The 72,089-nt window shown below is 30.9% G+C and overlaps 2 protein-coding genes and 1 long non-coding RNA gene across 4 annotated transcripts in view; 1 reads left to right on the top strand and 2 right to left on the bottom strand.

Moving 5' to 3' along the window:
* LOC134726804 (phospholipase A2-like) overlaps window positions 1-116 on the top strand; it is a 5,779-nt gene extending 5,663 nt beyond the window's left edge. The window contains exon 5 of the mRNA XM_063591218.1: window positions 1-116. This exon is cut by the window's left edge and continues 307 nt beyond it. The gene's annotated coding sequence lies outside the window, so the exon portion shown is untranslated.
* Window positions 117-28,079: 27,963 nt separating this feature from the next.
* LOC134724590 (uncharacterized) lies at window positions 28,080-49,309 on the bottom strand. Of its 2 annotated transcripts, none has more exons than XM_063587701.1 (9): window positions 49,189-49,309; window positions 47,012-47,080; window positions 46,433-46,551; window positions 45,531-45,684; window positions 44,864-44,986; window positions 43,348-43,506; window positions 31,018-31,239; window positions 29,930-30,002; window positions 28,080-29,055 (listed from the first exon to the last, which is right to left on the bottom strand). In XM_063587701.1, exons 1-9 carry the CDS (start codon window positions 49,238-49,240, stop codon window positions 28,974-28,976), a joined length of 1,053 nt encoding a protein of 350 aa, XP_063443771.1. In that variant the 5' UTR covers window positions 49,241-49,309; the 3' UTR covers window positions 28,080-28,973. The 2 variants fall into 2 exon arrangements, with proteins under 2 accessions (XP_063443771.1, XP_063443772.1); XM_063587702.1 differs by lacking the exon at window positions 29,930-30,002 and adding an exon at window positions 29,598-29,638.
* A 9,882-nt stretch (window positions 49,310-59,191) lies between these two features.
* On the bottom strand, window positions 59,192-66,784 carry LOC134726803 (uncharacterized). The gene is made up of 4 exons (XR_010108642.1): window positions 66,712-66,784; window positions 64,821-64,875; window positions 62,836-63,022; window positions 59,192-59,307 (listed from the first exon to the last, which is right to left on the bottom strand). It is a non-coding gene; the product is annotated as an uncharacterized LOC134726803 (long non-coding RNA).
* Window positions 66,785-72,089: the final 5,305 nt, after the last annotated feature.

The following is a 72,089-nucleotide window of genomic DNA, read 5'->3' as shown; positions in this document are numbered from 1 at the left end:
GAATATGTTTTTGTTATTTTAATATTACAGTCTTTGTTGAAATTTAATTTTCTATATTTTTGAATGAATTCTTATTATAAGATGAGATTTGTTCGTTAATAAAAGCCTTCTACATGTTTTTTAATGTACAATTCGTGTGATATAAATATAAAATAAAACTACACTTCTAGATTATCACTTTGTATTTTCTGTAAAAATAGACATGCTGGATATACACGTGTTTACATCAATGAGACCCCAACCCAGCATTACAAATTACAAAAAAAAAATAATTCAACAACAGAGAGAGGTTATTGATAACATTCCAAGCTCGGTCTACTTAATCTGATTACTCTAAAGAAAAAAAATATTTAAAACACTCATTTAATGATACAAAACTTCGCCTTTTTTGCATTGAAAAAATGAAATGACACTAAGCGATTAACTATGTTTACCAAATATTCACTTTTTAAAATTATTTCACGTTTTGTCCTCAACTATAGTTTTGAAAGATTTCAGAAAATGTCAATGAGAGGAACAAATGTATTTTCAAAAGGACAAAGTGAAATAAAACATGTTAACAAAATTACAATAAAAAAACATAAATAAACCTGTTTGCTCATAAAGGAACTGGCAGTTAAACTCTTCTAATGTACCTGTCATGTTGCAAAACCGAAAATAGGTCACAACAAGGGACGTCAAAATAGGAAAAAAGAAGAGACATAACAAATGTAGCTAAGATCTGTATAAAAACTGCATTGATGAGTTGTTCTGCAAATGGTTACAATGCCATTCTCAGAGAAATTGCATACACATTTATATAATTAGTATAGTATTTCAATATATGTAAACGCTTTTGAAATGTAACTTAATAGATAAGTAATCTCCACAATTGAACAGGTAAAATCAGAAGTATATTTTATGAAATTAGAACTATAGAGTATAAAGTATTTCCGTTCCAATGATACAATTATTGTGTTGTAGATATTTTAATTTTCATTTTTGTCGAGCCTGCGACTTTTGTCGCAGAAAGCTCGACATATGGATAGTGATAAAGCAGCAGCAACGGCGGCGGCAACAGATAACATCTTAAAAGCTTTATGCTTAAGAAGGTGGAAGACCTGGATGCCTCAAACTTTGTATATGGATGCCCCATGTTAGGAAGTTTCCGCTAGTCACATGTCCAACATCTTGACCCTATTTTTGGAATTTTGGATCCTCAATGCTCTTCAACTTTGTACTTGTTTGGCTTTATAAATAATTTGATATGAGCGTCACTGATGAGTCTTATGAAGACGAAACGCGCGTCTGGCGTACTAAATTATAATCCTGGTACCTTTGATAACTATTTACACCACTGGGTCGATGCCACTGCTGGTGGACGTTTCGTCCCCGAGGGTATCACCAGCCCAGTAGTCAGCATTTCGGTGTTGACATGAATATCAATAATGTGGTCATTTTTATAAATTTCCTGTTTACTAAATATTGAATTGTACGAAAAACTAAGGATTTTCTTATCCCAGGCATAGATTACCTTAGCCGTATTTGGCACAACTTTTTGGAATTTTGGATCCTCAATGCTCTTCAACTTTGTACTTGTTTGGCTTTATAAATAATTTGATATGAGCGTCACTGATGAGTCTTATGAAGACGAAACGCGCGTCTGGCGTACTAAATTATAATCCTGGTACCTTTGATAACTATTTACACCACTGGGTCGATGCCACTGCTGGTGGACGTTTCGTCCCCGAGGGTATCACCAGCCCAGTAGTCAGCATTTCGGTGTTGACATGAATATCAATAATGTGGTCATTTTTATAAATTTCCTGTTTACTAAATATTGAATTGTACGAAAAACTAAGGATTTTCTTATCCCAGGCATAGATTACCTTAGCCGTATTTGGCACAACTTTTTGGAATTTTGGATCCTCAATGCTCTTCAACTTTGTACTTGTTTGGCTTTATAAATAATTTGATATGAGCGTCACTGATGAGTCTTATGAAGACGAAACGCGCGTCTGGCGTACTAAATTATAATCCTGGTACCTTTGATAACTATATTCATGGTTCAGTGACTGCTTAAAAAAAAGTTCAGAAATTTTGAAATGTTAAATTCTCTCTTATTAAAAGTAATAGGATGTCTATATTAAGTATGTGCGTACCTTGGAACATCCTCGTGTTCTTCAGACAGTTTTTACTTGATCTCGTCCTCATTTCATAAATTAGTGAACAAGGTTTAGTTTTGACGGTCCATTTCTCCGATACTATAAGCAATAGGTTTAGTATATTTCGTGTATGGAAGCACTGTAAGGTGTACATGTCCAACTGGCAGGTGTCATCTGACCTTGACTTCATTTTCATGGTTAATTGGTTATAGTTCAGTATTTGTGTTTTGGTCTGTTTTGTTATACTGTATGCATTAGGTGTACTATATTTAATGTATGAAATGATTGTAAGGTGTACATGTCTAGCTGGCAGTTGTCATCTGTTCTTGATCTCATTGTCAGTGGTCACAGTTAAGTTTTTGAGTTGTAGTCTCTTTTTCTAATACTATATGCTATAGGTCAGCTATATTTGGTGCATGGAAATATTTTATGATCTATATGTCAGTCACGCAAGATTTATTTGACCTTGACATTATTTTCACGGTTCATTGCTCAGTGTTAAGTTTTGTGTATTGGTCTGTTTTTCCCAAACTATAATCAATAGGCCAACTAAATTTCTTGTATGGAAGAATTGTTAGCTGTACATGCCTGCCTGGCATGGTTCATCTGACCTTGATTTCATTTTTATGATTCAAAGGTCAATGTTTTGTTTTCTTGGTTTATGTGACAGTTGTAATAAAGCTTTATATTTAGGACTATCAACACAATATCAATGATTACAAAAAGAGGCGAGACATTTCAGTGTGTGCACTCTTTTTTTAAAAATACGACTTATAACACTTGAATTAACAATATTTAGATAGCATACTCTAAAAAATGTTCAATGAATTTTTTTTTTTAATGAAATTCTGCAAGTTATTTATCGTCAATGCATTTACTGTTTGTAAAGTGGCTGATACAATTATGTATACGATTAATACGACCAATTGTTTAGTTCAAACAAAGGAGTAAATTCATTGGGCTGGCTAAGAATTGTACGAACTGCGATCATTCATTGATACGGTAGTCTATTGTGGACGATATTGCTCCAAATTCAAAATATTTGTGTCAGCCATCAACCATAGTCTTGAAACAACAAAGATAGAACAAAACAATGAATAAACAGCATTTTAAGACTGGCAGACAGATACCATTAACATACTAACATTTATAACATACCAGAGTCCGAGCTTGTTTCGCTATATGTATAAAAACAAGATTGACGAAAAAAAATCATTTATTAGTAATTATAAAATACAAAACTTTACAATTTGTAAATAAAACATTTTGAAATTCATAGATGTCCATAATTAATATGCATTTATAATAATTACTTATACGAAATAACATCAAATAACATCATACTAACGGAACAAATGACCATTATTGTCCCAATTTCAAAACGTTTGTGACAGCAATCAAAACAAAAATCTTGAAATAACCCAAAACAAAAACAATACGATATCCAAAAAATGTCGTAAGAAAACATTAAGACAAGGAGATAAGGTATGATTGCTAAACAAGTAATACCAACAACAGATAAAACGACGACTACGGTATGTGAACGGGAAAAAAGGCACACACCCATTGTGTATAGTAATCTACAAAAGACCTTGACCGGACAAAATGCGAAATAAATTAAATGATAAAACAAATGTCCTCATTTTTGTTTAAAAAAACCTCAAAACACACAAAAAACGATAGTCAACAACCTACGCAAACTTTTAATTACTGTTTATAGATTCTTCACCTATATATTGTACGTATCAAATGGTTCAGTGTTGAATACGTTTTTGAGCGTTCAACCGTTTCTCACCAGGCTTAACAGAACAATATAAAACGCACGAAAGAACCTTTGGGAAGGACTTGACTCATCAAATGGTAATAAAAATACACAAAATTTACAAAAGGAGTGAACACAAAATATACTAATCTTACCGAAATCTCTTTTTTCATAAAAAAAACAAATCCAACTAAAACAATAATAAATCAACTTTGTACAATACGTGTAATAATAAAAAAAGACGTAAAAACAATAATCAGATATCCGAAAAAAGACATTTCATCTAAAATAAGACAGTAAAATCATTACGTAAAGTTGTCTAAACATTTTAAGAAACACTTAGCTGACGATATTTTATCAAATTTTCATTACTGTATTGATACGACTGCAAAACTGTTATACTAAATGTAAGGTCAACAGTGGTCAAAACCTTGGAAAAGTTAAAAACAAAATAATTGCGAGTTGCTACATTTGCAATTTGCCATTACAGTAAAAGAACCCTTTGTTCATTCATGACTGTGCTAGCATGCACATTTGTTTTGGTTCTACACTCTTTTGGTGTACTTAACATTTTATTATATGATCATTGCGCAGTCGTGCAATGTTCGTCTTCTGCTTTGTGGATTTTGTAGATTTGCATAAGCTTTTTGAAATTCTGTTTAGCTGCACATTTATTGCAAATCGTAATTACATTTTTCAGGGTAAACGACAGGAAAATAGAAAAACAATATCTTAGCAGAAACTAGAAATAACTACATGTTAATGATTTAAGAAACAATATTTATCTACAAAAGTGTATCTACCACTTTCAGACAGAATTTTGTTTAAAACACAAATAATTTGGAGAAACATTGATATTTTCCAATGCACATAAAATATAAATACATAAAATAATAAAAACAGATTTTTTTTACAATTCACATACAAAATTATAAGTAAGCCTGGCTTGTAGATGTTTAACTTTATTGAAAATATCTAATTGTTTTTTAATATCCAAACTGGGACAGTAAATTCGACATTCAAAATTGCACCTAAACATAAATAATTATAAAACAAATTCATTTTTTGTAAAAACTAAAAGGCGGCTAAGCATATCCGCTTATCATGCAACAGGTTCAAAGTAGACGATTTCCTTTTCTTTCGCAGTTTCTCTAGGATTTGGCAATGGTTTGGCTAATTGGTATGGTGATATCAATGCCGATTTGGTATTCATTCTGTGTGTTCTTTTTAGTCCTTTGCTTTCCATGAGATGTTCAGATGCCAAATTGCTGCACCTGTTAGTATTAGCCAGAGGAGACGCAAACTCATAATGAACTGGAAGACCATGACGGTCATTGGATTCAATAAGTAATGACTGAGTATTAGTTGCAGGCCTTCCGACAGGATTTGGTATGTCATATTCGTCCTCAGTGGTAGCCACTGTCTGTCGTCGAATCTTTTTGATAGATTTTGGAATTTTCAGTAATTTTGATTTAATTCTCTTTCTTGTCAGTTTTCTTAGCAACTTACTTCCTCTTCCTTTTGCCTTTTCATTTTCGGACGTTGGTACTTGAGGTGTAGCATAAATATTGCTGTCCGTATCTTCACCTGTAATACTGTTGTGCAGAATAATGTCAGGTGGATTTTCGGTCTTCCGTAAAGACGACTCAATATCACGAGAACAGTTTGTTTCCGCAATACTCAACCCCCTGCCACCGGTCATTGTAAATCCCCCAATTCCAACTGGCAAACTTGGTCGATATTTATAATTAACCCATGGTTCGGTTTTTCTTTTTTGTTTCTTCTCAAGTGTTGGTTGATCATATACATACTGTTTATGATTGATCACGGTCTCTTCGTATGCCTCTGTGTTTGATGTGTCATGACGACGAAAATTGGACGAACGGAATCCGAATGAAAATCTTTTTTTCTTACTTGGTTTAAGTTTAGAGTTTTCTTTACTGTTTTTAGTCGATTTACCCCACGGGTCTTCATATTTAACACTTTCGTCATCGTCACTTTCTTGTACGTTCTGGTCCTTTGTTTTGTCAGTACCAAAGTTCAGTTCTTGATAACCTGATACACAAGCTTGCCTAGAAGAAGGAAGGTTAGTCTTCGAATATATTCCTGCTTCATCATAAATGTGTTGATTTATATGTAACATCGACAGATTGTTTTTGTGGAATACTGCTTTTTGATTTGATGGATCTAGATATACAGGTCGATTTTCCTTGAAATCATCTGTATCATCGCTTATATGTTCTTCCTTTACATTTTGATTATTTGATAGCTGTTCATTCTTGTTTGGAGTGCTATTCCTGTTAAATAAATACTATAAAAAATAAAATGTCGTATGAAACCACAGACCAAATGACAAATGATTAACAACTGTTCTATTCCAGACTTAGTACAGAAAAGGCAACAATTTGCATTTTAACCATCTAGATTGATTGACAAAATTGTGTTAAAATTCTTTTAGTTTTAACATTGTGTTTTGCATTTTCATAAATTTGACAGTTTATGTGAACGCATAAATCTTAATTGTCAAGTGGCATGTTAGTGTAATTAATTGCTCTTGTCATATACCATATACATATATTGTTATTATCATTTGCGCTTTTGATACATTTGAATATGTTGTAATTTATTATTGCGTGATACGATGTCTGTTAATCATGTTATTTGTTCAAAACATCGAAAAATTGTTTGTTGTTGTAATTTGAACAGTAATGGGATATTTTTCATTTCCAAAATGGAGAAATACACGTATCAATTCTCCTTATTTTGGTACGTTCTATATTGCATTAATATTATAAATCTATTGCTAATCACTTAATATTTGTTAGAATTAACTTGAAAACATGGGTAAAAGTTTTAGGTCGTACACAAACAAGAATGTTTATTCTAATGCAATTATGTTGTATCAATGGTTCTGATTGGATGACAGTTAGCGTAAAATTCTCTATCTCCTTGTCTGTAACTAAGGAAGCCGACATTTCGAATTGCTGAATATATTGACATGTAATTTCTACGATAATAAGCTAAAAAAAACCTCACATGTTGCACCTAAAAAATCTTCTTTTTATCAAATTTTATTACATTTTGTAGCGGCATATAAGCCAGAAAACGCCCGGTGTTTATGTTTGACCCCGGAAGCATACATATGACGTCACCTAGTGTAGGGACCAAAGAAGATAACATCTTTTCACGGATTTTTCTTTAATGAAGATTTTACACTGAAATTATGATTGAAATTTAATTATGAACTTGTTTTGCATTAAAATAGAGATAACTCTATTTAGTTTTACAGATATCAACATTTTATTATATGAACAAGCCTTCCTTGTCAATATTTATTGTTATTTTAAATTAAAATATATTATCCGATTTTGTTATTTTTAAATTTAGAGATAACTGTATTGTATTTGAATGCTATTCTAATGCAATTTTTTTGTATCAATAGTTCTGATTGGATGACAGTTCTGATTGGATACCTGTCACACATACCGTTAACCTAACGCTAAATTTGCGACAGTAAAACTGCCGACGGATGCCCTTAAAGATTCAAATACAATACAGTTATCTCTTAATTTACACATAACAAAATCGGATAATATATTTTAATTTAAAATAATAATAAATATTGACATGGAAGGCTTGCTAATATAAATATTGATATGTGTAAAACTAAATATCTTGGACTTTATAACAAAGTTGAACAGAAAATAAACGTTTACTTGCCATTTTTCTTTGATCTTGAACAAACACACCAATAACACCAAAATGGAAACACAAGAAGAAAAAATTCCAAGTACTGTAAAACAACAAAACAACAAATCATATATTTTTGAAAGAAAAACATTATCCGTACAGATGTAGATCATTTTAACAGCTACATTGATCAGTTATATTCTTATCAGGTTATGAGTTTTGAACAGCGGTATACTACTGTTGCCTTTATTTATCAGGGAGTGTTATTGAAGAACAGTCCTATCATAATTGTAGAACAGCTCTCCTAGTTCATTTTGGATAGATCATATGGAAATGATAATGATAATTCCTCCAAATTACAGATTATGGTACGTCTATCTGTCTCTATAGTAAATGCAATGAGACGTGTAGTATTATTGCCAATGAGAAAATCCACCAAGGTTCAATGAAATTGATGCAGGCAATTATAAGCAAATGAATGCCTTCAAAAATGATAGTACTGTTTTAATTATCAAAATAGGTTTTCATTATAGTTACCATGGTTATATCTTAAATTCAATGCCATCTATGAAAGAGTATCCCTCCAGACACATGCATACCACCCATGTTTCTTTGTGGGGTTTGTGTTCGACATTTTGTAAATTTCGTGAACTTTGTCATCTTCTTATTTACTTATGAGTCTTCATAGTCCCCTCGGTATCTCTCGCCTTTCGATAAGTATATCTCCAGGATTATTGCGATGGTTGTACATACTGCTTTATCTTGGTTTGTTGAATTGGGTGTTTTAGGGGGTATATTTTGTAATTGATAAACACTCTGTCCTTTTGTTGTTTTCTAAATTCATTTGTTTCTTTTTCCCCTTTATATGATCGGATACTTTAAAAAAGATATTTGTTTGTTAATTTAGTGTGTGTGGTAACATTAAGAAATACAGACCTACGCAAAATATACCACAATTAAGATCATCTCGGTGTTCCTCACTCTTTATTGATTTTGACATAGTGCCATATTGTGTGACGCTTTCTTCTTTCGCGAAGAACTTTGATAGTTTTGTGGGAAGATTTGCAGATGTCTTTTCAAATGTAGATCTCTCAGTTGTTATATTGTCGAGTTCAACAGTTCTCTCACTTCTTGTGGACTTTTGTGCGTGAATGTCCTGTGTAGATTCCATAGGAATAAGTCCAGCCGTAGTTGAGTGATGAATAGTGCTTTCTTCTAAATTATGAATTTGCACAAAATTACATATTACTTTTAACTTTAATATACAACTGATCACATTATCCATCTATATTTAAAACCTTTTTCCACATCTTAATTAATGTGCGTATGCAAAAGTTTGTTTCTATATTAGTTAACGGAATATCTGATGTTTCGTTCCGAGTAAGCGAATTACAGATATAATGACCACTCTCACTAAACTATCCAAAACAATTCTACCCATTTTTGAAATAAGCAGTTTAAGTCATAGTAAATCAATAGTTGACGTTAGTCAATGTCTGTCAAATATGTTGTTTATTACTTGATTTTTTTCATAAATAGCTATCAGTGCGTTTGTAAACAATTAGTTACTAGTTAGATGCTTTACGACAAATACTTGTCTAATGTGGTGATTAAAATTTGTGATAATCAATATGAATACCTTAACAAAATATAAATGTTAATGGATAAAAAAAGACTTTGAGTGTAGTCCTGTATTTCAACTTCAACAAACAATGTCAAACAACAATCTACAATTTATTGAATGTGCCATCAAACATGCTTTTAGAACTGAAACCAAATAACGGTATTCAGACTTTGTAAAACGTCACCAGTGTCTGAGCAGAAAGTTGACGGTCCATGGGTATGTCATAGAACGTCTAGTCCTTTTTCAAAAAAAGTTCATCGGAAGATACCCAGAATTTGTTGATAAATATTCCGTATAAACTTCACCAATAATACAAGATGGTCTTGATGTATAGATTGTGCGTATTGACGTTGGTTATTATCTTAATAACGTGTTATACTTTTCTTTTATTTGTCTTTATTAATATTACTTGTACTGTTAAGTCAGTTTTTTGAGATATTCTTGTGAAGTGACTCTGTGGCTATGTAGGCTATGTAAAACATCATACTTTGAACGACAAAATTATTTCATTTATCAATATTACTTTTACTAATGGATCTTGACATACTATGAATGACAAAACTATTTAATCAATGATACTACTGTTTCAGTTAAGTCTGTTTTTTATGATATACATTTGACGTGAAACTATTCTTATGTATCATGTTATACTTTGAACCACACAATTATTTTATTTATTATTATTACTTTTACTGTTAAATCTGTTTTTTGTTATATCTACTTTACGTGACTCTACATTTATGTATACCGTCATTTGAACGATAAAAATTATTTTTATGTCTAGCTGTGCGAAATTCAAACGCGCAATTTTACACCAGTACTGAAAACCCTTCTATCCTTTACGGGTAGACTTTACATAGATAAATTAAGTCGTATAAGAAAAACAAAATGAGTATGTTAAATTTGATGTATGCCTTTTTGTATTTCTTTGTTACATTTGTTGTTTTTATAGTGATATTAAGATGATAACACAATATTGACTGCTGTACCCCTATTTTTGACATTTTTACTCTTCGAGTATGCTTGTTTTGTTCATGCATCGTTGACAATGTAATGGAATTTGATGCGACTGTCATACAAGTGAGAGGTTTAGCTAGCTATAAAACCAGGTTCAATCCAGCATTTTCTACATTAGAAAATGCACGTACCTAGTCAGGAATATGACAGTTGTTAACCATTCCTTTGATGTGTTTGGACTTTTGATTTTGCCTTTTGATTTTTGATTTTCCTTTTTGAATTTTCCTTGGAGTTCAGTATTTTTGTGTTTTTACTTTTTTTTTTTATAGTGTAGTTTTTTACAAACTAACTTTCTTACAATTATTCAAAAGTTGAATACAGAGATATACCCACCGTGTTGGTTAACAAGTTGTCTAAATGTTCCGATCCAATAATAGGTGTTGTCTTCTACGTTCTGAGGTAGACCTTCGTATAAGTTTAACAATCTATTATGTGAATTTTCACAGAAGTGCTTTGCCGTTGTAAATATAGATTTCTCTGCCTCAGGTCTATCTGAAACAACAAAAAAGTGTAAAGTGTTTTATTTAAATCAATTTATCATATTATTGATGAAAACCAAAGGCTGACTATGTAATATACATATGATCACTTTTGTCTTCTTTCGACTGTCAATAAAACCCGTGTAAGTGTTGAACATTTAGTTGTATGTTCGTGATATATAAGTGCGCATCCACGTCCGCGCATAATGGGGAATATAAATCCGAAACATAGTACGAAGAGAGTGTCACGATATCTGTGCTTTAACAAACCTTTGTCACAACTCTTTTGAGGATCCACAGAAGTCTGTTGCAATAAACAATTTATGTCACTATCAAACATAACCCAACTTTAATGTGACAGTTAAAAACAACCCAACATTCATCAACGTTTGCCAAAAATTACAGGACCAACATAATCAGGCAATATTGGATCTAGAATTGGCAGTTCAGATGCGTATATAATGAGAGGTTTTTCAATAATAATACAAAGCATAGTTCGGGATTTCTTATTAGATGTTGATTGTTATTAAGTAAGGTATTCTAAGGAAATAACGATGATATTAACATGTAGTTGTGTTTTTTTCCCGCAATGCAAGTAACTCTAAATTTCAGAAAAACAAAGGATAAAGGACATCCCTCCATGACACACAATTACTACGTGCCAAAAAAAACAACAACAAAAAAGAATCGGGCCCGGTCAAACAGGAACATACTGATAGGAAGTACATATTCAACACAAAATAGTTCTTTCGAAAAATCTTAAACTATGTAGCATATATTGTAGTAAATAAGGTATCTGATGAAGGGTGAAAGACTGGTGATCCATGTAAAAAACTCAATGAATTGACAATTTTCAATAATACAAAAAATGTATCATTAAAATCTAAAATTGAGGGCAATTAATGCCTGTTTTTCTAATACGAAGTGCCTGGTTTTGTGTATTCAACATATTGCTTTAGTAATAAGATTAATGCACAGCAAGATAGTTTTAAAAAACAAAATAAGAAAAAAACCAACAGAAGATTGATACCAAAGATATACGGAACCTTTACCGTGACTTATTTGTATGAATTCTGTCAATCAATTTGTACTTACTTTTCCCACTACAAATAAACGAAACATCCTGGTTACATGATATTTGTTTAAATTGTATTCGATTTTCTTGTCTAATGGCAGCAAGACAGTCTAAGTCCTGATCCAGCTTATCGAAAATCAAACCTGTATAAAATTATTGTACGTTATGTTCTATTGTAGAAAATTTCAAATCTCAAATTCAAGACACTTTAGATTACCTTTTAATTTATAAACCTCTACCATCGGAAACTGTCCTTGTCACGTTAGATGTCATCTCAATTACATTGTATATCAAGATACCTCATAATGACGGAATACAATCATAATATAGGACTCGCGCAACACTTAAGAACCACCTACCAAATGTTTAAGTAAGCAACTTACTCTGGTTCTGAAATGCTACCATGTCACTTTCAATTGGAACATTCTCTTAAGATAAATGGGTCAACGATTGGGACGAAAATGGAACCGTCGTACGGCAATATTTCATAAGCAAATGAGAGAAACAAATCATTTCAGCATCCTTATTTAACCCTCTGTCTTGGTTTTCCGGTTTATCGTTGATGATGACATGAAGTGAATTAAATGACATCTGGATGATGTTATCAAACAATCAAACAACGCCCGACAGTCAATTTGATTTTTCATATGAGGGTCCCGACTCTAAGATATCTGTCTGCGACACAACTACATCTATTAAATACTGTGTCATATCAACAGACCTTTACTGTAAACCTACAAATAATCATCAGTACCTTTTTCTCCAAAGCTGTAGTCAAGTTCTGATTTGTGAAGAGGCTGTCAATACAAAATTACAGGAACTTCGTGGACTTTTTATAAAACGAAGTTAAAAGAAATTAGATACACATCAGGGGTTTGCGATTGCTAACAATAACAGCCGCAGTTATCTATTACAATACAAACAGAAAAGGCGAAGCGAAATAGTTTCGTTTGTTTTAACAGACTATAACAATTACAAACAAATATTAACAAATACATTCCCGCCTTTACTAACCTCTCTCTTTTCATCCGTGCCAATTGGTAGATAAATATCAAACATCCAAAATAATTCAACATCTTTCCCGAACTTCCTGTTTTAGCTTTTTGGATAGTAGCAAGTCTGAAAGACTTATTAATGAGAGCTGATTTCCGAACACTCAAACATGTAATTGCCACTAAAATGGTCCGTATACACTATAATTTGCAGTGTAACTTGCAAAACAAACCAACAATCACTATCATAGAACACATCAAGGGTTGGACAAGGGTAGACAGACTTACTTCGGAAAGTTTTTAGATAAGGATTAAGGATAATTTTCCCCGAGGGCATTAATCAAAAAACAAAGAATGAGTCCATATCATCACTTTATAGTTTCCAGTAACTCAGTTTTCGGGGTAGGACTCTAAGACTTATAGTTTTAAGGAATGTATTCCTCCTACAAGACATCATTATTATCAAAGAAATACCAGCTCATGATAATTTGTATAGCATTCAAGATTATTATTACTTTCTGCCAAATGCCAAGATAAGAACCATTCGATTTGTTACTGATAAAGGATATTTGTTATCCGAAATATTTAACATTTTGTTCATGGTTTCAAAGCAAAGTCAATTCAAATAATGAACCTTAACAAAATGCATGACTAAGCAAATTACGTACATTACTTAAAAAGCGTCTAAAATCAACTTTACATGAAAAAAGAACATTGAAGTTATTATTTGACTATGAATTGTTTTTAAAATTGCACATACTGATGCACTGCAAAAAGAAGCAAACCAAATAACTCAAGAGCATGACTGAATTAAAAAAATTTACGATCCTTTTTTTTCAGATGTTAAAAACTACAACTGAACACAGGTGAAATGAATGGCAATTTATATTTACGTACAAGTCTGACAACAAAGCAACTTACAATATTTACTTGATGCATACTTCTTCTACTTATTTTAATACCTTTTTCACGCCTATATATATTGACATACTGCATGTCAACGGATCCACAATACATATTGTCTTTATAGTCGGGACAATGCTTATAACATCTGTTGGACACACTTTTCCTCATTTTTTGAAAAGTGTCGTCATCAAAACAGAAACATGTGAAACCCTAAATAAAGGAAACACACTGTTTAATAGTATATGCAAAAAACTATTTTCATGAAAAAGTATAACTTAATTACAACAGTGGTTTTAGGTTCGCAAAGAACATGCTTTTTTATTATTTGTTCGTATTCACCAATGACCGTTTATAGGTTCTCACTTTCTTTCTTCACATTTATGTAAGTTACGGTTAAGTGCAAACATCAAGTAATGTGTATCAAACAATGAATTATAATAGTTTAAAAAGGAACCATTAAGAATTGAAATTCTTTGGAAATAAATATGAACCATGAACTTCATTGTATAATATAGTGTTTAAAATTCTTCTTTATTCCATTATGACTTTATTACAAAAACTGCAAATTGCTTCCGGGTCCTTTGGTATCCGGTAACAATTGTTGTCGTTTACAGTTATATCAGATTCTCTTATCTAACGTTCTGAATAGCAGTTTGTTTTCGCGGTGTTTTAAAACTTCGCTAATTTTCACAGATTGAAACAAATCGCCATTTTTTTCCAATTTAAAAGTGTACATGCACATGTATACATTTAGTAATACATGATTTGATTTGATAAAAGTTTTGAATCCGCCACAATGTTTCAAAAACTATTTTCAATGCAAATCACGAAAATAACCCGCTATAAGGTATAATCATTATGACCAAGATTTTGTAGTATAATCTTGTGCTCTTTTCTACAGGGGTTGACGTCAAATAAACGTACAACTGAAGGTGCTGGCAATTTTAATTTGTCCGATGATATTTGGAACAGAACTAAATATACACAAATACTTGCAAGCAGAGCGAAGAAATTCCAATTTCTACACAATCTAGAACATGTTTTAGGTTGATTGTTGGTTATGGTAGTCATTTTGATGTTTGTCACATCTCCGAATCCATTAACATTGAAACAACCTGTATAATAATTTGAAAAATAAAGTTTACCCCATTTGATCATGTTGATGGTAAAGAGTAGAATAACAAAAATACCGAACTCAAGAGAAATTCAAAACAGAAAAAATAAAGGCAACAGTTGTATACTGCTGTTCAAAACTCGTAAATCTATGGACAAAAAACAAAATCGAGTAACAAACTAAAACTGAGGGAAACGCATTAAAAATAAGAGGAGAACAACGACACATCATTAAAATGTAACACACACATAAACGGACTAAGCAGTTGACAAAATCCAATGAGAATAACAAATATAACATCAAAACCAAATACATGAATTTGGGATAGAAAAGTACCGTGACACGTATTATAGTAATGTGAATTCACACTCAAGTATAAGAGAAAACAAAGGACACAAAGGAAACACAACGTTAAAACGTTACACACACAGAAACGCACTACAATATAACAATGGTCATTTTCCTGACTTGGTACAGGACATTTTTATAGAAAAAAATTGGTGGGTTGAACCTGTTTTTGTGGCCAAACCTCGCACTTCAATGGCAATGTTAAATATAACATTAAAAAGACAACATAATATAACAGGACTACAATACAAATACATATAAACATATTAAACAAAGAAACACATGAAGAATAGATAACAAAAGGCGACAGGTTTAAAATTCAATCCGCCAAAAACACGCCTCGTCCACACAAGATTTACTAGTGACGCCCAGATACAAAAGTTCGAAAAAACTACAAAGTTGTACAGCACTGAGGATCAAAAGTTAAAACAGGTTGTGCCATAACATTCTTATTATTTAGAACAATTTCATGAATTGATGCTTTAGCAAACAGTACATTTTATCAAATGAACATAAAAGATATACATGATAAACCTGCAGTATTAACTAATTACAGAAAATAAAACCCGGATATAAAATGCAAGGACCAACACACAAAAATAGATACACCCGACTTAGATTTAGAACAATTTATGTTATTGCAAACAGTACATTTTATCAAATGCATATAAAAGATAAACATGATAAAACTGAAGTATTAACTAATTACAGAAAACAAAACTCGGAAACATAATACAAAGACCAACACAAAAAATAGACACACTCGACTTAGAAAATACTGTTGTAATTGAAAAAATCAAAAGATCAAAATCATCTATTGAAGGGAAAACAACTGTCTCACTCCTTACTTTGTACAGGTTGTTTTGTTTGTTCTACTTATGTTGCTTTCAATTTAACTCACACATTTATCCCACGATCTAAATTGCAGTGTCGGATTATACAACGTGAACATTGATTATAATTTTCGAAGACCAAACAGCTTTTCCCCGGAAATGAGTTTGCCTCTTTATTTAGTCAAATTTGTTTTTAAAGGCGAAAATTTAAAAATATTTTGAGTCCTTTAACATAGTTTCAGAAAAATAAATTAACATAGTCCGTAAAATTATTGTTTTTAGAAGTTATTGAAAGCATAGTTTACGTTTTATTAGAAACGAATACGATTGTTTATCCCATAAGGAGAAAGAGAAAAACACATAAACTACCGTCTAAGGGGTATACAGCAATGCATGTTTACAAGATCAAACAATTTGGTTACACTACATATTAGTGTATACTGATCAATGAAAGTTGTTTCCTTTCTATCTGGTTCATATAGAGAAAATAATACTATATTATGAAACTTCCTTTTTGTTAAATGAAAAAAATATGAATAAGTATATCATAAAAAGGAAACGGCGCTACATTTACACTGTGTGTGTCAATGAGCAAAGATCTAAATGTCTAAATCACCAAGAACACTTGTAGAAGTCAACATACAGACGATGTAAATGGTCAAAACTTTTTTTCTCTTTCATTATATGCATTACCTATGGAAAGAAATTATTAATTATGAGTAATATTTACAACATAGACAGCACGAATTATTTATGAAATATAAGCAATATAACATTATATAATTCATCTGGTTGAACTATAAATTGTATGTTTATTTACGTCCACAGGTCATGTTACAGGAAATATGTTATCATATTTACCTAAATGAGTCATCCATTTGGTTTTCAGAAATTTCTGTGAATCTATATGTTGTACTCTTACTAAATCTGAAACAAAATAGGTACAATTGCATTATCTAATCTTAACAAATCTTTATATCAAATAATGATGTCATTGGGCACTACAAAATACCAATGATTTGAAAGGCTACAGTTTGATGCCAAAGATGGAAGGTAAAAATGCAATATAAACATATGAAGCAACCCTACAAATTGTGTGAACAGTCGTTATTTTCCATTAAGGCACATCCCTAAATACAATAGTTAGATCTTTCAATCCAATCTCGAATCTAAATTAGTAGATTTTATTTTGTTTCTGAATACAAGATATACTGTTATTTACGTACCGCTAGTATTACGTTATATCTTTAGTTCATGGTAGATAAATATGAGGTTGTGATTCAACGTTACCTGTTTAATGCATTATAATTATGCTACTTATTAATTTCTCTGATTGACTAGAAGAAAAGAAATTATACATCATCATAAAAATACTGTTTGCAATATTTTTTATAACTTATCCACTGTATGCTGCTTGCGACAGTATTTTGATGTATTATAATTGGCATGTTCTTTTCTCTAAATTATCAATTACCAAGAATTATAATTTATCCATCATTTCAAATAATGGTTTTTGCTTCTTTTTTTAGTTTATCACACAGACACATTAATAATGAGTAAACGTACACTTTTGCTAGTCAAAGTGATATCATTCAAATAATATTATGCTTACCGAACGTAATGTAGAAAATGAAACCAAATGATAAAATTGCTGTTTTAGCCATCGTTGATAAATTATAACTTAAATAACTTTTCTATCATAATATTGTAACTTCACAAGGAAATATTTTTCATTCTCTCATTGACCTCAAGTACTTGTATCATACACGTATATTTGTATCACATTATTTCCGTTAGTGGTTTTTATTCCGAAATCGGACAATATGAAGTCGAACAAGAGCAAATTTTCATACTCTCACACAAGTATTACTTGTCGAACAAAAAATTGTTACGTTAATAAGTTTATTGAAATTTGAGTCAGATGTTTCCCCCTACGAATGTACGATACAGGGTAAAACAGATTGCCCTTTATCATACATTTATCTTTCATATACGACTTTTAAAATGGTTATGAAAGGTCATTTACTTAAACTTTAGCAGATTCTTGATTTTCTTTCTGTAGTAATGGAGACCCAAATTATACCAATGCAAATAAAAAGTAAAAGCCCGAGTCAGCTTTGTCCCGCCATATTCTAAAAAATCAGATATCCCGAAAAGGATGACCTATTATTATCTCTAGCTTATTTTGATGCTTGACTAATGCTGTTCAGATTAACATTAACAATTTAAACTCTTGATTTATTAAATTTCACCTAAGCTCATTCATGTCATTCTTAGTATTTATTAACAAAATCATCTTTAGTAATATTTTGATTGATTAAAAACCAAACAAATATGTTAGTAACGGTAAAAGCAATATTGAAGGATTTTACTACCGTGTTATATTGACACTTTGTTGTAATCTGTATATCAAATATATGCAAATAAACTCATCATAGATACCAGGATTAATATGTATATTTACGCCAAACGCGCGTTTCGTCTAAAAATGACTCATCAGTAACGTTAGAATCCAAAAATGTTCAAAAGGCCAAAAAAAGTACGAAGTTGAAGAGCATTGAGGACCAAATTTCCAAAAAGATTTGCCAAATACAGCTAAGGTAATTCATTAGGTAGAAAAACATTAGTATTTCAAAAATCAAAAGTTTTGTTGACAGTTAATTTATAAATGCGACCATATATGAAAAGATTGATGCATATACATGGCATTTTTTTCTTAAGGGTCAATCAAACCTCCAAACTTAATCTGTGTTTCTATAAAGCATGTGAAGTTTTAAATGATAAGTGAGTGTAATTATACTTAATGACTTTATTGAAATGTATCACATCGTTAAAGACACGGGCACGTTCAACTGGTTGACAACACAAACTGTTAGACTGAATTTATGGACAATAGGAAAAGCACTTTGCGAGGGAGAAAAACTTTGTCATTTCAATCCGTAAAAAAAATGTACAAAAAGATAAAAGATCAAGCATTGACAATTTCATTTCGGTACAAACAATTCACTTAACCTATAACTGAATATAAGTTATCACAATTATTCCAGCTCTTCCTTTACTTTGAAGTTCAACGACACTGTATTTTGGAATAAAATAATATTTTACACTGTAAACAACACGATAAATTAGTAAAGCAGAAATTTCATGTAAAATGAACAACATGATTTATGAAGAAAAAACTATCAAAAAAATCTTATCGAACACGTTTAAACATGAATCTGTCAAAACATTTTCACAACATTTTGCGTAGACTTTTCTCTAATACACTTATATTTGTAAAAGCAATTAAAATAAAATGTCATGTAATTATGAAATAGAAATCAACATAATTTTATAGAAAAAAAAATAATTAAGTAATAAAAAATTAATAACAATAATATTGTACACTTCTATACTGTCAATGTTGTGCTTTTCTTTCCGAAATAAGTTTGACATATAACTCTTATTTTATTGATTTTGTATTTACATTGTGTCATGATGAAAATGAATTCCTTCGGTGTATTGAGTTAAGTTATTTTAATTGATATTTAATAGTGTGTCCATTTGTGTTGTGAATGTTACATCATTTTTTTAGGGAAGAATGAAGGTTAAAAATGCTGCATTTTTTATGCATCTTCCCTTAGACTTGAACCTGTTGCTCAGTGGTTTTCATGTCTTGATGTTGTTCTTAAGACTTAGTGTTTCTCGTTTCTCGTGTTTTATAAAGATTAGACCGTTGATTTTCCCGTTTGAATGGTTTTACAATAGTCATTTTTTTGGCACTTTATAGCTTGCTGTTCGTTGTGGGCCAAGACTCCGTGTCGAAGATCGTATGTTGACCTATAATGCTTTACTTTGAAAATTGTGACTCTGATGGCGAGTTATCTCATTGGCACACATACCACATCTGTTCTTATATCAATAAAATGCATAGACCAAAGTATTTTCAGCCGGGTTGTCTCAAAACCGACGGTCGTCTGAAGTATTATATAATAATAAATGGTTAATATTAGTAATGTACTAGATAAATTGCTTTACTTAACGTTGTTTACTCAATAACACAAAAAAATACTTCAGTGTACACACAAATAGGAGCAACCAAGAAAAATGCTTTTATTTATCGATGTTGTGATAAGACTATTTGCAAATATTCGATTGTTTTTCTAAAATCTAAATAAGTGACGGGAAAATCAGCAATCTAACTTTTCACTTTGATAAATTTGAAAATTAAGTGAAGTCATTTCTTCAACTGACCGGTAAAACGTTTTAGATTTCACAATGAATAAATTTAGGAGTCAAATTTAACACGTATTAATCAGGCTACATGTTAAAGTAAGTGATTCTTTTTCACGTAATGGTTTCTCTTGGATTTAAAAATGATTTAGAAAATTGTTTTGGAGACTAAATTGTTTTCTTTTTTTATTTCTATTTTTCAAACCTGACAAGCTGTGCTTTCCGTGGTACGTTCCGATGCTAGGTTGCTACACCTGATTGAAAAGGCAAGTGACGATATGAATTGATAATGCACTGGAAAAACCATTACGCTCATCATTGGTTTTAGTAAATAATGGCTGACGATTAACTGTTGGCCGTCCGACAGGATTTAGCGTATCATATTCGTCGTCAGTGGTTGGAACTGTCAGTCGTTAAATCTTGTTTGCTTAATTTCGAAATTGCAATATCATGGTTTTAATACCCATGCTTTTAATTGTCATAAAAATTAATTCCTTTTCATTTTGCATTTTCTTTATTTTAGAAACTCATAGTTGATGTGTAGCATTACTATTATTTCTATCTGGCCGTATTTATACCAAACTTCATGTAGAGTATACATTTTAACAATTAGTTTAAAGTGATCCACATTGGTTACACATAACAAAATGCCTCTTTTCAAATGCATTGATCGTCCAATTGGTTACGCCTCTGATTTCGGAAGAAAAAAGTAGGTTGCAGAGGAGTGATAACATAGTTTGACGAAGCAGCATTAAGCTGTTGTAAAACATTTGTAAAAAGATATATAAATAATATTTATAATAGCGAGTTTATTATTTGGTTAAACATATTTAAGCTTTTGTCAATTCATTAGTTCAGCTTGAAAATAGCTATCACGAGTTTGAACCAAGACCAATAACCAGATGCAACCATGCAGGATACTTTTTACCTATTGGAATGCAGTTCCATCTTTTAAAAGAAATCCGAAATCAACCCATTCCAGATTACTATAGCCCGTAACAGAGTAGTGATCGAATTCGCGTTTCTTTACCGTCAAAATAAGTTACGTTATCGACAAATTTATTTCAGAAGTGACATAATTTAATTTTCTTCATCGACAAAATATTTCATGTCAAAACGTGTAAGTTTTCCTTGTTTAAGTCGAAGTTTTTTTAACACAGTTAAATATTTTTTTTAAAATCAACCTCTGTCATTGGCATTTTTATTTTAACGGTAAAGGATCAAATGCGGGATCTCCGAAATTTCTGTCATTTGTTACGAGGAAATCATTTTTGGATTTGCTCAATGTCGATATTTTATACTGCTTGCACTGTGAATATTTATTGGATTCAACACTGTAATAGTTTTTCTTTCGTCTGATGCAGAATACTCCATATCTTTTCTTTTTCATACCTATCTGTTTATTATGTCCCCTGAATTATGTCAATGAATCATACATTGCAATACCGACATGCTTGTACTTTGTCACAGAAAAAAACTGAAATAAATTTCCTTCAAATCGAAGTTAAAAATATAAATGTACCCTTTAACATTTGAAATATTGAAGACAAAATTGCTCTATATCTTAAGTTATTGACGAATATTTGAAATTTAAACCTCTATAAGATGCGATGTACGGCATTTGATTTTATTATTGGTAGTGATCCATATCTGACAGAGAAGAAAGATTCATAATTCTCAGAAAGTTTTCGTAAATATTGTTAGATACCACTAATCGTTCCAACAATCAAGACAACAGAAACAAACAGGGAAAAATATGAAAATGAAAAGATATGACTTCAGTGTTAGCATGTTCAGGGAGACGGCACTCAATTTATAAAAAAATGATTGATGTTTTAAGGAACTGAAGAGGTCTCCACAGGTTTTCAACAAGGGTAGAATTCAAAACCTTGAATATGAAAGCCTCGAAATCCATGATACTTTTTCTGTGCGGTAGTTATATCTACAAAATCCAATCATATACACGACATAGAATACTATCAGATTATTACATGGCATTTTTCATATCGTATTTATTATGATCCATGCGGCTCTTGGGCTGATATTGACCGAGGGCTGATAATACATGCGATATGAAAAATGACATGTTATGATAATTTTATCATATGCTTCAACGATGGAGAAAAATCACAGATTCATATATTATATATTGATCCTTTTACGTGGTTTCCAAATAGAAGTTAAAAGAGTGAAAAGTTCACGGACGTCGGAATTCAAATTTAGTACATTCGATATGAAATCTTTCTATCATATGCCTCAACAGAGAAGAAAAACATTTAAATTTTGACGAAACGACAAAAAAAATAAATCAAAATTATTCATAATGAACACTGTTTGGAAAAGTCAACTTTTCTGTAAAGTAACTTTCTAAATTATGTTTGAAACTTTTAAAAAATGCATTTAATAATTTGATGTTTTTTTTTTTTATTATTATTTTCAAAATATACTTTCCAGTATCCAAATAATTGTTCTGTACACTACTTTGTAATGTTTTTCAGTGAAAACGTAGCATTGGGGTGTATTATCCAGAATTTGCCGAGTTTCAACGGAATGCCATGCGATAACGTTATGGAAAGGCATGTGATAACACTCGAAGCATGTGATAAACTTTTCATATCAGCCAGCTAAGCACCAATTCGAAAACTATGGAATTTACGTTAATTTAATGCTATTATCATACAGTAAAATCATATGTTATTTAGTCTAAGTATATGATAAATGTATATTCATACATGTATATTTATATATTGGGAATTTATTTTTGTTTCCAAACAGAATTATAAGGTTATGTATAGGTGCCTCCGTTCACTGCACAATTGTAAATTGTTTGCATAAAGACCAGCGAAAATTGGCACAAGTTCACGTAGTTATGAAAAAAGTCGTATAATTTACGTTATCGAGCAAAAAATCAGAAATACGGAATATTATATGATTGTGAATGTAGGAAATCCGTTTCCCCTACATGTTTTAAAATTCAAAGAAAAATGTTTTCCCTGATACAAACGTTTTACGAACCAGGGGCCGTATCAACGAAGCTGCCCTAGGACTAGGACATGTCTAAGGATGGTATTAAGACACGTCTTAGTCCTAAGTCAGGTTAACGAAAGTCTCCTAAAATAAGATAGGATCTAAATTTGGTCCTAAAGTAAGGACATACAAATAGGTGTCTTATGATAGTCCTAAAGGTTACAATGTCCTAAAACGTAATAAAAATAGCAATATGACATAAACTCAATACTAAAAATACTAATACAATATCAAACTATCAAACTGGGTGTCTTCTGGCTATTCTTCCATTTTGTATTTGACTATTCTGGCTATTCCTACATCGGGGATTAGTGGAAGAACAATACGTTTTTATTGCAAAATATGTTGTTTTAGTCATTAGTGTCTACTTTGGTACTGTGAAAATTAGATAAAAATCATTACTTATATGTAGCAAATGAGACTTTTTTGTTTGAAAACATGCATAAAGTAATAATTTTAAGTATTTTAATAACATGGAATTTCTTTAAAAAAAATTTGATTGAAAGAAAAGGGAGTAAAAGCATTGGAAAAATAAAAATAAAATGAAAGAAAAAGTAGTTAAAGCATTTAAAAGTCGGGAAAGTCTGAAAAAAAACGTATTTAAAAAGAAGATTAATAGCTACCAACACTTTCAATTTCAGCCTCTAATATAAAAAAAGAAGATGTGATATGATTGCCAATGAGACAACTGTACACAAGTGACCAAAATGACATCAGACATTAACAACTATAGGTCACGGTATGGCGTTCAACAATGAGCAAAGCCCATACCGCATAGTTAGCTATAAAAGGCCCCAATATGATAATGTAAAACAAGAAAACAAGAAAACTAACGGCCTTATTTATATAATTTTTTTTAATGAAAAACAAGTATGTAACACATAAGGAAGTACACCACTAATTCATGGTCCGATTACTTTCTATGTTAAATTCCTCTATTTCAACCAGGCACACCTCTTTCATTTTAAGTTCAAATAAAGTGGCAATCATTGCATGTCAAAGTAACACTTTATGGTGTCTGCTACTGAAAAAATCCACATACCTTACATGGCATATAAGAAAGAACTGGTTCCTGGAACTTCGGATGTACCAAAACAGGTACTTCAGATCTGACAAACAGACCAAATGTACCCTCTTTTTAAAATTTGCTGCAGTTTTTATAATATATCAAATTTAAAGTCCAAAAGTATTCTACAATGATCACCAGTCCTTCAGCTTTCATTTGATGCCAAAAATACCTAAATACCTTACATATTTTGAAAGTTACACTCATGCGTAGGAACTATTTTGCGTTAAATATGTACTACTTTCTGGTATGTGCTTTCTGGCCGGGCCCGAATAAGTGGTGTTACACCATAAACAAACGACAACCACAATGTTCGGCTCCTGACATGGGACAGGCACAAAGAATTTAGTCAGTTCTTTACTCGCCGTATGGCGTTCAACAATGAGCAAAGCCCATACCGCATAGTTAGCTATAAAAGGCCCCGATATGACAATGTAAAACAAGAAAACAAGAAAACTAACGGCCTTATTTATATATTTTTTTTAACGAAAAACAAGTATGTAACACATAAACAAACGACAACCACAATGTTCGCCTCCTGACGTGGGACAGGCACAAAGAAGTCTAACAAATTATGATTTTTTTTAAAATGAATATAATATAAAAAGTCCTAAATTATATAGGTATATAAATAATAATAGAAAATAATGTTACAGAACGATGAACATACTCCAGTCGATTATGGAGATGCTGCTTCTCATCTCCTGCGCATTGATTAAGACTCTGTATTCTCTTTTTGTTCAACCATGTTCAATGCATTACTATGTGAGTGCTATAAATAATGTCAATTTAGTATACTTTTGGTGCTTTGTTTAGTGCAACTCAAAATTTATAGCTTTTATTAAAGGAATGATTTAACATTGATTCTTTACTTGTATATATCATTCGAAATAATTAGAACTACTTGTGCATGCCATTAAAGCTATAAATTCATATTGTGCATTTGAATCTTATTTTCATAAACTGTGCTATGAAATTATTAAATGAAGTAAAAGATTGTGATATAAATTATTCTTTTTCTCTATTTTCCACAAGAATAACCTGCATTTACCTTGATTCATTAGATCTCATTAGTTTAGTATTGTTACAAGATAATCCTACATAATCCCATTGTTTACACAAAAAATTCTGGGAACTCCTACATAAAATTTTACTATTTTACCTATACAAATCAAAATGTAGGAATAGCCAGAATGAACCATCAAACTGTTCTAAGAATTAGATTAATAAAACATTTTTGTTTTCAATTTTTGTTAAAGATTCAATTGTATTACATTAAATTATTTCGTGGTGTCTTTTTAGAAGCCTAAAAAATACTATCAGTAAAGCAACATTTGTGCGACTTACCATAACGGTGCAATAAAAAGTTAAATATGGGAAAAAAATATTTCTTTTTTAACTTATCCTCATTCGATACATGTAATGACATCGAGTGGACCTAAGGACAAAACTAGTTTACGTACTAAAATTGCAGCCCGAATATCGCATTTAACAAAGTCTTGTGACTATTTACTTTTGTTTTCATATTAAAATTAAGGAATAACAGTTCTGTAGTTGAAGAGTTGCCACCGTCAATTGTAGATTTGACGGTCGCAAATGCAGTTTTACTGACGACGCGGAGCGGAGACAGTAAAACGGAGATTTGCGACCGTCAAATCAAAATTGACGGTGGCAACTCTTCAACTACAGTACTGTTATTCCGATTCTAATGCATTACAAAAAGAAAAAAATACGATAAAACTTGTATAAATGTCTAAATTTGACAAATAAAAAAAATCCGCGAAACTTCATGAATAATTTTGGCACAAAGACGTCATGGCTAAACGTGACGTCATACAAACGGAAACTTACAAACTGGAGGTTATTTTGTTACCTGTACGCTTCAAATTTGGATAAAATTACATTAAAACGGCAAATTCGAGGTAGGTGATGTTTTATTTTTGATTATATAGTAGTAATCGAACATTTGTTGATTCGTCAATTCAAAATGGCGGGTCTCTCCTTAGTTACGCCTGGTCAACTGTGGATTTGACGGCAACTGTTATCCAATGAAAAAAATTGTTACATCCAAATTGCATTAGAATCATTTATATCTTCCATCATATTTTTAAATAACGTATTTATTAGTATTACGTTACATCTTTAACTTTTATTTTGCGTTAATTGTTTTCCACATAAAAGTCACCCTCCCTCTCTTTACATATATAAATATTAAAATAAAATGATATCTATGTCATAGAAATATCTATATATTCTTTTCAGCTAAATAAATATGTGTTAGGATGGTCCTAGGACCATCGTAGTTATGACTGTCCTAAGACAGCTTTGTTTTACATCCAAATACATGTCTCAGACACGTCCTTAACCATCCTAAATAATGTCCTAAGACCTATCTTAGGACATAACCTAGGATACTTTCATTGATACGGCCCCAGCTTTGTGTAACCTATAGACAAATTCGACTGTATATAAGGAAGTTTCAATGTTTACTCTGATTTAAAATGTTCTTTTAGAACTTTTTTTAGTAATTGAGAACCTATGTTGTTTATGGGTAATAGGTGAAATGTTGCATGATCCCTAAAATGACAGCAAGCGCAGTTTTCCGGATGATTTTCATTTGTACACTGCTAAAAACTGTCAGGTCCTGGCCATGGTATATTTTTGAGATATTTTTTTACTGCTTTTTACGAAAAAAAATATTCTCTGTGTGTGCCATTGCAAGAAATAGTTTTGCTCGTTATTTTGTCATATTAAAAAAAATTAGTAGACATTGTAGTCAGAAAAAATAAAGGACTTCATTCCTATCAAACACCTTTTTAATTGTTAACCAGTATATTTCTTTTAGATTTGGGTAAAATAGAAAAGGAAATAATACTATCAAGACGTCCTTCCATAAATCTTTTTTTTTCTGTTCTGACTTTGAAGAAATGACTACTTTTTGCCCAATCGAAATGGTGCATTGACATATTTTGTTTCATATTATTAGAATTATTTCAAACATTATCGGTATTAAACTTGATTATCAACACATGAAAGTTTGACAGCATTGTCAATCTTTTTAACTTTAAAGTACCGATAGTTCGCTCATTACTCAATTAAGTTTGTCGATAACGTAGCTAATTTTGACGGTAAAGAAACATCAATTCGATCACTTCTCTGTTACGGGCTGTATGTCAAAAAACCCAGTGTAGCAAACATGACTGGATTACTATCAATGGTTAATATACATTAGAGTCATAAAAATGTATCTCTATTCGTTTCAAGGGTAATGCATATTTTATAAAGTAAATTATTTATTTATATATTCCATTTCAAACTGTTTATTTATTTCTATGATCGAATGTGTTGGTATTTTGTGTATGTCTTTACCTCTTGTTTCACATGTAAATGTGACGGAATTTTTTAAAATAAATCATATTGTACTAAACAACTACATGTACATCTTTGGCTTAAAAATACAAGTTCATTGTATTTTACGTACATTGTAAATTAATTCTTTTTTCATTTCTAATTGAAATACTAGCCAAACAATACAAATTACCGCATCTGTTTTAAGTAAAGCATTAATAAAAGAATCATTAATTGAGTAAAGACCAGTGGCAAATATTTATGTGTACCTTCAGTCGATCCGAGAAGACATTTTCAAATGAATTTTGTGTTTGGCTGTTTAATGATGCTTTGAGTGTTGATCAGGGGTTTATAAAGTTACATAAAGTTATTTTTATAAACAAAACAAAAAAAGCAATATATCGAGATGGACAAAAAAAACCTTTATAAATAACTGTTTTGAATGTCAATTTTATTTTAAAAAAATGTTTCTTTTTTAAATATGCATTGTTAGAATATGTTCGAATTACCATGTTTTGTAATTATTTGACCCATGCATGACCTGCACTGACTATTCACTGCATGTAGACAAAACATGATTTAAACTACATGTAATCATTGAGTTTTATCAAAGGGAACGTCATTATGTTTAGTTTACGTGTGAATGCAACTAACACAAAATCGAGATAAGGTCAAGCAGACTGGTCCCGATTGCAGTTATAGTATTCGTTATGTGACACATTTACCGACGTCGTATATCTATTAGCTAGTACTTGGAACGTAGAACATGTAAGCAGGATAAGGTCAGTATAAACACGGTCTGTGTATTCACCTGTAACAATGATGTGCAGGAAAATGTTAGGCGGATTTTCATCTTTTGTTTTAGACGTTTCTATCTCGCGTGAACGGTGTTTGTCCACAATACTCAACCCCCTGCCGCGTGACATTGTAAATTCTCCTTTTCGAACTAGCAAACTTTGTCGGTATTTTTTATGTTTCATGACTGATCACAGTCGAATCGTATATCTCAGTATGGGATTTTTTTGACGACGTAAATTTGACGAACGAAATCTGAATGGAAACCTCTATTTCTTTCTGGGTTTAAGTTTTGAGTCGTCTTTACTGTAATCAATCAATTTCCCATAGAATCTTCATATTTTGCAGTTTCGTCGATGTCGATTTGTTTTCCACGTTCTGTTTCGTTTTCTTGTCATTATAATAGTCTAATTGTCAGTAACTTGACACACAAGGTTGTCTAGCTGTAGGCACGTTAGTCTTCGAATATGTTCTTGTTTAACCACTAAAAATGTTGATAAAAACGTACCATCGACAAATGTTGATTCTGGAATACAGTTTTTTAATTCCAGGGATTTATATAAACAGGTCGATGTTCTTTTTGTCTATTTGATAGTTGTTCATTCCTGTGTAAAGCACCATTCCTATTTGACATATATATATATATGTTTAACAATTAATGCAAATGAGATAACTCTCCAATAAAACATCAAGTTATGACAGGCCTATTTTACCTTTTAAAGCTATTCAATATAAAATCGAAGAATCTTTTGAAGTAAAATTTATTGAAGGGGCTAAGATTGTTATGTGATTAAAAGGAAATCAAGAAAAGCTAAGGATTCATGTATGTAAATAATTAGTGCAAAATATCGAAAAAGTATCACAAAAATACTGAACTTCCAGCAAATTCCATTTAAAACTGACAAAATCAAATGCTATAAATGACGCAAAGGAAAACAAATGCCTCAATCGTAATTTAATAAAGGCATTTTTTCAGGAAAATAAAGGTAAAAAATCGTTGTTAAACTTATTTGACTTTTGTGTTCAATTAGTTCACATGAACTAGTGTTTGTTATAGTACATATTCATGAATAACATTTCTAGACATTTATGAACATCAACACGTCTTATGTGTCAAAAAGCATCATTATTAGTGTTATTATGTGGTCTATTGATACATGCTTACATGAAGTGACTGTTTGAAGATATGTGTACCTCTTAAGTTACCTTTTAAAAAAAAATTGTAAATATCAAACATGTTGTTTTTATTGTTATTTGAACGGACACCAGTATATAGTAATACTTATCCTAAACGGGCAAATACAAATGGTCAATCGGTTACATATACCAAAAAATCATTTTTTTTTTCGAAAATAAAAATCTGTTTACTAAAGAAAAATAATGACTGGGTAATATAAAACCCAAATATTCATATGTGTGAAACTACATACCTTTGAATTTTAAACTCAATTGAGCAATGCAAATAATAGTCACTGTGTTTAAATATCGAGTACTTGCCATTTTGTTTTGTTCTTATACACACACACCAATAGCACCAAAATAAAAACGCAAGAGGAAAATATACCTAGTACTGTAAAATAATTAAGATTACAATATTTTTTTTTTATTTGAAAAACGTATGATTCTAACCGCTAGCAATCTGTATTTGTAGATTGATAATAAAAGTAAAACAAAGACCATACATGAACCAGGTCTAACCTTATCAGACGGTTTCAGAAGAACTGTTACAGAACAGTTTGTAGAACAATTTTCATGGCGCATTTATAATCCTCAATGCTCTTCAACTTTGTATTTGTTTGGCTTTTTAACTATTTTGATATGAGCGTCACTGATGAGTCTTATGTAGACGAAACGCGCGTCTGGCGTATAGAATTATAATCCTGGTACTTTTGATAACTATTATAACAATCTCTGAACAAAGCTGTTCTGCCTTAGCACAATCTGGATATATCTACGATGGAAATGATTATGACAGTTCTTCTAAGGAACAGATTCTTGAAATCGCATTTTTCTATTCAGAATTAAATAGTCGACATGGTCTGATTGCCGATGAAAATAGTCACCAGATTTCAACGTGTTCAATGAAAGATGATGTAGGCAATACAACCTATCGTACAGCTGTCAGAAATGATCGTAATGTTTTCATTCTTAAAGATACTTTTTGTAAGAGCAATGGTTACGCCATCTGTGAAAGATAATATGTCTAACCGTTACGGACAGTTGAGAACACCTCCAGTTTTGATTACTAGTATTTGAACTTGTTTTTCCGTTATTTTTTACGTTTAGTTCCATTTTGTCATCTTTTCTGAGACTTAAAAGTTTTGAATGATTCCTTCATAGGTTTCTCCTTTTCGATAATCATATCTCAAATATTATTGCAAGACGTTTTTATATTGCTTTATTTTGTTTTGTTAGATGGAGCGGTTTGTGTTGGTCTTCGTTTGAATTATAAGTTGTGTTTGTCTTACTTTTAAAGTATGTCTCATATATTTGAATCGTTTTCCTCTTGATTTGGATACTCGCAAAGAGCATTTATTTCATAATTAATTTTTTTTGTATGTTTTTATATTCCAAAATATACTGACCTATGCAAAATATGCCACAGTTTATGTCAACAGGCCGAACTTTGGTATTTGTTGATTTCAAAGTAGTACTAGCTGTCCAAGTAGATCTCTCTGTATTCATCGTGCTCATATTTACAAGATCAAAAGTTCTCTCCCGTTTTGTTGTAGACTGTTGTGTGTAAATGTCTTGAGTTGATTTCAACACATATATTTTAAGGGTTGGTGGGCGAACAGTGATCTCTTCTAAAAATAAGTGAATACAATAAAACCCATACATATATGCTTTATTGTGAATAATGTACATTAAACATAACATTATTCATTTGTGTTTTGGGCTTTTACTTGCTATTTCGAACAACAGTTTATCCAGATATGTTTATAGGTATAATATAGTCAATAGCATAACTGTAAAGGTTCATGTGGACACTTTGGCGATTTCTCCTCAAAATTTTCTTTTTTCTTACAAACTTGTTCATCATGCGATATGTTAATAAGAGCTTTGAGGATTTACTAAGATAAAATCAAGAGTTCCACATTTGTACTTTAAGATTGAAGAGTTTTATTTAAGGATTAGAATAAGGTAAAAATATAGATGTTATAGATAATGCATATGTTAATGTTTTTCTTGTCGTAGAACACACCGAGGGGTGTCAGGATTGATCAAATGAAAGACCGATCGGAGGGAGGTCTTTCTTAGAACAATCTTGACACCCCGAGGTGTGTTCTATGACAAGAAAAACATTAAAATATGCATTATATGACTTGTATACCGTCAAAAAATATTAATTTTATAAAGATTTGTAAAATTTAGTATCGCTTTTTATCGACAACACTAAAGTCGGATATTCCTTTCTAATGCGTTCAGGTTTTAATACGCCCTATTTGTTATGTTATTTCTATCGCGGAAAAGTTGTTATTCATTTAACCATTTTACTTGAATCGAATGGAAAATTCAGAAAGATTGTCTTTTGAATAGCAATACATTTTATTAAAAGATAATCAGGATAAAATTATATATCCTCCGCACCCGACCCTTTCTTGAATTACGTTAATGTTATTCAATAGAATATAATATTATTTTATTAGTTGATCATTTAATAAAGTAAAAGGTATACATAAATTTTAAAAAGTTAAGAACTGACACGAAGACGACTATTAATACATGTAGGTCACAGTATGATTTCATATTCAGTGTGTATCGTTCTGAACATGCATGCAATATTTGCCACTGGACGTTAAGCAAGCAACCAAAAATCCATCAACCTATTCAGTTTGACTCAATAAGGTTTTCAAAATCTTACACACGAATATGTTAAACTGGATTTATTTTACGAAAGTCTACATTAAAATTCATCTGAAATATATGATAATGTTTCTTTATTATAGAAATAAATCAACAAAACTTCACGTTATTTGTTTCTAAATTTAAATTGCGGGACTACAATGACGGTTTCTTTAACTTCTATCATCGGTTGAACTTTAGAAAATAAATTGCCAAATCGGCAACAAAAAACTATTAGACGAATAAAAGTTTGTAGTAAATCATAGATTGCATGTTTATCAAGTAAAATAATGACCTTACACAGGTCATTATTTTATGCCTTGGAGCATATACCATTGAAACATGGTATCGTCAGGGTTGATTCTGAAAAAGAATGACCTGACGTTCTGAAAGTAAATAACTCCATATAGGTATATAAAGGTCATGGAACTCCTTTTCGAGACATTTGATTTATAAAATATGGCGGGAAAAGACGGACTCTGACTTTTACCTTATATTTGCATTGGTATATCTTGGGTCTCAAATCAAAATAAAGAGAATCATAAATCTACTTAGATCTTGTCAAATGACTTTTAAAGAGCTATTAAGTCTTATGAAAAAAGATTAATCGGTGGTATGGGGCATAATAGTTTACCTTGTATTGTTTGGGAACACACTGAGGAGTCTGAACATTTTACACCTATTCTAAAATCTCAACTAAGTACATCCTTAATTCAATTATTCCCTGTGGGATAGTTCTCAAACCTCTTTCCTAACTTACCACCTCTTGTTGGAAAGAGCGCTGTAATATCCAGTTCAGTTAGTGTTTAATTTTCGAAACCATGCATATGCATTTCATTTATCTAGAGTATGCAATGCCTTAAAACCGCGGGGATAGAAACCTACCATTACTAACTCTTATGTCTAGTGTTATGAAGTTCATAAGACATATTCATAAATCAAAACATGTATGCTGATCTTTTCCAAAAATTACTTAAATGTTGAATTTAAGAAATACTTTTTTTTAGACATAAGATCTTTTTAGTTTTCTTTCGATTGATAAAATTCATGTAATTGTTCAATAAGGACATACGATCAGAGCGGAGACTAAGTCTGTGTATTTTGGAATGTAATTTGCAGATACAATCATGATAAATCTGTATACGTACGTATGCATTTACATTTTCAAAAATTAGCCAAAAATTAGCTAGTATAGTGTTAACATACTATTCTGCTATCCCAGCAAATGTGATAAACTATTACCATATAGATCAATTATCAAAATTTAGTCAATTCAAGGTGATAAATTATTTTTTATCTTTTATTTCAATTTCTACTTTTTTCATAATAAAATATGGATATGTACAAAGTGAGACAACTCTTATCTTGGTAATTTTACATGTACATGTACAATCCTTACATTTTCAACCAAAAAATATTAAGTTACTTTCATCTTTATTTTCTCATTTAATTATTAAACACAACTGATATATTGAAACTACAAGAATTCAGCCGGAGAAATAATAAGGAAGAATGGATTTGAAATTTATTCATATAACATGTATAATTTTTGTTCATAAAGGACAGTGCAGCATAAGCCTCCAAAGGCTTGTTAGATAAAAATCTACATGTTAATTGACTGCTTATGTTTGACATTGTAATATATTGTATTTCATGTATATGTACCAAGTTTTATTTTAAAATAAAAACATCCATCTGTCTATCTTATGGATTTTTGTACATGGGAAACCAAGAATTGTATTTGTAGGTAGTTTTCAAGCTTCAATTCCTTGAGGTTATGAAATTGAAATTATGAATGTCATTAATATAATATTTTTTGCATCTACGTAACTCGATATGCGTGTTTGTCCCGACCATATTTTTTTTTTAGAAATATGGACACTTTTACGTTAAATTCATTCATTTGATCAAAATTCTGCTTTGATTTGCACATGCCATATCTCTTATCATTGCTTATTGAAAAGAAAAAAGAGAAATTAAACTAGTACTGTATCATTAATAACTGTCTTGGAATCGTAATTATTACTTATCAACTGCACGCTTCTTTCGACAGTAATTTTACGACTTGCAGTGTGAAATAGGCATGTAGTTTTCTCTAAAATATTAATTATCATAAATGGATATTTATTCTCTATTTCAAATAATTTTTTTTTACAGGTAAAATTGCTCATAAGTAAAAAGATTTGTTTTTTATTCAAAGTGATATCATTTAAAGAATATTATGCCTACCGAACGTGATGAAGATAATGAAAATATATTTTGAAGTTGCTGTTTTAGCCATTGTATATAAACTAGTACAGAAATAACTTTTCTATCATGATATATGTAACTTCACCAGGAAATATTTTATTCTCTCATTGACATCAAATACTTGTATCATACATGTATATTAGTATCACATTATTTCCGTTAATGCTTTTCCGAAAACTGACAATAACAAGTTTAAATACTCTCACAAAGGTATTACTTGTCGACAAAAAAACAATATAAAACATCGTTGACCTTACTATTGTGTATTGTGTTATGCACACATTAATTGATTTTCGTTTTTGGAATTATATTATCTTTTGTTGCCCTTTGAAACTAAATTTACGATATGGAATTAACTCATTGTTGAAATAATGTGATCATGACCTGTAATTGTTTACAACCATCAGTTTACACAATAAGATCAAATAATTTAATTTTGGATGTAACGCGTCTTGTGATTGGCTGACATTATTTTGTTATGAGGCCATATACATAATTTAGTCATGTAACCGTGACGTCATCAACGTTTTGTCATGGTTTTCTAAGGTTTGAAATGGAATTTAGGATTAAATTAATAGAAATGACTGTAATATTTTTTCTGTCTATTCGAAATAACATAAAAAAAGATGTGGTGCACACTGTTATATAACCCGCTACGCGCGTTATTCAGTGTGTCCGATTTTGGTTTCTTTATAGAGAGAAAAAATATTACCGAAATTCCTTAAATAAATTGATTACAATTATTAATGTAGTGTTAAACATGACGTACTGAATGTATGAACAAAGTATGTACGAAGAACCTACTTGATTGACTACAGTTTGTGATTGGATTAGAAATAATTTTTGTATTCTTCATGAAAATTCATAATTATTTGGATGGTACTAAATTATAGTTCAGCAAAGGGCGATCATCTGAAATAAATATGTGTAATATAGTGTACGGAATGATCTATCATGTATTGTTTGATATATAATTAAATTTAAGGACATGCAAGTTTTTATAACAGATGAAGCTAGGTTAACAATGAACATGTTATAATGCACCGAATAAAACAACTTCTTGTCTCATTTATAGTCTGAATTATTTTAAGAGGTAGAACGCATTAAACATGTTGAATAAATAGCACTTTTACCACACTGATTTCAAAATGTAGATTGTCAACTTCAAGATGAAGGTTGATACTTTCAATGCTAAAGTCGAAAATTTGAGGTAAAACTTATATAAAAAGGGATGGTTCAATTACTCATCCGGATATTGATAAGTTGAGAAACTATTAGAAAAACAGAAATCTTTCTTCAAAACAATCTCATATGGGTTTTTGATATTTTGTATGTTCATTTGTTTTTCAATAGATGTTTCGGTTTGAATGGTCCATATATTTTAAACCTGAAGTGTATTTACCGTCCATCAGACGTGTTAGAAGAGGAAGTTAAATGGGTTACTGGAAGAAAGACTATCATTGCATAACATTTAAACGTTTATTTTTTTTGTGATAACATCAACAAAACTTTGTCCTAATAAAACAATGAATAGATGCAAGACTAAAAGTGTTGATAGTTGAAAACCAATTTAGTGTTGGTTTTTGTTTAAATTATTTACAATCAAATAATACATCATATATCATTGAAGTTTAAAAAATCACTTCAGCATTCGAAGTTTTTACTATTGCGTATCAATTTATTAATATGAAAGGCAAACATTTACATGCATATCATATTCCGATAGCAAATAGTATGCGAAATCTCTTTTTCAATCAGATACGGATTTGAGAGTGTAATTCATTCGAAAACAAACGATACAAACGTTCCAGCATGTTCAGCGCACACATGTATAGATCATGTGTTTCTAGCATACGTCTGCAAAGTTTGCATAAATTGTAACAAAACTATACACTCGCTGAAAATACGTCTACAGTTTGTAGTTAGTTGTTTGTAAGTACAAACGCTGCATTTCATTAACTTAAACATTAATGAATTATCTGAAAATATTTTTCCCACTAAAAAGAGGTTTGTTCATGATTGTTATAACTCAAAACATTAGTTCAATTACTTAAATTTAGGTATTGTCGTCATGTCTTTCATTGCTGATATTTTTAATGAATAGGCGTTATATATAGAATAATAGGTAGTTTAGTTTTTGATACTGACTATATCATGTGGAATATCTAGTCGAGCCTGTTAGGGCAAGTTAAGCTATTCCACATGATATAGTCAGTATAAAAAACGAAACTACCCATTATTCTGTTTATCGGTAATTATGACGTCACATAATGAATTGCCGAATATTTTGAATGATACAGCCAGGACGTTGATACTTAAAAATATTAGGCAGAAAGATCAAAGGAAAATGTACAAATTATCGATAACAATACTATCTTCATACATTCATTCTAAATTGACAACTAAATAAACGATGCATAGATTTTACATCTTCTACAGATGCATTTTTCTCGCGTAGTAAGTTTAAATACCAACAACATGTTTGACCGTTCAAAAAGATTTAATATTCATTGATTAAAGGATGCATTCTACTTTTGTTACTTTTAATAATCTATTTCAAACGACACACAAAGTTTACGAAACGTTGGTTAGAAAGAAATGCACTCTTACATGTCTTAGTCTGTGTTTTAATGCATCATATAAACGAAATCATGAACTTAATATTTTAACAGCTGAACATAAATTACCTAGTCATGATAGTCATGGACAACGGGAAGATTTTATGTTTAAGTGTCATACTATGTACATGTATCAATGTGAATAACACTTAATATAACAATTATTTTTCATAACAAGATTGCAATCAAATTAGGGGCATTTCCAAATTGTTTCATCCAGTAATTTTAATAATGGAAATTTAAAAAAAAATCATCATAGATACCATTAATAAATTTTATAATTACGTCAGATGCGCATTTCGTCTTCAAAAGACTCATTACTGACGTACGCTCGAATAAAAAAGAATTATATAACATGCCAAAAAGAGTACGAAGTTGAAGAGCATTAAGGACCAACATTACCTTAAACTTTTGCCAAATACGGCTAAGACAATCTATTCCTGAGGTAGCAAAGCCTTAGTTTTTTTTCAAAACATCAAAGTTTTGTTAACACTATATCTATGATAACTCAAGTCAGCATTAGTGTGTTGTTTCGTTACAAAAGGTTTGTGGTAGATTCTTTAAAAAATCAGGTTCTTTCATAAACACTTTTTTATTACATATTAGTTTATACTAAACAAAACTTTTGTTATTGATAATCAGGCTTTAATTTAGTTGTTGATTGGAATGTCTCACAATTTGCATATCGTGTCTTTATGTATACAGTACGATATGCAAATTGTTAGTTATTCGATGTCGTTAATTTAAATTTCGTCCTTGTTCAGTGGTCGTTTTAGAACATGTTTCTACTGTCAAAAATATACCAGGTCTTTATATTTAATTAAATATAACACTGCCGTTTTTTCCAATTGTGAGATTTTGTCAGTTAGTATATGAAGTGCATTCAAGATATACTAAATCAATGCGTCATTAATTCTGTCAAAAAAGATATATAGGTAATCGATGACAACACACGGTACTATATGTGAGTGTCTGGATTGGTTTAAAAGCATGAAGAATAGAGAAGAAAGATTCAAATCAAATAACTTCAAGAGAAAAATAGACAAGAATAAAAGAAAAAGAAAAGAGAAAATATGGATAATCAAACGATTGAGGAAAATAAAAACATATATAAATATATGATGGTAAAATCAAGCCAGAGATGTTATTAAGAACTAGAAAATAATGTGATTAAGAAAAGAGATATTTATGTGTTTCCAATCAAAATGATAAGAATAAAAGAATAATGAAAAAAAGAAATCAAGAATAGTTGTAAAACGATACAGTTAAAAGTACAGAAACAAAGATATCAGAATATACATTTACATGTAAGCAGGCAACATTTTTATTGACACTATATAGGTAGAATATATGACAAAAAGTCAAAATCAAAAGTAACGGACATCCCTAATTGAGACAACAACCAAGCCAAACAAATTATTTGGAAGACGTTTACATGTAGATATTGACATAGGCCTTCAGCTAAAGTAAGTTAGACCGTGTTCACATCAAACGCCGTGTACAGTAAACATGTTTACAATTAGTTTACCGTAATATACACTGGTTTTACATTACATTTGTTCACATCTATACACCTTGTTTAGCTACCTGTACATAAGTTTTGTTCACACTTGTTAACTATATGTCATTTAAATGTTCATTACGTAGAACTAAATTCAAAATTTTTGGAAAATTTTTCTAGCGGTAAGGGAACAACCATCTGACTTCAAAAGGGGAGTGGGGGATGGGAATGGAAACATTCCGATCCCCAATTCGATAAAAAAAAAAATGGTCATACAGATGATAAAAAAATTATTCTGAATCAAGAGTTTCCCTATATTTTATAGTGTTAAATATTGAAAAAAAAGTATTTGATCACCAGCATCGAAAAAAAAGAAATAAAAACATACGCGCGAAAAAAAAATCTGACTCAGATAAAAAAAAATAACCCTCCCCCTTTATTAAGTTAAGTGGTTGCTACTTTATGAAAGCCATTATTATAAATTGCAGTAGTTTGAATATACTAGAGATGTTTCGATAGCGCATTAGAAAACGTTAGCTTCAACAGCGTGCTTACAGCCGGAAAAAAAGGATTGAGATATGAGGGATCACTACATTTTTATCTTTTCTGTTCGTTTCAAATGGTATTTCTTCTCCAAGGAGTATTTGGTAAAGGAATAGGGTAACGTTTTTTTTAATTTATTTTACGTGTTATTTAACGGATCTGAAATACTAGACAATTTTGTTTATATAGATTAGACCGTTTGAATGGTTTTACACTAGTAATTTTGGGGCCCTTTATAGCTTGTTGTTCGGTGTGAGCCAAGGCTCCGTGTTGAAGGCCGTACTTTAACCTATAATGGTTTAATTTTTAAATTGTTATTTGGATGGAGAGTTGTCTCATTGGCACTCACACCACATCTTCCTATATCTATAGACAAACATATCATTTACCTCACACTTTTTTTAGTCATGCATTTATGCGTGAATCGTTTTTTTAGTAAAGACCAGTGGCGAATATTTCTGTGTACGTCAAGTCAATTCGGGAAGACCTTTTCAAATGAATTAGGCAGCAACTATTTACTTCATTTTTGATGGAGGGGGAGGGGGGCGTGAGCTATTGAATTTTTTCAGGATAAATTTTGATGACATGTCGAAATCAGTTTTAGCATTAAATATAGTGGCAGCTGAGGGTGAAACAAACAATTTTTTTTCAGGGCCAAAAACTGGAAACATTTTTTGTTTCCAAAACAAAATCCATAGCTCACCACCCCCACCCCATTGCCTTTATGTTTTATACTCAACTATAACAGCCCCCCTCCCCCCTGAAAATCAATTGGTTGCTGCCTTATGGGTTCGGCAATTATGCTGCTTTGAGTCTTGATTAGGGGTTAATAAAGTCCGTTAATTTTTTTTAACAAAAAAAATCTGTAAAATTAAGACAACTAATAATTATCAAAAATATCAATTTTACTCAAAAATAGTTTCCCCTTAAATATATACACGATAAAACTAATGTCCTAAATGCCTAGTTTTGTGTACACTTAACCTACACAAGGGCTACATTGACTATCGACTGCGTGTAGGTAAAACATGATTTAAACTACATGTAAATATTGAGTTTTATCAATGGGAACGCAATTGTGTTTAGTTTACGTGTGAGTTACACTAACACAACACCGAATTTAGGTCAATGTGAACACGGCCTTAGACTAACCATGTCCAAGGACAAAATTATCGGTTATGTACACGTGTACAAATAGTAAACACATTTCGATGTATTGTTGAGGCTGAATTTATATAAATGTACTATAATGTCACTGAACGCATATGGATGAATCATGTATACAATCTAAAAATAGTGTGTTCCCTTACCAAAAGACAGTAGGTGACAAAATCAAGTACTGACTTATATAATTATTTAGGATAACAAATTATTCATTTCGCTATCCTAATTCTCATTTCATGCAATGTAGTTGCATGTGTCCTTACTATTGAATTAATCCGATAATACTTCATAGATGATAATTAATAGTAATTTCGAAGTAATGCATCATGCAAAATAGTCTATTTACCTCTGTTAAAGTAAACACAAATGTATATGACCGTGTACAACATTTACAATGTGTTGAATTAACGCATTTTACGCTGGAAAACCATGAAGTCTTTACACCTAGATGACTTGTTTGTATTTTTTTTCTGAATAATTGATAAGTTATCTGTATTTAAGTTACTTAGACTTATAACACTAATATAAAAATATATTCTTAATCCTGGAAGAGCTTGCTTTTAATGTCATAACTTGATTTATCCAGAGAGAAATAATTATTTTTTTTATCAAATAAGAAAGCTTACGAATAACTTTAACATGTTAAAAAAATGATAATAAAAATACCGAACTTTAGAGGAGAAACGAAATGTCCCTAATAAAAAAATGACTCAAACGGATGATGTAATCCTACGAATGAAGATTACGCTGTCGAACTATCGGTCACGCGACTTTTGGATTTCATTCGAATTTTTAATCGATTTACGAAGTTTGAACATCTGTAAACTACTGTTCCTCAAATTGATCGCAAATGAACTTTTAAAGCAATCCTAATTCTACCTTATTAATTCAAATGTGAGGTCATTTTTCATTTTTTGTTGTAATTTTTTACAATGTCAAATATGACGTCACTTGGCGTTGAGGTTTTGACTTATTCGGATGTGTTTTTTTTTTAGTTGCATTTTGTCGGGTTATTTAATGTTTTTGGGTTGTTTCCTGTAATTAGTTAATACTTCAGTTGTATCATGTATATCATTTGTATAATCATTTTATAAAATTTTCTATTTGCAAAAGTATTATTCTAAATAATAGGGATGTCCTGGAACTCACAGAAAAAACCTGGCCGTTTTTGGCACAACTTTTTTTAACTTTTGGTCCTCGTTTCTGTTCAATTTTGTACATGTTTCGGCTTTCAAACTTTTGTATCTGAGCGTCACTAGTAAGTCTTGTGTGGACACAATGCACTACTGGTGTATTAAAATTTTAAACTTGTTGCCTTTTGTTAGCTATTATTCGTGTGTTTCTTTGTCAATTATGTTCTCCTATTTATTTATATTGTAGTCCTGTAATGTTGTGTTGTCATTTTAATGTTATATTTCACATGGCCATAAAAGAGGAAGGCTTGGCATGCCACAAATCAGATTCAAGCCACCAGCTTTTCCTTTAAAAATGTCCTATACCAAGTCCGGAATATGGCCTTTGTTATATTATAGTTTCTGTGTGTGTTTCATTTTAACGTTGTGTTTCCGTTGTGTTGTTTGTTTTCTCTTATTTTTGAGTGTGAATTCACATTACTATAAGACATATCACGGTACTTATCTAGTCCAAATTCATGTATTGGGTTTTGATGTTATATTTGTTATTCTCATAGGATTTTGTCTAATGCTTAGTCCGTTTCTGTGTGTGTTACATTTTAATGTTGTGTCGTTGTTCTCCTCTTATATTTAATGCGTTTCCCTCAGTTTTAGTTTGTTACCCGATTTTGTTCTTTGCCCATGGATTTATGAGTTTTGAACCGCGGTATACTACTGTTGCCATTTTTACGTCATTGCGAAGTCTGGTTGAGAGTTGTTTCATTAGAAATAAAACCACTTCTTTTCATTGTCATCATGCAAAGACATAGATCAACATTCTGAACAGTACCATGTCTTGCAAACTTATTTATTTGAGATAAATACAAGTGTTCTCATCTGTAACGGCGTTAGTTCAGTTGATTCGGATAAATCACTAAACAATACTTTAACTCAGTAAATTGATAAACGCATGCCATTTATCAACATACTAAATAATTATGTTAAATTTTGCGATTGTGATCTCGAGGACTGTTTATATGTTTAAACAGCTTCCACATTTAGTGGAGCGGTGGAGAGGACAATTTTAGAAATTTAAATTACCTAAATACCTCATAAGATTTAAATAGCTCATCGGAAAGTTGAAATCCTGTACTTTTTGAAAATATGTGTCGTCAATATCAAATCTGGTACAATAATATCGAAAATCAAGGTCAAAGGTCATCATTTAAAAAAATCCTACTTTCATCTAGAGAAACAATACCATTGATATTTTTCAAAATTAATAATCTATTCAATAAATTATACGAGTAGTATTATGTAGAAAAAAAACGTTAGTTCATACAAAATCTTTTTCATATTGGCACATGACGTCAGAACAACGTTTTATTTAACTTTTTTGAAGGTAGTCCATGGTACATACAAATTTTAATGCCTAATGTGAAACAGGAACATATTAACATTGATAATTGACATCGACAAATAGCATTTCTTCCATATTTTAATGGTAACTACGACGACTAGAACAACAAGACAATACATCATTGCTTTATGTTATATATATAAAACAAAGGTTTTACGTTTAAAGTGATTGAATATAAAAGGACAATTCAATGAAACCTTTATTTCCTCTTCGACAGACAACGATCTATAGGTAATGTATGTGTCATTTCGTCTCCTCTTGAGTAGGGTCTCGTTGGTAATTTTATCACAATTTCAAAATTTTATATTATGATTAACAACAAATCTCATTTTATTGAAAGGGCATCAAACATACAGTTGAAACTGATGACAAAAAACTAAAAAAAACCAGCCAGAGTGTTTTATGATGCATTCTTAGACTTATTAACTTCCTTGTAGTAATTCAAAAGATGATGTACATACCATAACGATAAACAAATTGCCTAAATGTTCCGATCCAATAATGTGTGTTGTTTTCTGTCGTTTGTGGTAGTCGTTCGTTGATGTTCATCAATTTATGCAATGAGTTTTCACAAAACTGCTTCGCATCTTTAAATGGCAATTTCTGTACAACGGGTATATCTAGAAAAAAACCATTCAATATAATATGTTATTTAAAACATATATCATGTTTTGGATAGTTGTTTGGAAATCAGTTTCAAACAAAGAAAGGATTATTTGTGTGGGATACGTCTCAATTTTTTTTTTTTTTATTGAAAAGCATATTTAATCTAAATGAAATCAACGACAGGAAGTAATTAACTGAAAATCAAATATTGAGCGTTTTGATATGAATAAAAGTTCCAAACTACAACCCAAGTCAGGAATATAACAGTCGTTTTCCCATCGTTTAAAGTGTTGTTTTTGAAAGTTTGGTTTTTGATTTGATAAGGTACCTTCCGTTATGAATTTAATTTGGGGTTCGGTATATTTGTTATTTTACCTTTTTTCGAACGAAATGAAAAGAAATTAAAAAAAAATTTGACCTCTACAAGCAAATTGAAATGCTTCGGGATCATTTTTACAAAGAGTTGCCCATTTATAAGGTCATAAAAGATGTGATATAAGTCTATGATATTTGTTTTTGTAAATGAAACTTATTTCCAATTATTGTTTATAGAATTGAAACAATGGCCACTAACACATACGATTTATAAAGGAAATATTGTCAATACATATAAACAAAGAATGAAACTTGTATCAAATAGGAACGACTGGAATTGAAAATTAATAAATCCTTACTTAAGACAGGCGCAAACATTGATATATTTTTATTTGGAAAGTTGTTCGGAATTTTTCAGCCAAAAAAATCTGAATTTGTATTTCTAAAAAAACCATCTCGAGGACTTTTTACTAGAAGCACACACATTTCATCGTGCCGCACGACAGGGATTGACTGGTTGACCTAAATCACAAATTATTAGAGATTTTTTAATAATGATCATAAAAATACACAAGCATATTTTGTTTTCTTCTAAATATGTTGATTGATACGAGTAAGAATGTTTGTCGTTGGTTCATATCTGTCATATTTGTTTTTCGAAAATTGTTATAAATTAGGTTGTTGGTTTTCACAATTGAATTGTTTCATATTTTTTTATGTCTGGGCCTTTTCAAGCCAACCATACGGTATGGATGTTTTCGTTTTGAAAATTTTATGTTTAGTTATAATTGCTCATATCCACTTTAATTGAACTTTGGTTGTTAGTTGTGGCAATCCTACCACATCTCCGTATTCTTATAAAGTATATTCATGAAATAATTATATATTTTTAGCTCGTGTATACGAATTTTTCCCTCTGCTTGATTCCTGTAGTTGGTTTTAATATTACTTTTTAAAAATATTTAATTAAAAAAAATCACAAAACAATATCACTTCAGATTAACGATTGTAACCTGCGTTGCCAATTGTTTGTATTGTTGTTATATTTATACCTACCTTGCCCGCTGCATATGAAGGAGACAGCCTTGTTACATGGCATTTGTTTGATGTTCTTATGCATTTTGTGTCCACTGACAGTAAGACAGTCTAAGTTTTGATCTTTCACATTAGGGAATAAATCTGTATTTCCAATGTAGAAAAATTAGTCGACAGAATTCTTATGTGTGACTTAGACATACTTTATACATGTTAACCAAAGAAGACTATTCTTATTGAATCTAAATAATGATAAACTTGCTGGTGTAACCTTTGTTTACGCTTTAACAGTAAGCTGTATGTAGGATTTATCACATAGTGTGCATTTCTTCGGTAATCAGTGGGGAGTAGTTGCAAATAAGTTCCATAACCTTTTTAAAAAACGGCATAAGTCAAGTAAGATACATAATTTTTGTATTTGCTTTAAATGGCTTTGAACTAGCTTTCAGTAATGGTTATTTCTCCTAGACTTCTACTCAGTATCTTTTTTTAATGTATATATGGGGATTTTTTTGGTGTTTTTTTTCAAAAGAAGGAACCAATTATCTTTATCCGTCCGTCTGTACTATGTTCACTAATCACTGTTCACTATTGAAGTAAATGATGCCAAAGTTAACGTGCAACTGAATGTAGTAACATCAGAACTTACAACTATTTTACTTGATGCTTACTTCGTCTATGCATTTACCTTTTTCATGCCTATATATATTAACATAATACATATCTTTGGAACCACAGTACATTTTGTCTGTATAGTCAGGACACCTTCTTTGACATTTGTTCGACATGCTTTCCACCAAGTCCTTACGTATTGCGTCATTAAAACAGAAACATCCGGAATCCTAAACAACAAATACACTTAATTTACTATTTAAATGCAAATTTTTCTTAAAAATTCCAAGGATATATATAATTCTATTGGTTGGAATGAATTATCTGTTTGCAGGTAACCAATACAAAGATTGATTTTCTTATTTGTGGATCAAATACAAACAAGTGTGTAGTTCGCAAAGAATGTGATTCGTTTTCATCAGTTAGAATTTACAACTTTCTGTATATGTATACCGATGTAAATTACGGCTGCATTATCGTATTGCATTAACTAATCTGAATTAAATAATTAAAGATTAAAGATTAAAATACGAATAATTCTATTAACCACTTGAAAACTTCTTTGAACAATGTACATAGGTCTATTGTCTTTTGTTTTTGTACAATCAAGTTTACTTTCCACAGCAGTAAGTATGAACCATGAACCAATTTATAGATATTGTTTTAATTCATTGTTAACATAATGACTTACATATACAAATTAAGAATCGAATCCGGGTTCTTTGGTCTCTGTTGGACATTTGTCTCGTTTCAAATTATTTGCATCCTTTTATTTAATAGTGTATTTTGCATCCTTTTATTTAATAGTGTATTTTGCATGGTCTTATCTTTCGTACACTTTAACAGATGTGGGTCATAACTATGCAAATGTAAACAATCTAGTGCTTTTAAAAAGCCGTATAAAACTTACAAACTAAGAGGCACGCAGTTTTAGTTGTTGATAACCGAAATACAATTATTTCAATTTAAAATACTTGCAAGTAGAGCGAAGAAATTCCAATTTCCACACTGTCTAGAACATATTTTAGGTTGATTGTTGGTTATGTTTGTCAATTGGACGCTTGTCGAATCTCCTAGTCCATTAACACTGAAACAACCTAGATGATATTTGATGATTATTTGAATATTAAAGTATATAGTATATAATATTGATGGTAAAAGTAAAATAACAAAACTTCAGGGAAAATTCAAAATGGAAAATCCTTGATACAAATTGCAAAATCAAAAGTTGAAAAACACATATCGACAACAGCAGTCACATTTCTTGACTATGTACATGCCTTTTCTTAAAAAAAGATTTATTAAGACCAGACATTTTTCAAAGATATGTTTTTTTTAATTGATCGTTTGCTACCCAATGTCGTCAAAAATATTGTATTTCTAAAGATGAAGGTGAAAAACTATTTTGACATGTTTGATTCCTTTGAAAATTCAAAGAACGATATATGATTTAAATGAAATATATGACATTATCTTGATCAAATATAATAACTAAATTCTATATATGTACACTTAGGTCCATCGATCATGTAACAGGAAATATTTTATCATATTTACCTAAATGAGTCATCCATTTGGTTTTCGAATAATGCAAACTATGTGAATCTATAATATGTTGTACTTTTGCTGAAAGAAAAGAATCTATGCACTATCTTATCTTAAAAATCTTAAATAGTGTCAATGGACGCTGGTCAGGGTGTCAATACTAAGCAAGGATATATTTTGTAACTAAATATGGGACGGTACAAATACAATAAAAACACAGACATCATTAAACCAACAGTTATTTTTTTAACACAAGCATATCACTCACACCGAATGTTCACTACACCTATCTGTGGCCAAGCTTAGCAAAAGGTCGTGCGACATATTCAGTCAAACAAACTTTATTAGAGTAAATAAAGGCAACAGTGGTATACCGCTGTTCAAAACTTATGAATACATGGACAAAAAAAAAACAAAATCGGGGTAACAAACTAAAACCGAGGGAAACGCAAATTTAAGAGGAAAACAACGACACAACACCGAAAATCAACACACACAGACACGAACAAGCATCAGACAAAATATCACGAGAATAAGAGTAACTCTTTAAGGAACGATCGTTTTCTTTGGTCAATTCAAACCTTCGACCTCACTCTTGCGAAAATAGAACAAACGTAATATAACGTTGAATGGACTGATCAATATTTACGTAACTGGTCAAGGCAGTTTAAATCTTACATCGTCGTATTCGCGTACATGATTGTGTTCTTAATTATCTAATCACAATTCTAGCTTTTATAAATGTGCATGTGAAATTCATTGGTTTTATAATTATCTGCAATTGATAGTAAAATTTTAAACTTTAAAATCTTAACATTTTTCACATCGAAATATCTAATTCAAAAGTTCAGTGTAGGATAAAAAAAAATCTTAATTCACATATTTTTTTTCATATAGTTCAACACATGCAAAAGAAATGATCTTCGCCGATGTAACATTTCAATTTGTTACAACAACATTCCTCCATTGAATTGATTCAGGTGCACAAATAATACGATTAAAGTTATTTTGTTTATCTCTTTGGGTGACAATTTTTTCCGTTTATGGTACGCTTAGCTGTTTGTCTTTTTCATTTTTAGCCATGGCGTTGTCAGTTTGTTTTAGATTTACGAGTTTGACTGTCCCTTTGGTATCTTTCGTCCCTCTTTTAGCTACTGTGTGTATGTTTTAAAGCATGAACATGATAAAAGAGGAATGTCAATGCAACCCATCATTAATTATTGTAATGGATCATTATTATGAGATACTTATTATGAGTGACTACGACATTGGTAGATGATAAACTATCGTCAGTATGAAAGAAATTAAAAGTGGTTCATATATTCATCCGTATAAAAGCGGCACAAGATAATTGAGTTGCTGCATGCATAAAGGACTTAGAATATTACTTACAATATTAATACAAAATATCAGACTGAGTATAATATCTCGACTCCATTATTCGAAGTTAATAAAACATTTATTTAATTCTTTTGACCAAAGATTTGTAAACTAACAAATCCTTGTTTTTACGTTCGTAGTAACATAGTACGTTCCATTGTTGCATCTGTGTCAATTCACGTGCAAACTGACTACATTGCTGTTGTATTTGAATCTTTCGGCCAATGAAATGAGACGTTACAAGTTGTTTGTTTATAATACGCAAGAATGTTATCAAGAATTATCAACCACTAAAGTTCACTGCATTTCACTGTATTTATGCAATCGAATCACAACAATGAGATAGGATAAAATATTCGGGATGTAGACAATATCCATAAACACACTGCATCACTTATATGTAACAACATGTAGATACAATGTTATTTTCGTATCGTGTAAAGAACATGTGTCGACATATATATCTTTTATGTGTGTATGTTCTGTCTATAATAGTAAAGGAACATTATTTAATGTGTGTGTTCATCTTTTCCTCCGCTGATCTTTTCATCTTTCTACGTCCTGTATCACCTTTTAGTGTCTGGTAAAGGTAGATAATTGTGAAATTGGGGTGAACGTCACTTGTTGCATCAATTTATTTATGCTACTTATTAATATCTCTTAACATTGCTTATTGAATAGAAAAAAGAGAAATTTAACTTCATCATTAATAACTGTCTTGGAATCGTAATTATTACTTATCAACTGCACGCTTCTTTTGACAGTAATTTTTATTCAAATTGATATCATTTAAAGAATATTATGCTTACCGAACGTGATGTAGATAATGAAAATATATTTTGAAGTTGCTGTTTTAGCCATTGTTTATTATAAACTAGTACATAAATAATTTTTCTATCATAATATATGTAACTTCACAAGGAAATATTTTATTCTCTCCTTGACATCAAATACTTGTATCATACATATATATTAGTATCACATTATTTCCGTTAATGCTTTTCCGAAAACTGACAATATCAAGGTTAGATACTCTCACAAAAGTATTACTTGTCGACATAAAAACAATATAAAACATGATTGACCTTAATACTGTTTATTGTGTTATGCACAAATTCATTGATTTTCGTTTTTGGAATTATATTATCTTTTGTTAAGTGGAGCCCTTTGAAACTAACTTTACGATATGAAATTAACTCATTGTTGATCATGACCTGTAATTGTTTACAACCATCAGTTTACACAATAAGATCAAATAATTTAATTTTGGATGTAACGTGTCTCCTGTCGTTATTTTGTTATGAGCCCATATATATAATTTAGTCATGTGACCGTGACGTCATCAACGTTTTTCATGGTTTTCTACGGTTTGAAATGGAATTGAGAATAAAATTATAAGAAATGTAATATTTGTTCTGTCTATTCGAAATAACATAAACAATGTGGGGCACACTGTTAAATAACCCGCTACGCGCGTTATTCAGTGTGCACCAAATTTTTATATTTCTTCATAGACTGAAAAAATATTACAGTCATTCCTTAAATAAATTGATTACAATTATTAATGTAATGTTAAACATGACGTACTGAATGAATAAACAAAGTATGTATGAAGAACCTGCTTGATTTTGTGATTGGATTGAGAGTCATTATTGAGTCTGTATCATTCATGAGAATTCATTATGATTTGGATGGTACTAAATTATAGTTCCGCAATTGGCTATGATCTGAAATTAATATGTATCATATAGTGTACTAAATGATCTATCATGTATTGTTTCATATATAATTAAATTTCAGGACATGCAAGTTTTTATGACAGATGAATGTTAAAAATGAAATGTTATAATGCTATGTTAAAACAACTTGTTGTTTCATGTATAGTCGGAATTATAATAAGAGTTAGAACGCATTGAACATGTTGAATACATAGTATTTTTACCAAACTGATTCCAAAATTAAAATTGACAATTTCAAGATGAAAGTTGATACTTCCAATATTAAAGTTGACAATTTGAGGTAAAACAAAAAAATAAAAAGAGATGGTTCAATGACTCATTACATGAAATTATGTAACTTTGTTTAGCTATTACATCTTGTGTAGAATGTGACTTTTTAATTTTATATTGTTATAATGTTAATTTTATATCTGTTTTTTTTTTATTAACTTTATTTTTATGTTTATTTGAAGTGGCAAATGTTTTTTTTTTTGTTTTTTTTTTCTAATTGATTCTTTATTGCACATATTGCTGTTTAACAATTAAACTTGGTGTACAGCATTTCATCAAGTTTCCCTGTTAGATTACAACTGAATACCCAGGAATAATATTCAGTAAAATTAACTAATACATTACATTGTTTTAGGTCACACATTAAACTATTATTATATTTGTTACAAATAGTCTTTTCTACATCACTTAAAGTATTTTCAGATATATTCATATAAAAAATATCTACACAACGGTACATTGCCGGCTCATCTGCTTGTTCTACTAAAGAATTGTCCATTAGACTGACTAAAATTCTGTCCGCAGTTAAAGAGGGTCTTCAGATATACTGTGAAACTGTTTACTCTCGTAGTGGTATTAACCATATGTGGATTCTGAAAAACTCTAAAGAACTTCTTGATAATTTTAAATCTCGGTCTTTTTCTGAAATTAGTTCTATTAAAACTTTTGATTTTTCAACCTTGTATACAACCATTCCCCATGTGAAATTGAAAAACCGTCTAAAAGAAATAATCCACAATGCTTTTCATCATAAAAATGGTAGCATACGCTATAAATTTATCACTTTGGGATACCATAAGGCATATTTTGTTAATAAGGAACAAAAGGGTAAAACATACTACACAGAGGAACAAGTGATCAGTATGCTGGAGTTTCTTATTGACAACATATTTGTTGAATTTGGAGGTAGACTTTTTCAACAAATTGTCGGCATTCCTATGGGAACGAACTGTGTGCCTCTCCTTGCGGACCTCTTCTTATTTTCATATGAATCGGAGTTCCTTCAGACACTTGTCAAAAACAAGAAGATCAAAGAAGCCAGGTTATTTAATTTCACTTTCAGATATATTGATGATGTTCTTTCCATTAACAATCCGAACTTTTCTGATTGGATTCCATTAATATACCCACCAGAACTAGAAATTAAAGAGACCACAGACACGGCTTCCTCCGCCTCATTTTTAGACTTATACCTCGAATTTGACATACACAGTCATCTCAGTACCAGAATCTATGACAAACGAGACGATTTTAATTTTGAAATTATCAATTTCCCCCACCTTAGTAGTAATATACCAACTTCACCTGCATATGGAATATACATTTCCCAACTTATTAGGTATTCAAGAGCTTGCAGCTCCTATTCAGACTTTGTAAAACGTCACCAGTGTCTGAGCAGAAAGTTGATGAACCAGGGGTATGTCAAAGAACGTCTCGTCCTTTTTCTAAAAAAGTTCATCGGAAGATACCCAGAACTTGTTGATAAATATTCCGTATCAACTTCACAAATAATACAAGATGGTCTTGAAGGATAGATTTTGCGTACTGACGTTTGTTATCATCTTAATTACGTATTATAGAATTCTTTTATAAGTCTTTTTTAGATAATCATTTGAAGTGACTCAGTGGTTATGTTAAACCACATACTTTGAACGGCAAAATTATTTCATTGATTGAAATTACTTTTACTTAAGGATCTTGAATACTATGAATGACAAAACTATTTTATTCAATAATACTACTTTTTCTGTTTAGTCGGTTTTTCATGATATACATTTGACGTGAAACTGTACTTATGTATCCCGTCATACTTTGAACCAAACCATTATTTTATTTATTATTATTACTTTTACTGTTAAGTCTGGTTTTTGGTATATCTACTTTACGCGAGTCTGTATTTATGTATGCCGACATACGACAAAATTATTTTTTATGTCTACCTGTGCGAATTTCAAACGCGCTATTTTACACCAGTAATGAAAACCTTCTATCATGTATGGGTAGACTTTACATACTAGATAAATGCAGCCGTATTTGACGTGGAACTGTTCTTATGTATCCCGTCATACTTTGAACCACACCATTATTTTATTTATTATTATTACTTTTACTGTTAAGTCTGTTTTTGTTATATCAACTTTACGTAAGTCTTCATTTATGTATGCCGTCATACGACAAAATTATTTTTATGTCTACCTGTGCGAATTTCAAACGCGCATTTTTAAACCAGTAATGAAACCTTCTATCATTATGGGTAGACTTTACATAGGTAAATTCAGCCGTATAAGGAAAGCAAAATGAGAATGTTAAATTAATGTATGCCTTTTTGTGCTTCTTTGTTACATTTGTTGTTTATGTAGAGATATTAAGATGATAACACAATATTGACTGTTGTACCCCTATTTTGACATTTTTACTCTTTGAGTATGTTTGTTTTGTCCATGCATCGTTGACAATTTAATGGAATTTGATGCGACTGTCATATAAGTGAGAGGTTTAGCTAGCTATAAAACCAGGTTCAATCCACCATTTTCTACATTAGAAAATGCCTGTACCAAGTCAGGAATATGACAGTTGTTACCCATTCGTTTGATGTGTTTGGACTTTTGATTTTGCCTTTTGATTTTTGATTTTCCTTTTTGAATTTTCCTCGGAGTTCGGTATTTTTGTGTTTTTACTTTTTACGGAATTTGAGCATTCATCCGGAATGACTTTTTAGGTTCTTTTATTATTTAATCAAAAATAAATTGCGGTCAAGTGACCTCACACGACTTTTCTTATCCTCGTGTTTGGACATTATTTTTTGAAGTGTTTCGTGAATTTGGATTATTAATTTCGATGTGGTTTTAAAAGCTTGGAATTAAAGGTAAGTTGGAGTGTAAATATATTTTTCACAGTTGCACTTTCAATCTTTTTTAAATTTGTTATTGATTTGACCTAGATAAGTATCGTGTCGTAACCTGTAGTTTACCTGTCTTAGTTTGTAAACAATACACACATATTTAGTGTACACGTGTCGAAGTACCTATATATTGACAAACACACACACACACACCTACACACTAATATATCTGATTTACCCACATTATCATTCATACATTATAGTAATAATTACTGTACACACAAACTTCTGCGCTTACAGTCATTCTTGTTCATTGCCACATGATAAATTTTACATACAAACAAATTTCTTTCCATACCTTTCACACATACTCACACCTTAGGCATAGCACTTACAGATAATTACTTGCATAGTACATTTATAATAAAGGAAGAAAAAAAACACACATGCAATCACACATAATCTAGATCTATAACATCTGGTTTTTTTCTATACATGTAGCTTAAGTTAACTTAGTCCAAATAATTATGACGTCTTGAAAGGCCACTATAATTTCTTTCTTTGACGCCTTACATCAACGAACATCGTCGAAGTAAGGCGTCAAAGAAAAAAACTACAACAGCCCTTCAAGACGCCACAACCATCCGGACCAAAGTTAACTATAAAATGACTTCATTTTTATACTTCAAAATATTCAACACATTTGTAAATAAACTACTGATCTCTGTATTGTTCATACTATATAATTCTACAGTATTTTCTACCTCATATTCAAAAATTTTAATGGTGTCTACTGCTTTGGTTGTTTTATTGGAAACATAATGTGATTTATAGACTGAAAAGAACATTAAGCTAAGCAAATGATTTAGCGCATAGTATACATTGTCATGAATTTTGTATCCTATAACCAACGAATGAAGACTTATCACATGTTCGCCTATGAAGACTTTTTTAAGTAAAACTTTCATAGATTTCCAGAATGTTATATGATATGAACATGTAATGAAAAAATGATTATAATTATCTATTTCATTGCAATATGAACACAAATTGTTTTGTGAAATTTTCCACTGAAAAAGCAACACCTCATTTGGCAAAATAAAGTGCATTAATTTCCACCTAAACATTTTTATTTTATTATCTTTAAGATATTCAAAATTAAATTTAATAGAGTCTTTAAATTCATTTATTATTCTCCCTTTGCTTAAGACTCTTTCCCATTTGAAAAATCCTACTGGTATTTCTGTTTTTGACACACTTAATACTAAGTTGTATATGTTTTTAGCATTAATAGTTAGAACATCATTACAATCTCTAAGTTTAGTTTTTGTTCGGTTGATATGGACTTTTGTTTTGATTGATTCTTCTGATTTTAATTTGTTGGTCCATTGCTTTGGTATGGATTTTTTTTGTTTTGAGAATTCAGAAATCCAATTCCTTTTATTTCTTAATTTTGAAATAATAATTTCTTCTGATATATTTCCTCTTTTATCTATTATGTCATTTATATATAGTATGTTACTATCAATCCAATTATCAAAGAACAGACATTTTCCTTGAAATTTTATGAATTTGTTTCCCCATATAACTTGTTTCCTGATTTCTAAATAATTATTGATTTGATCATGATGATTGTGTTCACAATTATTTACATTTATCCATGTTTTTATCATCTCTTGATAGAAGGTTGGTGTACTGTTCCATATGTTTTTATCGAGCAATTTTGTGTTATTCACATTCATCTTAAAAATAAGAAGGTTTTTTCCAAATTTATTAAGGTATAGTTTTAATAATACAGACCAATTTGCACTTTCTGATTCTAATATTTTTATAATCCATTTTAAATGTATAGATTTTATATAGGATTCTATATCAATCATTTTTAACCCCCCTTTTGCGAAGGTTTTTGTTATTATTGACCTTTTTATTTTATCTTTTCCTCCGTTCCAAATGAATTTATATAAGATTTTATTTATATTTTGTAGATTTTCTTTAGTAATAATACTGTTAGTCGCAATGTAGGTTATATTTGGTAGAAGAAGAGCTTTTACTACTAATATTTTTCCAAGTATTGTTAACTTTCTTTTTGCCCATCTTTCTACAAGTTAATTTGTCCAACACTTTTTCAATATTTAATGTTTGACACTCTTTTTTGTCATACCCAAAATATATTCCAAGGCTTTTGATTGGTTTGTCGGTCCAATTTATATTTTCATATTTATCTTTTGAACTTTTTAGTCTTCCTAACCATACCCCTTCAGTTTTATTTCTATTTAGCTTAAGCCCTGAAAAACTTCCAAATGTTTCAATTATACTGAGAGCTAAACTTATTTCTTTCCTTGACTGAAGAAAAAGTGTTGTATCATCAGCTAATTGACAAATTTTTAAATTACAAGTGGCAAATGTTTGGTCCCCACCTTCGCTTATCATTATAGTTGTTGTAAAAAAATTTGAAGTTAAAGTAAAAATAGAATAGCGCCACAAATGGTGGCACAGATTTGGCCAATAACATGTTGTTTTTTTTGTTTTTTGAAGCGAACAGAGCTTGCTGCATAGTTAGGTTAAGTGTATATAGTTGTTTCTGTAGATCGTCAATGGAGGAGCATAAATGTATACAGTACGATACTCATTTTGTTAATTTATTCGATGCAGTTTTTTCAAAATGCCATCCTTCTTCAGTGGTCATTGGTTGGTTTTTTGTTTTACTGGTAGCGATATACCATATCTTCATATTTTTATAAAATACGAAATTGCCAATTTTTATTCCAATTGTCAGTGAGTATATGAAAAAAACTGAAAACAACACGTTTAAGGTGGTATGGGTGTCTTCCTTCATCTTGGATTGTAAATAACAGAGAACTAAAGGTCTATATTTTCTATCAAGTCAGCAAAATTTGATGCAGGAATGTTGATATTTAGGGTGAATGTTCATTAAAAAAAAACAATTTATAAGAATATAACTTATAAATATTAATATTTTTGCAAATGTTGATTACTTTCGGTTGTTTTAAAAAAAAATGGCTTTTTAAGGGGAGGTAACTTTAAAACAGTGCATTTTCTGAAGAAATCTACATGGAATTTTCCTATTTTGTATTTAAGCCGGGGAAAACGTACGGTGATCCTATCTTTTCTCTTGATTTTCTGAAAGCATTGTCTGAAAGCTATCTTTTCCTTCAGTATTTAACAATTCTATCTTTTTGTTTAGTTTCTAATACCAAAATGGTGTTTTTTCCTGTATAATCCATACAAAATGTGTCATTTTGCCACATCCTGTAGCTTGAGAAAATGCGCGGTGACCTATCATTTTTATTATATTTTTCATTATATATCAGTATATACTATGTTTTGGCGAAGTATGAACAAATTCTATCATTTTTATTTTAGACTCCCATACCACCTAAATAATATTTTGCGTCCGAAGCGCTTTTCTGGATTTACCTTCATCAGGAACGCTCAAAGCTTAACAGTGAATGAAGTGCATTCCAGATATATATACTACATCAATGCGTCATTCATCCAGTCAAGAAAGATTTATAGGTGTGATGACGATGTTTACGGAACTATATGTGAGAGTCTATATTGGTTTAAAAGTATGGAGAATAGAGAATAAAAATTTTAAAACGATTAAAGTATAGAGAAAATAGACAAGAAAAAACAAAAAGAAAAGAGAAAACATGAATATTTATATGATTGAGAAAAAGTAGACTAGTGAAAACATGAAAAATATATGAAGGGTTATAGCATAATGTGGTTCTAAAAAAGTGATAATGATGAGGTACTAATAAAAATGAAAAATATAAGGGAATAATGGGGGAAACAAATCAATAATAGAAAGAAAGTTTTATATAGGACAGTTAAAAAGTACAGAAACCAAGATACCAGAATATACATTTACATGTAAGCAGGCAAAACTTTTATTGGCACTATTTAGAAGAACAAGAGCAGAGGATTCTGAATTTATGACAAAAAAGTAACGGAAATCCTTAAGGGAGACAACAACCCAACAAAACATAGAAAGACGTATACATTTAGATATTGAAAGTTAGACGAACCATGTCCAAGCACTAAATTATCAGTTATGTACACGTGTACAAATAGTGAACACATTTCGATATATTGTTGAGGCGATGTATATACTATAATGTCACGCATATGGATGAATCATGTGTACAATATAAAACAAGTTTGTTCCCTTACCAAACGACAGCAGGTGACAAAATGAAGAATGACTTTTGGAATTTTGGGTCCTCAATGCTCTTCAACTTTGTATTTGTTTGGCTTTTTAACTATTTTGATCTGAGCGTCACTGATGAGTCTTATGTAGACGAAACGCGCGTCTGGCGTATAAAATTATAATCCTGGTACTTTTGATAACTAATTATATAATTATTTATTCCTTTCAAATGATTCATTCGCTATCTGAATTTTAAAATCTTATTTCATGCAATGTACTTGCATGTGTCCTTACTATTGGATTATTCCGATAATACTTCATAGATGATATTTGATAGACATGATAGACATTTCGAAGTAATGCATCATGCCAAATAGCCTATTAACCTCTGCTTAAGAAAACACAAATGTATATGACTGCATTTTATGTGTGAATTTAACGCATTTTACGCTGGAAAACCATGATTTTTTACACTTGAATTGCTTGTCGGTATTTTTTTCTTCTGATAATTAATAAGTTATCTGTATTTAAGTTGTTTATAACACTAGTGGTCAAAAAATATTCCTACTCCTGGAAGTGATTGATTTTAATGTCATAATTTGATTTATCCACAGAGAAATAAGTATTTCTATAGCAAATAAGAAAGCTCACGAATAACTTTAACATGTTTAAACATTTATACCAGAAATATCGAACTCCGATAAAAAAAAAAACTCAATACGGAATGTCTCTAATCAAAATGTTGACTCAAACAGATGATGTAACCATACCAATGAGGCTTACCCTGTGGAACTATCGGTCACGCGAATTATGAAGTTCATCACATCTTTTTATTGTAATCATGCAAAGACATAGATCAATATTTTGAACAGTTACCTGTCTTGCAAACTAATTTAAGTAAAAACGTGCGCCTGGCGGACTAATTTATAATCCTGGTACCTTCGATAACTATTTACACCACTGGGTCGATGCCACTGCTGGTAGACGTTTCGTCCCCGATATATCACCAGCCTAGTTATCAACACTTCGGTGTTGGCATGAACATCAATAATGTGGCAATTTTTATAAATTTCCTGTTTACAAAACTTTGCATTTTTGAAAAAAAAGAAGGATTTTCTTATCCCAGGCATAAATTACTTTAGCCGTATTTGGCACAGCTTTTTGGAATTTTGGATCCTCAATGCTCTTCAACTTAGTACTTGCTTGGCTTTATAAATATTTCGATATGAGCGTCATTGATGAGTCTTTTGTAGACGAAACGAGCGTCTGGAGTCGTCAATTATAATCCTGGTACCTTTGATAACTTTTATTTGAGATGAATGAAATTGTTTTCATCTGTCACGGCGTTCGTCTAGTGGATTTGGAAAAATCGCTTAACAAAACATAAACTCGGTAAATGATAAAACATGGCTTTTATCAACATACTAATTATATTAAATTTTGCGTTTGTGATCTCCATATCTGTTCATATGTTTAAACAGCTTCCATGAAGCATGATAGAATACTGTATGCCATTTATCTAAAAGAAGGGCGAAAGACACCAGAGGGAAAGTCAATTCGACTCGAAAATAAACTGACAAAGCTCTGGAAGGATAATCAGATCCTGCGTAATGGTTGTATATGCGGTATTTTAGTGTTTTTGTATGTTTTGTTGTTGATTAAATGTGTAAATCAAAAGCTGTACTTTTATATATCATTCATGATAATTTCATATACAATTCTTCTGCATCGAACATTAGTGGTGAAAGGTAACAAAATCCGCTTTGATTGCCCAACGAAACAAAGAGTACACACATCAATCTTTATTTACTAAACAAATATTATCTGATGATACACGTAACAGTTGAAATTCCTTTACAAATATGCCATTTATCAATCAGGGTTTCATTTGAATCTCCCATATCTACAAAAGAAATTACACAATATTACAATATTGAAAATATAAAACGCCCATGTCTAATAAATACGAATGATTCGATTGTTGCAATTGAGTGTCGATATAATCAAGGTTTCTGTTTATATACTAATTAAAATAACTATTCGTATATATATCACCTTGAAGACTTAGCAATCATTGGCAGGTAATCAAATTTTAGTTTGCGACACGCCGTTGATATTTTGCAGACCTTTGCATCTAAGGTATCATCAAAATAAAATTATGAATAATTCATGGGGGCTTGAATATATCCCGATTTTACCACGGGTTGGCCTTTTATGCAAAATATTTTACCCCTTAGCGAGGGGTAAAATATCGGCATAAAAGTGACAAATGGTGGTAAAATCATGATACAACCTAGCCCCCATGAACTTTTTCGATTCTAATAAGACAAATACGGCATTTCCTTTGGATCGAAGCGCTCTAGGCAAATGCTAGGTGAAGGCATTGTTTGCTGTTTCCATAAATAAACGCACTATTAAATCGACGTTAAAAACGGAGCAAATTGGATAATTGGCATGCTTAAACTATTTACAATAACGTATTTAGATATGTTTGGATGATTGTTAATGATAACTTTAAAATTGAGATAACTTTACTTATTTGTTTTATATGTATACAAATTAGGCTTATATAACACATTTTAGCTCCGTTTGTGTACGTTTCGTTGTTGTGATATCAATGATCTTCGATTTCACAAGCGTGAAATTTCCCGTAAAATGTTTATATTCTGCCGTCACCGTTCTATGACGTCGGTAAGCTCATTCATAAAAAATGCATATGACGTGGGAGTACGATCGGAACAGCGCAAGCAATATATTCATATTTTACCACGGGTGTGTACTCAAAGCGTTTGAAGGGCGTCATCTTAGAAAAAAATATATGTACATGATTGTATATTTGTATATCTGTATTTCAAATCCTATAATTTTCACCATACTCCAATAATTTAATTTTGGATGTAACGCGTCTTTTGATTGGCTGATGTTATTTTGTTATGAGCCCATAGACATAATTTAGTCATGTGACCGTGACGTCACCAACGTTTTGTAATGGTTTTCTACGGTTTAAACTGGAGTTTAGAATTAAATTATAAGAAATGTTATATTTGTTCTGTCTATTCGAAATAACATAAAAAATGTGGAGCACACTGTTGAATAACCCGCTACGCGCTTTATTCAGTTTGCACACATTTTTTATGTTATTTCTTCATGGACCGAAAAAAATATTACAGTCATTCCATAAAATGTATTTATGTTTTCAAAAAATATTCACTGAATATTGTGTTTTCGTATGTAGAATTGCAGTCGATAACACGTCAGTCAATATATGAGCTGAGAATACGTTTTTGTTTGGTTCAGTAACAAAATAAAAATGAAATAATGAATTAATAATTCGTTTTTAAGAGCCAGTTTTTTTAAATTTTGTTACAAATAGCAAACAAACATTACAGGTGGATTATTTACTTGAAAGTGAATCATTTGACCTCATTTAATCCATTTGCACGCGACCTGCTTTTTTACTTATTAGATTGTCTACGCATGAATAAATCGTATTCGGCCATTTAGAAAAACAGTATCAACTTTTAAAATAAAACATAGGTAAACGATATTTAATTTATGTTTTAAAGCTTGTAACATAACATCACACAGGCTTGGAAAAATTCAAATGCATGGCTTTTTTTGTTAACATTTTAAAAAGTATGATGAACTGCATTTGGCGCTGTTTTTTTATTTTGGCATTAAAAAACATTTAGCATAGTGAAAATGTAACCTACTCATTCAATAATCATATTGCCAAAATAACAAACACTATGTTAAAAAAAACTGAAATACAGTATAGTGTTAAAAGCAGAGATTCTATTTTTTATTAATATTACTTTTATAACATTTATTCCCAACTTCTTAACAATTTGTAATTGATAAGTGATGCGCATAATGCATATATTTTGCCATTTCAATGTCTGTTGTTATTTAATTTGTGGTGTCGACATATGCATATGTTTCTCTCCAGTTGTCTGTTGGATGTTGTGATGTTTGATAGTTGTCGCATTGACGTATAACATATATATATATATATAAGTACAACTAAATAAGTGACATTTCAACGACAGATCTTTTGAAGGGGATATACGAATGAAAACAAATTATAATCGAAATGACTCTTAATATCAGCCCAACAGAGGGATATATGTCGTGTACAAGTTGCGATTTTGTACAGGTTATAACATGTACAAAAATATTGTACATGTTATAACTTGTATAATGCAAAAGTACAAGTTATAACATGTACAAAAGTACCTCATACATGTTATATTCTGTACAAAATATTGCTTAAAAATGGTATTAACTTGTACAAAATTTAAGATAAATCTTAATGAAGTAAAAGATACATTTAAATTCACCAATGCATAAAGAACAACAATAAAAAGGCCAGAACGTGTCTTTTTCCATAGAGGACAATGATCACAAAGTTTCAGGAATATATGTTTCATGACTTATATTGGCAAAATGTGTTTTCATGTAATTGTATGTTTTATGCAGTCCATCATGGCTTAAATAAGTGTGACACTATTTACTATAAGCTTGCATTTCCTAAATGACAATTACATTAAATACTAGTTCTAGTAACTAAATTCTTCCAAAAAATTTAAGAACAATGCCTAATAATTTTGGGTAATATTCCTCCCCCTCGTTGTATAGCATGCAATGACTTAAACACTGTCTTATATGCTTACTCTGTAAAAGTAAGATAGAGCTGAAATAGTTTTCATTGCACCATGCTTCATTATCAATGTCTTTGGATCTACTCTTCAACATTTTTGGCCTTCAGCATGTCACTTATGTAAATTTATAACTCATTTTTTTTTATAAACTGTAAGATCATTGCATGAGGCGAATGTCATTTTGATATTTTAAATATATATCCTCTACTTTGAAAACATGTTTTTGTGGCATTTGGATGTTGTCTGCATCTTGGGCGGGTTGTTATCTTTTAGACACATACCCCATTTGCATTCCCAATTTTATTTGTAGACATATCTATTCTGGCTATCCTCTTATGACCATAGAAAGTCATAACATGATCATAAGACATGTTCTAAGAAATATCATAAGATATGTCCTAAGATATATCTTATGACAGGTCTTAGGAATGCTTTGTAATACCGACCCTGGCCATTAACTATATAAAAAAAGGACAAAACACACTAACATGAAGGAATAATAAAAAAAAGTTATGAAACTATTATTGAGGTTAATAACGTCTGTTACGATAATAGAGACATATCCTTATTTTTCGATTTTGTACAAGTTTAAACCATTTTTTAGCAATATTTTGTACAGGTTATGACATGTACGAGGTACTTTTGTACATGTTATAACTTGTATTTTTGCATTATACAAGTTATAACATGTCCAATATTTTTGTACACGTTATAACCTGTACAAAATCGCAACTTGTACACGACATATAGATTTAAAAGTGTTTATATACCATGGTTTTTTACAATCGCATCGACATTTTGTTTTAATTCGAGGCCATTTCTTTCTCCTAACACACTTTCCACCAGTACATCCCTTTTTCAAGTGGTCACAACATGCGTTACAAAGTTTTTTTATCGGTCATCCTCCCCAATTACATGTTATCTTAATTCCTCCTTCTGTTAGATTTATCATCAATCCTAAAAGTATAAAATGATAAACCAAAGTTTTCATTTGAAACAACAAATGAACAATTTCAAAATTTAAGACATACTTTCAAGAATGTACTTGGTATAACTGTATAATGGCGGATGGCAAGAGTGGTCTTACGACTCAGAATCAAATATATAGTTTACGGCGTAGTTGTGGCTTCGGTGTCGTCATATTTTAGGTAATGATACATTTTATAAGTTTGTTTTACTTTTATTGACACAAATAACACAGTTAAACTATAACGTAAGTTTATGGAACGAAAACTTTATTACTTAGGTACTGGCAACGTTTACATTGAAATGTAGCAATAATCAAAAAGGTTATTTTTAAATTGGAGGTCTAATTGCGGAATGGCATAAGGAACCGATTAATAATATTTGTGTCTACAGTTACATGTATTTTTACGTTAATGCTTTTCAATGTATGCCGAGGCTAGTAATATTCAGTAAAATAAGATTTGAAATGTTTTATTTCAGTTTAACAATCTCATATACATTGCATACATTTTTTTCATTTTTCTTTGAAACGGCTGTTTCTACACATCTTGTATGTTGCTTTGGGAACATGTTATGGTCCGACCAGGCTACCAAACTCCTCTGCGTTTTTTTTAAATTTAATGAACATCAATGTATGCCGTGCTTCAGGTGAATAATATTTCACATTACATCTACCCATTAAACTATATGTTCGCCTTTGACATGATTAACCTGAAGAATCTCACACCGATTAATACTTCTAACTATTTTCTATTATTATTATTTTTTCCGTTTCAATGCAACCATAGTCAATGCCCAATAATTAAGTGATAACCATAATAACATTACATACTGTAAAACATCTATTGAAGTGTTTTGCAGATAAAACAAACGATACAGTTTTGGTATCATTGTGTGCACATTAATAACTTTATTGAATTAATGCGGTGTCTAGTGCATACTGCGCCACCCCTTGCTTTTCAGAATTTTCTATTTAAAGAACAGAACGTTATATATAAAGAATATTTCAGCAAAAATGGTGGTCGGCGAGGAATGGCGCCTCAACTCATTGTTCAGAAAATCATAAATAACCAAGTGTTAATGAAATTCTACTGCTAGTATATGTCTTACGTACAAATTCATCATTGATGACGCTATTTGTGAAAATAGTGGGTTTTTTGTGTGTGAAGCAATTGGACATTATCACGACTGTTTTCATCACATTTTTGCAACATAATGGCAGTAACAATTTTTTCTAATTTGTACGGCAAAACATATGGTCAGTACATTCATTTATATGGTGTTGTTTTCAGAACTGTAATAATCCTCCATTTTCTACACACAAAACAAATGCCTAAATTAGTCAGAAATATGACAGTTGTTATGCATTCGTGTGATGTGTTTGAACTATTGATTATGTCATTTGATAAGGGACTCTCCTGTTTTAATTTTCCTCAGTATTCTTTTGATTTTAGTTTCACGACAATTGCTGGTAAACAGCTAGGTCGGATGGTATCATTTTTAACGAAGTTATTGAGTACCAACAAGATCTTTAACATATTTACTTAGCAGACCATGCAGAAATCGACATTTCTGTGAATATCCTAGTTGGTGATATAGCGCCAGACGATTCGGACTTTCGAGTGTTAAGGTTTATCTTTCCTGATGGAGGTTAATCCAAAAGCGTTGCAGTCGCACGTAAGGTGTTAATTTCTTCTGATATGCATGCATCAAGTAAAGTGTGAAGCATTTTCTAAATGACATAAACATATAATTCCTATAAAAAAACACAAGCCATTCAAAGACTTACCAGAAAGACAAACGATGAATATTATAACAGCAACACTAGTTTTCATGGTGTAACTCTGAAATTAAAGTGTACTTGACATTCACAAATGATAAAAAAAAACGCTGATGTTACTATTTAGTTAAGTTACCACGTTTCCCCTTGCTTTACTTACGAATACCAAATAACCATTCATTAATCTATAATGGTTCCCGGAATGATGATGCTTCAATTAATCTCCTAGTGAGTTAACGTCTTATGTTTAGAGGAGTCCTTTAACTGGATAATGTTTTATTTATTTCATGCACTCTCTAGTCATAAGTGAAGCGAATAATCTGGGAGGAGCTCAGACAGATGCTCTCGCTAATATATCAGAAGTTGTTATTTTACTGCCTTGCTCCGCTTTATAAGCCTGGTAAACAATGAAACCATCAACCATAAAATGTCATAAAAACTTAAAAAATGTAAACACAACAATATATCACTGAAAACGAAATTCGGGAAACATGGTCACAAGCACAAACAAACGCCCGAGCTTGAGGAGAACTACAGAAAAGAAAAAAAGTAATGTACAATCAAAGATGTGATATTTATAAATTGGCAGAAACTTGTTTCAAAATAAATATCCCAAAACGATGACGCTGTGTTTGCACTCGTGTCAGTCGTTTTGAATTCCTCCACTTTTCAAAATTTATATCTCCGTGCACTGATCATGCACACACATATTAATCTAACGACATTAAGCATTATAGAGCCATTCTATTAATCGATCATTGTCATGGTGTTTGCATAGTCAGACCCCTTATGGGTTTAAACAAATGCTCTTATCCCAACATCATTTGATAAGAGGGAACACTTCAATAGCCCATACAATGTTCTTTCGTCTGTAAATCTTGATGAATGGCAACAATTCTTCAACATGACTATCATGTAATAAAACATTAATTTTAAATCTAATGAACAATCTAATCCATAAAATTGAGAATGGAAATGGGGAATGTGTCAAAGAGACAACAACCCGACCATAGAAAAAACAACTGCAGAAGGTCACTAAGAGGTCTTCACTGTAGCAAGAAATTCCCGCACCCGGAGGCGTCCTTCAGCTGGCCCCTAAACAAATATATACTAGTTCAGTGATAATGAACGACATAATAATTTCCAAATTGTACACAAGAAACTAAAATAAAAAATACAAGACTAACAAAGGCCAGAGGCTCCTGACTTGGGACAGGCGCAAAAAAGCTGTGGGTTTAAACATGTTTATGAGATCTCTAGCCAATGTAGAAAAGTAAATGCATAACAATACGCACATTTAAAACTCAATTCAAGAGAAGTCCGAGTCTGATGTCAGAAGATGTAACCGAAGAAATGACTTCCTTATATGAAAAAAGAGACGGTTTGTCATAGAAAGATCTACTATTTGTTTGATATATCTTAATTTAAAAAAAGTTAAACCTTTGACATGAGTCATCGCCAATTAAGATTGATTTCAAAGCCACGTCTTACTCATTAACATATTTAATTGGATTCTTTCTGCGATTGCATTTTACAATCCTTTACGAAAGAGAATTTTAGTTACTTCGCAATCAATTCCATCTTTATACAGATAATACCATGTTCTGTGTCTTACTTCTTCTGACGAGGAAAGGTAACACTAGTTCATCGAAAGCTGACTGTCTGTTTAGACTTAAAAATCAGTGATTACTGATGATTCAAAAAATGTTAAACAGTTCTCAGATTTAGTGATACAAACTCTCATTTGCGATCAATTCCATCAGAAATGACTAATACTTATGATATCAAATAAAATGCACCAAATTACAATAGCGTTCAACCAATCTAAGGCTGTGATACTTTTTACCAAAAGTTCTTTATTCATAGAATAAGCAAAAATTAACATTTTGTGTAATCTTACCAGATATTCCGTATCTGTTGAATTAAAACCATTGGATAGATATGCACCAAACTGCAGACAAGCAAAGTATTTATATACTAGGTAGTCTGGGTGACAGCTTGATATTTTCTTTCACTTATAAGTCATTACATCATAAGAAAAGTAACAAGATTATTGCTAGTCTCAAGTACCGTGTGTTGCAATACGTAAAATACGTTTTTTATTCTTCTATTGGAATGCTAATTTTATTTTATCCGACAAGAATCAGTAACATTTTCACAAACACACGGAAGTCCAAATATAAAATGTTACACATTCAATCAATTTAATTTTCTTTCAAACATGTAAAACCTTCATATTTATCCTATTTATTCTAAGCCATGTTCGTTTGAATATGTATTATCGCCAAAATGACTTTTTAGTTATGTTGCTGAATGCCATATGTGTTTTTGTCAACATTTTTATTTTGCCGTCAGGCAGCAGTTCTTAAGTATGTCAAATTGATCTTCCATTCAGAAAACAATATTCAAAGATAGTTAAACATACAACTGGCAGAGTTGTTTTTCACAAAATCCGAATATTTTAAATGTTGTTTTGTAAATACCGATCTATTGAAAAATTTGTAAGAACATTAGGTAGAACTTATATTCGTTGGTCCAATCGTAAGGATTATATACGTTTAATTCTTGTATTTTTTGTGTCTGAAGTGACGATAAAACCTTTAACATGTCTTATGAACAAAGTTTTTGTACTATCTTTGCGTCTTTTTTGTACATGTATCTGCAGATAGAAAACAGCACATCATGAAATAAAACCAAGCATATACTGTTTAACACATTCAACACGACGACGAATCACAGTTTCGAGACTATTTCGTGAGTTTTATATTATTCGAGAAATAAGTATAATTTTGAAAAATACGTTTGTTTAATAACCATCACATCCAGTTATTGATTCGTGTTGCATTGTCATTAGTTTCTGTGTTGTGTGTTGTGTACTATTATTTGTCTATTTGTCTATTTGTTGTTTTTATTTTTATTTTTGAGCTATGGCGCTGTCATTTTTTTGTAATCTATGAGTTTGAATTTTCATCCGATATTTATCGTTCCTCTTTTATGTTCGGACAACTTATAAAAAATATTCTAGAGAATTTGGTTATGTGCTATATATTCGCATATGTGTGAGTTACACAGGTAGAACTATTTACCCCTTCGGTCAATTGGCTTCACTCAAAATATGTTGGAGGAGTGCGTGTTTAGTTTTTCTATGTCGTATTTTTTTCTGGTTTTATTTTTTCTTTGTCCATTTTTATGTCAGTGTTGCATATTCCTTTTTTACTAAACCACCTTCACCTTCACATTCACAAAATTTATGCGTAGATGCAATATAAGAACCTTTTGTCGAAATGCACATATGGTGCAGTACATTATGCACCGCTAATGCTCTTATATGTTTCATTATGCGTTTGTTGAAAAGAAATGTAAAACTTGAGAAATGTCAATACATATCCTTGTAGTATTTATAGTTAAAATTTAACAAGTAATTAGACAGTGTTTGGCGGTGTAAAAAACCATTGTGTATGAAGATAAAAGGAGAACAAAATGTTTGTAAAATAATTAGAAGATACCTAAGTGTTAATAAAAACAAAAGTCGACAACAAAGCTAAAATAACATTACTAAAATAATAAAGATTAACAGAAAAGCGACATTCAACAGACAATTATCATAAAAAAAAAATGTGCACGACATACACTGGCCTAACACCGGGGAAATATTTCTGATTCACGAGACCGGTAATCAGTTATGCAGCAAGAACTGCTCCGATTAATCGATTAATGGCTTTATAGATTGTTAACTTCGATAGCCCTAAGTTCAATAGGGCATGAGGTAGGTTTACATGACTACTACATAATATGTATGCATATAATTAAAGACACTTTTTTTTTTTAGTTTTGCTACTTTAAAATCTTACATGTAACATTAAAAGTCAACATGATGAGGATCACCTTTTCAAAAATATTTTGAGTGAGTTATATCGTTCCTCAAACTATTTATTTGAACGCGCCGTCTGATTGGCTGACAGTGCTTTGTCTATCAGCACTTAAACATAATTTTTCATGTCACCATGACGTTTTTTTATTTGATTATATACACCGTTTGTCAATATTTGTTGGTGATTGTGTTATCTTTTAATTTTCATTTATTCTGACGGACTTTAAAAAAGCAACAGTAGATTATTTTTTTTCATTCAAATTTCCAAAAAGGCGTTCCTTGTAAAACAAATGAATAAACATGTATTTTATACATTTCTTAATTGCCTGTAAAACATTTTCAATTTTTAAAAACGTTGACGGAATTTCGAAAGTTCAAATCAAGTGATTTGCACTAAAACGCCGGATTTTACCTTATCAACGGATGTGTAATTTTCGAATACATTTGATTCTTTGACATTTTATAAAAAAGAAACATTTTTGACACGAATATGCCTGCCATGATATTCTTCGACTTTATTAGCAGTTGATGCATAATCAAATTTTATTGACGATACATTGTCAATACATATTGATCTAATCACAGATTGTCATCCGCATATCGCGTCTGCCCGTATCGTAGATGTAAGAACACTAAAAGGAGTTTCGGACGTGAAATTGTTTGAAAACAGCACACATACATGTCTGTTATATATGTCTGAAAGCAAATTTTTACTGCTTAGACTCAACAATAGGGAGGTGAAAAACTGTTTCAATGATTCAGTTGTGGATATCGATTGAGATAATTATTTTTACAAAAAACCAACCTTAAAAAAATATTTCGCTTTTGAAATTCCGTGCAACTTTAACTATCCTGTATGTTCAATGACTTCAGGTAAGTCAGATATTGAAATTTATTAACCCTAAAAAAATATGTTAAGCATAATTAGTAGTTCTATGAGGATCAATCGTTATATTAATAATAAAAAATCACCCAATTGTTTTAGGTTGCACTCCGTCAGTATATTTGTATGCTACATTCTTGCTTCCGTTTTTAAATGAAAATTGAGTGTATACAATTGCATGAAATAATGCATAGGCCTGATTATATAATCGTTTGTCGAAATGCACATATGGTGCAGTACAACATAAACCGTAAACAATGGAAAGTGTTCTATTTTATTTATCTTTGATTTAAATTAACCGTTTTTGTTGAAATATACAATTTTTATAATCTTGTAGTTTGTATCGATATAATTTGATAAGTAACTTTGTAGGGATTGAAGGATTTAACTTACATTATGTAAGTATATAATTATGTTAGAGTACAAAAAAAGTGAAATCACAAAAATATACCAACTCCGAGAAAAACTCGAATCTGAAAGTTTGTCATATCACAGACTTTGTACGGGCATTTTGTCATGTTGAAATATGTGTTAAACCGAGACGAAGCTACAAAGAACAGAAAGGCCAATTCAAAGATAAAATTCACAAGCAAATAACAGAATTGTAAACATGGTAAAAGTAAAATAAATTACTGACACACGAAAGTTCCAAACGATTTAAATAGAAACACTTGATTGAGTATCACACCACTGGTAATCTAACGAGGTGCATTCCTGGTTCTAATATATTGTCATCAGTTGTATTGCCAAAATTAACCCAACAATGCTATCGGAAAAAGTCAACACTATGTAAGTTACTAATACAATGTTTCTTGTGTTTAAACTTATATACAAAATGTTTTTAAAAATAGATGTTTTTCTAGTGTTGAAAGAAGAAAGATTAGTCAAAATAATCAGCAAATGTCAGCAAATACATATTAGATAAACTTGAAATAAAAAATTAGTAGAAACATATCATTATAGATCAAAGTACGGTTTTCAAGACGGATCCTTGGCTCATCCGGACTGCAAGCTATAAAAGGCCCCCAAAAATTACTAATGTAAAATCATTCAAACGGGAAAACTAACGGTCAAATCAATATAAAAAACAAGAAACGAGAAATGCCCTTACCTGAAAAAAGTGTAAGATCACAACTTAGAAAATCTCTGAATACATTATCAATTTAAATGTGTTATCTCAATCAAAAGACATATTAACACAAATGAACATACACTGAACGAATTCATTTGATATATGATACAATTTAAATACCAAATCAATTTACTTGACAGTTACGGCTTTTAAAAACCGTCCGTCAAATATGTAATCACTACCTTCAAGGTTGGAAAAGTTACCAATATCAAAACCACGTCGAGGCCCCGGTAATCTGAGGACTTAATTCGTCTTAACTCAAACAAACTTGTGCATTTGGTTTCAATTAGAATTAGGCATTTTTCAAATGATTAAAGAATGAGATTCGACATAAAGCAGACTTGTCATATCGGGGCCTCTTATAGCTGACTATGCTGTATGGGCTTTGCTTATTGTTGAAGGCAGTACGGTGACCTATAGTTGTTAATGTCTATATCATTTTGGTCTATTGCGGACAGTTGAGTTGTCTCATTGGCAATCATACGACATCTTCTTATTTATATTAAATTTCAGGTATACTAATCTGGTCTAAAATTGACTGCATCTTACAATGTGTTGATATTAGACACTTATATCGGGTATAACTCAAGTGTCGAATTTACAAAACAAAAAATACTTTGTTCATGCTGTGGTTTTTGATTATAATATATGACTTTCGCGTTCGTATTTATTATTGTTCGTTTACAATGTATTCATACTTTTGGTTTTATCTCACAGTAAGAGCTGATTGCTCAATAACTTCAACAAGCGTACATGTGTAAGTCCTTTATATAGCAGATCTCATAATTAACCTATTGTTTTCTTTAAATTCACGATTCCATAATCAATACCGATATGGTAACAACCAAACAGCATATAAAAAATCCTATACTTGTACAGATTCAATGAAACCTGCGTATTACAAGAAGTCTATAAGTTTTGTTTTTAAAGCTTTTGATATTCGTTTGGTAATTTTGGCAATACAAGGTAATAACACACAAACACTGAATGCCGAGGAAAGTTCAAAAAGGAAAGTCCCTAGTCAAAAATCAAAATCAAAGGATCAAACACATCTAACTAATGGCTTACAGTGGTCAAATTTATGACTTCATACAGGTATTTTCTATATTTTATAGTTGCTTAACCTCTCACTTGTAAGACAGTCGCATCAAATTCCATTATATTGACAAGGATTTTGCGTCTGGAATCTTGTGTTTGATGTTGTTTTATAATGAATATTTTCCTTTTTAAAAACCTGTTAGGAGTATGACTCTCGCGAATGAGATGTAATTAGAAATCATATACACATTCGATTAGGGCGACATGCTGCTTCTTTTGATCTCGATCAGTAGAGTAACTAACAAAGGATAAGTAGAAACGCTTTATTAATTTTCAAATTTCATTATATGCAGA

This window comes from Mytilus trossulus, chromosome 7 (assembly GCF_036588685.1).
Source record: "Mytilus trossulus isolate FHL-02 chromosome 7, PNRI_Mtr1.1.1.hap1, whole genome shotgun sequence".
Classification (NCBI taxonomy): Eukaryota; Metazoa; Mollusca; class Bivalvia; order Mytilida; family Mytilidae; genus Mytilus; species Mytilus trossulus.
This window is presented reverse-complemented; position numbering and strand designations above follow the sequence as displayed.

Coding starts and splice junctions, on each gene's coding strand:
- LOC134724590 (XM_063587701.1), bottom strand. CDS start 49,240: ATGGCTAAAACAGCAACTTCAAAATATATTTTCATTATCTACATCACG. Junction 44,987..45,530: donor TATATATAGGCATGAAAAAG/GTAAATGCATAG, acceptor TTGGAAATACAG/ATTTATTCCCTAATGTGAAA. Junction 31,240..43,347: donor GCAATTTGTTTATCGTTATG/GTATGTACATCA, acceptor ACTTATTTTTAG/AAGAGATCACTGTTCGCCCA.